The sequence below is a fragment of the Topomyia yanbarensis genome, chromosome 2 (genome assembly GCF_030247195.1).
Source record: "Topomyia yanbarensis strain Yona2022 chromosome 2, ASM3024719v1, whole genome shotgun sequence".
Taxonomy (NCBI): Eukaryota; Metazoa; Arthropoda; class Insecta; order Diptera; family Culicidae; genus Topomyia; species Topomyia yanbarensis.
The window spans coordinates 22635168-22707256 of NC_080671.1; the positions used below are offsets into that span (position 1 = coordinate 22635168).

Consider the following 72089-nt stretch of genomic DNA (forward strand, 5'->3'; position numbering starts at 1 on the left):
ACTGACGGCCGATCCCATCAGAACCTCCGCTTATCACTGAAATTGTCATTCCATTACTGTAAGATTCGTAAGTTTATCGCGGACAAGCTACTTACCAGCCCACTGTCCATATCGTTTAGTAAACTTTACATCGCAGATGTACTGTGTCGTGAGACCCCAGAGGATGCCGATCGGTGATTTGAATGTTTCGTAAATCCACTTTGTTAACGCATAGAATCCAATGACGGTCAGTATTGATGTTAAGCTTTCCACCAGACATGCGAGCTCCATCGCAATTAGATTACTACTGAGTGTTGGGTTGCGTTTTGCTAGCGCCAAACGATCTATGTGAGTATAATTTCATCGTACTAGAATAAATTAATAGGATTCAAGTTGCTTTCATAGAATGTTGAGAACACTTACATTGTATTCGTTGGAAGCTTTTGGAAAAGGCAGGTTCTATCATTTTCGTTCAATGTAATAAATCGGAGAAAATTGGAGCACTCGATGCGAGTTTTCGTATCAGTATTTCACAATTTTCAGATCACTCTTATTATTTTAGAAAAGAGATTGATACGAATTTGTTCTATTGATTGTAGACCGATAGTTGGACGAAATAATAATGTATCCTCCCTAACAGGGCCAAAACAGACTCATTACCCCAACTAATAGGTGCTCACTTTCAATTACTTGAGTGTCGTAAAAATAAAGCATCGTCTAAAGTGAACCATTCAAATATTAGCTATTCTAAAACAAACAAATTATCCCCATTTATCTGAATGAGTGCAATGATGAAATAATTAACTGAGCCGTGATTCTTCGGCTATTCCCACGAGTACGCAGCATCAACAATAAAGTGATTTGCATTTAATGCGTGTGTAGCTTCCAGCTCAGGGTAGTGCCGCGTTTGATACTACCTATGTGTTAGTAAAAGAAAGTGAGAGATACACTACACCCAAACATTTTAGTCTAAGTGCAGCGAAAATGAAACGAAAATGAATACCATTCGCTCGTAGTCTCATATCCGACTGAATTTTTTTTCGTACCTTCGACACTTTTCTTCCGGGACATCGGAAGTTAATAATCGGTGTGTTCACAAGTAGTGTTTTTAATTTTGGACAAGCGTCATGGTGTCTTGGTCAAGTGTCAGATGCTGAGCAGACGAAGTCGAAAAGTTCAAACAATCCTATCACCTTTTAGCAGCTCTGTCCGTGATACTGTCTTATATCCATTCCTTTACAAGCGAATAAATCGCCCCAAGCCCTAGTCACGATACATTCGCCCATAAGGGATAGACCTGACAGTCAAATCAAACTTTGTTTTTAGAATTTCCCTATTGCAACCAGCTGGACGCGCGGAGCTGACACACTGTGGACGACGAGGCCTACTTTTTGATTGCTTCCTTGACATGAGCCAATCACTGCAGATCTTGTTTTGTGTTTAGAGCCTTCCAAAAGAAAAAGAAAAAAACCGGATCAATCCAATAATCCCATCCATCATCTCACGCAGTGGTCAATCAAATATTTCGTAAACAACGGACAGCTGCTACTGGTATTCGTCAGACATTTTATCATCGCAACGGGTCCAATCCATCACACTAATAGCTGAGCTGGCCGCTATGAACCTATACGCCCATTCGGATCGACAGCCTGACTGGAGGATTATGGACCAAGTTCTCACGGTCGAATGGTCGATGGGCAGTTCGAAATGAAATATTTCACGACACTCTAGGAAAAATGTTGCGTCTAATGAAATACATTAGTCGGTCGGTTCGCGTCCGCCTGGAAGATTTGTTCTTGACTTCGAACAGCAGCAGCAGCAGCAGCAGGGCAGACAGTTGCGCTAACTAAAGGGGCTACCTTCGGTCTAATAAGCGTAAACGGGAACGGGTCAGACACCACAATAACACAGCCCCATATAAGAAAGAGGGCGCGCGAGGAGAGATAAACTCATTTGTATTCGAAATCGTTTAGCTGCGTCGAAAGTTGCTACTGTGTTTCGATAATTTATCAGCTTTAAATTTCAAATTATTTCTCTTGCGTCCGTCGTTCGAATGCAGTTTTTGCATCTTTTTCGCTTTGCAGTCGAGTCGATCGAATGGGCGGAATCGATTTTCTAGAATCATTCTTACCGCATGCGAATGGGTTTTTTGGTACCGAAGTAAGGATTTTATGTGTATGAGGCCCAAATATAGTACAGTAGTAGGTTTTTCTAGTGGAATTTTCTAAAATATTATAACGAGTTTATCAATAACGGCAGTGTAGGGGAGGAGGTGAGTTACAAAATGCAGAGCTGATTTCGGATTCAGATTCATGATTCCTGTTTCGAAATAGTATAAAAAATTACGAACTTTGTTTTATCCCAAACACAACCCAAATATAGGCGTAATAGTCCCATTAAGAGTACACAGAATTATAGAAAATCCTAAAAAAACAGTCTATTCTATTGAAATACCATGTTTCGTTTTAAGAAATACAACGCATATATAAGCATCTATGGAATAGAGCAAAAATTTATCGTATCATATCCAGGCCCGTGCGGTTGGCCGGTTTGGCCGCTGCCAAGGACGCCAACCTTGGGGGGATCGCTGAAATTTTGATTTGATTTATAAAATAAATGATAAGTCATGAAATATTTTTGGATAATTATACAATTCCTATGTTTACACTAAGTTATTCACTATGCTGTATTTCTCCCTAAGGAGAAAAAGACGCACGAAGGCAATTTTATAAAATTTTCTCCTTAGTTGGTTTTCATTGGAATTTCTCGTCATAGGTAGAAATATATCGTAGTGCATTTTGCATTGGCTTGCTATTGCGAACTAAGATTCGCAAGACTAGTATTTATTTGCTTAACGGAACTCTTTTTCTTGCGGGATATCACGCTTGAGTAAAGATTTTCTCTGGAACATAAATTAAGTTAGTGTCGGATTCTGATGCGAGGAAGTAGAAACATCCATGATTAACTAAATTATTACTCGACAGTCGAACAGACAGAGAGCTTAAAATAGGCATATAAGCTCAAATAGGATAGTTATGTAGTAGTAAACAATAAAGCAGACTGCCTCCTCGAAACTGTAGCAAAAATTGTGCAGTAAGGCAGATCGCTTATCATCGAGAAGACAACCCCATTCCGTAACCTGAGAATTTATGTATCTTTGGTACCGGGAGTACCGAAATATCACAAAGTTCACGGGTTCCAATCTAGGTCCAACTAGTCCTGCGCTAAGTTGAACCTCTGGTTGAAATATCACTGGATTTTTAGCGTTTCTGGAAGCGCTGCTTCAGCTTTGTGACAGGGCTTCCACGAGCTGTTATATTTGGCAGCCTCTCATAATGAGAATTTTAGCCATTAAAAAAGCTTCAGACTCTTCGGGTGGTTTTTGTATGCGGGGCATGGTAATATTTCATGTGGACTCTCCCACACAATAACCACACTTTTCAGCACTCTCCATATACGAGCCATCCTCATGCCACACCGCGTCTTATTGATACAATGCGGCCTTGTTACCGTTCGTAACATTTAATTAAAATAATAAATACTGCTTTTGTAAACTAAAAATCCCTAATATGAAAAAAATATATATTAGATTAAAATTTATTGTAAATATTACTAAATTAAAACTATCGATAATTATCTCCGACGAATTATAAGAAATATAACGGCCAATTTGAACACGCTGCACAGCTTAGATACTAAGTAAGGTATAGTACACACTACAATAAAAACTGCTCGATAAAAAGTAACACCTGAGACAGTTCAGTGGATGATAAGGTAAATGATAGGGACAGGCGGAAAATGAGTAAGGGAGTTTTTTTTTCTAACCGAATCTTATAAGAAGCAGTCGACGTAAAGCCATTCGGGAAGATACAAGTGAACTTGAATTGTATCCAAGTAATTATTGAACAGTTGTATAGCACAGGTTGTTATAACTACCAATAGCCAGGAAGTTGTGATATATTTAATTGCAATAGCGAATCAGGTATGCTTAAATAATCCAGCAACTTTACCTTATCATGGCGACTAAAATGGTAAAGCCGTAAATCTAAAGTGTTCGTTCATCCGCTTATGTGTCCTATTAGGACCCGTAAATTGTTCCCTAGACAAACCGCTAATCCGTCAAACTCACCAAGTCCGGCTCGAACTGCGAACTGCGCACGAAGGTGGCCTTAACGAACGTCTCTACGTACACGCGCTTGAAGCGAACGGTTGTCGAACCTTCAGAACCGTACCCGACGCCCAGCACAGCAAGAAGGTGAACTGTACAACGAATGCTCACCCGCTAATCGTCGTCTCCCAGAACCGACTCATCACTCGAAGTGGTCATCAAATATCGTCCCACGAAGCGGTACCAAAACCGTGATAGTCAACGAACCGGAAGGCTATCAGAGAGCAGACACCGGCCGGCCCCCAGCACATTAAAATTTACTGACACACACAGGTAGTAAGAAATGTATTGAATAAAATTAGGATATTGTAATCAGATCTTTGCTTAGACACAACCCATATCCGTGAGTCTCTGATTAGCTAATTCCGTTGAATAAAGCCGACCTTGAGATAAAGAGTCTCCAGCTCGAGCTAGGGCAGTTAAGAGGTCGTTGTATGACCCGCCTTCACGTGACCTGCTGTGGCTTGACCAGTAGGTCGAGGGCTTAGAGAAAACCCACGCGGTTCTTCCGACTGCCACCCTAACAGCCTATTTGCCTGTATCTGTATGTGCAAAGCATGACGCCTGGTACATAAAACCGATCAGATGATCGAATCTTATCGAAGTAGACATAATCAGGAAATGCAGTCCCACCCCAGCCAACATTTTGATTCACTTTAATAAGTTGCAATTTGATTAACTGTACTCTTCAACGATATGAATTGATTGTATAAAATGCACAGATCTCTTCTATATGAACAAAAGTGGAGGCTATATACGTACAACAAATCGGTATAGTAGAACTATGTGATTTATGACGAATTTTGATCTCATAAGAAGCATTATACAATCATCTAGCTTATCATTTTGAGTTTATATATGATCACACATGAAGATTTATGCAGCTTAAGGTCCCCAATGTGGTAACAGTAAGTATTTTTTTAAAAATAATATTATGGAAATAAAAAATCAGGATGAAATTTCCATAATTCTGTTATAAGACAAAGTTACGCCCACACTGGTAGATATGTTTTTCATGGGTGAGGTTGGAGTTACTGGAACATCAATTATTAAAATTACCTGCTACGATTTACTTCCAGTTTCGAACCTGAGATCTTCGTATTCCCAGCATAGCTGCTATGTACTCATCTATTTATACACACAAGCAACGATTATATTTGATCATTTTTATCGCTTTGTGATTACGATCTAAAAATACCATAATCCAACCTAAATATGGCACTCCATTGATACCTTCTCTACCTGTCAAATCACAACCTACATTCTGTACTCAAGTCATTTTTTATTGCTCAAATATTGAACTAGTCTGGCAGAGAATTGGCGAAGTGCTATAAGGAGGTGACTATTTTTTTTGAACGATTTTGCAGTTTAATCCAATTGTAAATTAATTTCTATACAATGTTTTTTTAAATTGTCATTATTATTCCGCATGTACAATTTTGTTTTAAGTTGTAGTGGACTAATAAATAACTTCAAGTCAACATTGTATTTCGATCACAGATTTGCATTTTATGTGAACTTTTTACAACAAAACATAATTTTTGCTTGCATTATTTGTAATTTTAATTTAGTCTGTCATTATTTGTAATTTATTGCAAACTTTTATATACGATTGCTGGTTTACTGGGACCAAGGGTCACCCGATACGACACTGAGGGACAAACAATTGTATCTCGTCCAGTGCGATTGCCATTCAAAATCTTCGCTTACTGGAGCAATGAGTACTTAAAATAGCCAACCCTGTGCTTCAGTAGATCCACCCATGATACACTCGAATCGATATCCTCACCTTCGATCTGAACGTTGTTAGCGGGCATCTAGACGCGGTACTTCTTTGCAAAGTCATCTGGGCGAACTGATAAGATATCTGATACGACTGAATAATTCTGCGTCGGTTCTTTCGAAATCTTAGAATGTATCCATTTTGTTGGATACTTTCGGCAAATTTAAGACTAAGAGAAACGAAAGCAATGAAATTGAAAGACGGATAGGTATTCTAGAGCGAATCAGTTATAAACTTAGAACGCAAAACTAGGACTAGGCAGGCTCATATGGACATGATCGAAAGGAAATGTGAAGCGTCCTTTGCCTTCTGTTAACTAGGAGTTGGGCGTTGCACCCTAATCTACCGCATGATCTTTGATGGAACATAACTCATCATCATGTTTCACCGCCGACGCCTTTCCCAGACATCACCCACCCATCTTTTTACACATGCGATTGAAACAAAGATGCTTGATGATCTACTGGTGATAAAGGTTTTTACACATTCTTTGTGCCAGTTACTAGAAAAATCGGTAGTGGAATTGTGGGTAAAATGAACAGGGGGAGTAAAATGAACAGGTAGTCAACTCAAGTCAATTTTTGTTGAATTCAGAACAAACTTCAAAGAAACGTGACCTATCAAATATTAAAAGGATATTGAAACCATTTCTTTTGATGAAAAACTGTCGAATATGATACAAATATGATAAAAACCAAAAACGAGATTAACGTCTATGTTAAATTCGGCATGTAGAATATAAGGCATCATGGTAATGCATCATAGTAATTCAACCTATTACAGATATTTCACCGCAATAAATAGGCATCATGACAAAATGGCGCAATCGGCAAGACTGTTGAAAAAATGTCTTAGGGGGTAAAATGAACAGGTTATAGTGGGGACAATATGAACAATCATAACACCCCAAGCCGCAAAATTAGTCGGAACGCTAGCTTCAAGTGCTATATCAACGACACGACCTGAAACTTCAAGGAAAATTACCCTAAGAAAAATGGTACGAGAAATGTACTACCAGTTACCAGTACATTGAGCGACCCCTAGGATATGACGAAAAATGAATTTATTGCGCAACACGGTTTCGATTTTCTCAATGTTGACATGCGTATCCTAGCAATCGACAATCCGTAACAGGAAAGAAAACAAACCTTCAAACGGCTAAAAAAAATCCGAAATTAAAAATTATATCCAGCTCGGTGAAACGTTTTCCCGGAAATGGTCAACAATCTAGGTAATTTAAACTCCATCGTATTACTTTCCACTAAAGGACACCCTCAATTTCAGAGTAATGTGACGCCTGGAAATGATAACCGGCATACATTAAAAGACCAGATACAACCTGCCCATGACAGAGATGCAGTTCTCCAGTTTTTTGTACCGTTTCCACTATCCATGACATGTTACGCTGTTGTTTTATGCTGTTGCCATTTTTGGATCCGTTTCAGGGTAGATTTTTTCGATTCCGTTATTTTTGTATGGACTTTGCGGGGATTAGTGCAAACCTACTCTGTCTCGGATCCAAACCTTCATTCAGCAATAGCTTCCATACTACAAGCGAGTTAAAATATAACTAACCGATGAAAAAAGAACCATTAGGAGCTATCTATACTGACGCATTGCACTTTGCTGTAATTTTAATATATATCACCCTACACAACCAATGGGATAAACATAGGAGCATCTCTCCCTTGCTGCCAGCTAAGGTACAATTTTAAAAATCTTTCTTTGTAGTTCATTCGATATCAATTTTCTAAACCCTACCATTTTCTTAATGATACCATTTTTTCGCTGTTCACGAATACGTGAACTGTTTCATGCTTCGAACAATAAAGACATCCCAAAGAAACTTGCACTTCTTTTCAAGGAGTTAACCAAAACATGCGACAAATACCATCAATTGTATATATGTGGACACACAAACGTATGATCTATACATCGATCCTAGCAATTTGAGAATCCTTCAAAATTATGCTTTAATATTGTGTGTCTAAATTGCTAGTTAGTCTGGCTGAAGATCAGAAAACTCTCTGAAGTTTTATCCAATAACAAAAAAACAAAATCCTGGTTTCGAATATCACAAATAATCAAGAAAACGGTTTAAAACCAATCGTTCGAGTATGTTTCAAATCTGCCACTATTGTCATCGTATTATTTTTCATATATCAAGTATATAGATCATTTTTAAGGTTGCACAGAGAATGCGCAAAATTCGCAAACGAAAAAAGCAATTTTTTTTCCACACCGTATGTCAGATCTTCATAAAAATCAATCAGCAGTACTGTAACAACATTCTACACACGCTGATTCATTTTTATGAAGATCTGACATACGGTGTGGAAAAAACTGCTTTTTTCGTTTGCGAATTTAGCGCATTCTCTGTGCAACCTTAACAGGTAATCGTTTATCTGTGAGAACAGTGAATATAAAACAATTTACCTGTTTTGAATAAATAAAAAGATCGAAACTCACTATGGATCAATAAACAATATATTTATAATGTATTTCTCACTTTTCAAGGTTTTCGTTTCAGTAATTTTTATGATTTGGATTGATTTAGGCTCATTTGCCAACTATTGTGCACGGTGACTCTCCGCCGTGGCCGAGCGCCGACATGTCAGGACTGACCGCAGTCTATTGCTGCTTAAGGCTCAAGTTACCTCAAGGCTTGGTAGTATGCGTAAGAAAAATTGTGTTCAGCTTTGCCACCAGATTATCCATTTAAACCTTTTCAAAACTCTAAAAGAAGAATATCAGTCGATTTATTAGATCATCAGGATTCAATTCATGCAAAATACCTGCTGGAAAAACCATTGGCTTAGCTGGATGGTGCTTTTGAAAAAGTGGTTGTGATTTTTTTTCACACTACCACACCGAGCGGGGGTACGCAACACAACTGCGCAATGAAAAAACCACAGCCACTTTTTCAAAAGCACCATCCAGCTAAGCCGATGGTTTTTCCAACAGGTATTTTGCATGAATTGAATCGTGATGATCTAATAAATCGACTGATATTCTTCTTTTAGAGTTTTAAAAAGGTTTAAATGGATAATCCGGTGGCAAAGCTGAACACAAATTTTCCTACGCACACTACCAAGCGTTCAATTCTAACACATGCTTAAAAACGGTAACTTGAACCTTAATCCGATTCTGATACTGCTGCTAAACGTACGTATGTCTCTGCTGCCCTTGATCAGCCAACGTAATGCTGTACGTGATACTGCAAGTGGCATTATCCTGGCTGGGGATGACCTAGATTAAGAGGACATCTGTGTGGATGTTTTCCATATCTCCATCCGAGATACTAAAGCTAATCGTGATAGTCGGTCCGGAAGCGCCGTGTGGGGCAATAAGTTCTTCGCGCCATTCTCGCCCGCCGTTTTTCTGCATGGTAGAATTCGCAGAGACCATCTTAGTCTGCTCCTGTACCGAGACTTGCTTTTTAACGTTTTCGTGTCTCTAAAATGTAATTAACATGTAAAGTTTCATTAGCAGTTTACATTTGTTATCCGTGATATTAACATACCGAAAATAATAAGGTTGGTGATTTTTCGTATGAATCGAAGCATGTTCGCACGTTTCGAATAGTAGTGGTAATTTTGTTTTGCAAAGATGTATTTTTAAAGATGTATTGGTTGCGTTGCCGTCGTTCCTAAACCATTTTGCTCGATTCTCTTAATTTCTGTTAGCTGCTCAACAGGATTTTGATGTTCAATAGCATTTTATTGCTTCAAACAGCAAACAGCTTACGACGATATTCGGGTGATGTGGTCATGGCTGTGGAAGCTGGCGTTACAAATTTGGTATTAAATAAATTTTGATTAGCCTTACTTGTAGGGTTGAAATTGTATTAAATGCTGAGTGTTGAAATCGCAGTGTACGCACTTGATGTTTGCGCCGTATTTTGTATTCTGGATTTGCGATTACTGTAGTAGTTCAGTGGTTGATGTAAGCTTTCGGCCAAATTCACCGACTCACTCTCGATATCCATTCCGATACTAGTCGGGTACGATAGTGTACCAGAAAATCTGGATCCGCCAACCATTTTATTCCCTGTTTTCATCGTTTTTACACTGTTTACTTCGCACTTATTTAAAATTATGGGTTTGTTTTGATGTCACATAATTTTCACTTACGTATCGAAGGGTTGCTACGGTAACTATTTGAAACAAATAACAGACTCATCAATGTTGCTAGTTTCGTGCATTTTTTAATGAAAATCAGATTTGACAGTACCAGTTACCTGAGTCACTGAGGGGTAGTCAGATTTGTGATACAGTTTTGGAATGCAAGTGTCTAGTCGTGTCGTTGGCTATATCTTGACTGTTCCTCAACAGATCCTAAAAATTTTAGCAACCACGAATAACCCCAAGTTTGAAGATATCTTTAGACACCACTAGATGCCAGAATCGGTTGAAAATACTACACTATACACATGTCTCATTTTCAGACATGTTTTGATGTCAAGAACAATGGTTGAAAAAATATGTTTATGTCGAAGTATTTTCACCAATTATGTACAAATCATGTCTAACAAAAGGCATATAAGGTGATTGCAGTAGCTCAATTACTAATTACTTAGAAAATTATGACTTTGTTCATTTTACCATCAATTTTCTACCATTCATCGAGTGAACATAGATGGCCATATTTTCGCCCTTTATCGCTTTCCCGTTTAAAATCATACTCATGGATCTTTGTTGAACATTTGCTGTTTTTTTCGGATCAAAGATAGGTAATGACAGATTGCTCGAAAGCTCAGAATTGTCATATTCGTTACTGACAAAAGTCTTATGAAGGACTACCGCGTTTATATGTCCTCTAATAAAGTGGAGATCGCCGGTGTGGTCACCGATTCGAGTTTATCGTTCGGAACTAGCTGCTTCAGTGGGTGCACAGGACGGAGCAAAATAGTGTGCCCCTTCAAGCTCGTGACTTTTGGCAGAACTGCTTTGCGTTTGATTACATCTTCTTTGACACGGATCGTCTGCCTGTTCTGATGTAAGTATCGTGCGCCATGCATTGCACTAAATAAATGAAATGGACCATTGTAGCAATAAGGATCTGTGTGACAATTTTGCAGAAATCAGGCGGATGACTCTTGCATTGGGAATGCTGTAATGTGTGTGTATTGTGGGGAGAGTCAAGATGATCTATTACCTTGCTCCGCGTACAAACAGTGCCCGAGGAATCTGAGGCATTCCCTTGAAGGCGCTCTAAGTACTCTTTGGTAGAAATACTAAAAAGAGCTACTCCAGCTCAGGAAGGGTGTGACTCTTAAGATCCTCATGTAAGAACATATTTTACTGTTGCTAAAATCTTTAGGCAGCTGATTCGTGATATTTATTTTTTCAACTTAGTGCAAGACTGGTAGGGGTTGGGTTGGGCACCGATAACTTTGTTATATTGTGGAGTTTCTTCCGGCATCGAGAAGATTCCAATTCATGCGCTACGGCATGGGTTGCAATCGTTGCAATCTAGATGATAGTTGTTCTAGCATATTCCACGATCTTCGATACAACTTTAAGAAGGTGGCATGTTATGAAACTAAGAAAATGTGCAATTAATTAGCAATAATTTTTGCTATTTTTTGAATTTGAAATCCTTGCGTGTCGTACAATTTTGCGTCCCAAATTGATTTTCTTTTTCAGTTCAATTTCTGTACGATAATTGTGGACGTGCCTGGAAATGGCACACTTACCCCGATTTATTATTTGACTTATCCTCACTTGTATATAGCAGATCAAGATTCCAGCGCCCTCCTAAGGTTGGCGCCCTTGGCGGGGGCCAACTCGGCCAACCGCACGCTACGGGCCTGCTCCTCAATATACGGGTCTTATTTTTTAAATTTTGTAGAAACCCCGTTTTGAAGAAAAACTGATGGGAAACAACAAAAATTTCACTTTTGACTAAGTTTTCACGGTTCTGCCGCTTTTATAATCCAAAATTTGTACAAACTGACTCTCCAAACTTCTCCATTTAGATCTTCAGAAAAGAAAAAAATGCTAATACAAATTTAAACCAGTTCAGGAGCACTTTACCACTCATAAATTTAAAATTTTACCCAAAATCGACCAATTTTTCAAAAAAACCAAAAGTCGGTAGGGTGCGTTTAGTCTCTCTCATATAAAGGCTATGCAATCACTGAAAAAATGGACTTTTCAACCGAGGCCCGGTGGGCCTATTGTCATATACCATTCGATTCAGTTCGTCGAGATCGGCAAATGTCTGTGTGTGTATGTAGGTGTGTGTGTATGTGTGTGTGTGTGTGTCATTTAAACTCACACAATTTTCTCAGAGATGGCTGAACCGATTTTCACCAACTTAGTTTCATCTGAAAGGTATAACGCTCCCATAAGCTGCTATTGAATTTTTAGTTGATCCAACTTCTGGTTCCGGAGTTACGGGTTGAAGAATGCGGTCAAACAGCAAATTTTTATATAAACTGGTACAACCATGATGTCCAAATGACGTAAAACATATAAAATGGGTTCAACATTACTCTAGTTTCCGGGTCTGGATCACTAATGATAAATCAAAGCAGCTTTGACCACATTGGCCACCTATGACGGTTCATGACGCCCCTGGGGAACCCGCCAAGTTCCTAAGCTAATATCACACCCATTCCCCAACGAATTCTCTACCGATTTTTACAAACTTGATTTCAAATGAAAGATACAGTAATACCATTAACTGCTGCTGAATTTCATTCGGTTCTGACTTTTGCTTCCGGAGTTACAGGGGTGTTAGTAAGGATACACTGGAATTTCCCATATAAATCGGTACAATCGTAATACCTCAGAGGCTAAAAACTATTGAAATGGTCACCAAATTACTTCCAATCGCAGATCTAGATCACTGATTGCCAATCAAACATTCTATGAATATATTGTCCACTATCGACGATTTCGGAATTCCGGGCATATTCCACAATTAAAGTAACATCGGTTCTTCGGTGATGACTGAACCGATTTTCTCAAACCAAGTCTCAAATGGAAGGCAAAATATGCAGTTGAGTATTGCGTCGTCGCCCCTCCCCCCGCCTTGCCCGGGCACCTCCCTCCTTCATCACTCCCCTCCCCTTGGACCACCCTCACGCCCGCATTTCCTTCATCCACCCTGTATACCGATATAAGATGAAGGATTTCTGACGCATCCTCCACTCCCACTCTACCCGTTCCCTCCACTTTCAAACCCATTCCACCAACATTTCAAAATATAATCACATGAAGATAACATTGAACTCATGCTGATTAAGCTAATTAAATATTATTCTTTTGCCTTTCTCATATAGAAAGTTTATGCAATTGCTCCAAAAACCGACTGTCTAACCGAGGCCCGGAGGGCCGAGTCTCATATAACATTCGACTCAGTTCGCCGAGATCGCAAAATATCTGTGTGTATGTATGTGTGTATGTATGCATGTATGTATGTATGTGTGTATGTGCGGATTTGTTAACAAAATGTCCACATCGGTTTCTCAGAAAGGGTGAACGGATTTTTACAAACTAAGATTCAGATGAAAGGTATAATATTCCCATAGGTTGCTATTGAATTTCATTTTCAACCGACATCTTGTTCCGGATTACGAGTTGAAGAGTATGGTTACAAAACAAAATTTGTTGATTTGTCCACATCGGTTTCTCGGAATTTTCTGAACCGATTTGGCAAACTTGATTTTAAATGAAAGGTCCATCAGCTGCTGTTGATTTTTTTGTGGATCCGAGTTCTGGTTCCTGAATTACAGGGTGATACGTACGATCACACAGCAAATCCCGATTCTAACGAATTCTGCGATGAATGTAAAAAGGTGAATTTTTTTCCAAAATGTGAACACAACTGTTGAATTCGTAGATCTAGGTCACCAACAGTTATTCAAAGTCTCTTTGGCCACACTGGCCACCATCGACGGATCCGGAAGCATCCAAATTCAGAATAACGGTTATATTGGTTTCTCGAAAATGGCCAGACCGATTTGATCAACTTAGTCTCAAATGAAAGGTGTTGCGTCCCCGGAAACTGATATTAAATTCCATCTTCATCCGACTTCCGGCTCCGGAGTTACGGGTTGTGGAGTGCGATCACATAGAAAACTCCGATTCAAACCGATACCGCGATGAATGCAAAAAGGTGCTCTTATATACTACCCATGATCGCATAGTTGTCCCGTTTTCTATGGGATTTCCTATCTTTATGGGACTGATATGCGATCATGGGCAGTATATACTTACCAAGTGTAATAAGAATGAAAGACATTTCCATAATGTTACATTGTACGAACCAGCTATCAAATCATAGTTTGGAGAAATGAGAAAGGCACAATTGCACCTCTAGGTGGATTAAAACAGGTTTTATCCCTATTTTCGCAATAAAAAGACGTTCGATTTATTGACATTTCTTTCATCTGAAGTACCGAATAAATCTTCAAGGTATCTATTACAAAGTCGCAATTTTTGTCTCCGGAAATGTTTTTCCCTGCAGGGAATATTTGTAAGTTTATCAGCAATTGAAAAATGTTTAATTTATTTACTTTAAATTGAATACATTCAAAAATCCAATTGAAATATCATATTAAAAAAAAGTTGTCCTAAAAATTTTTGCGAAGAAATTTTAAATTGCTGCAACTTAAAATTTTCAGAGATGCAAGCTATCGTCATGCACAAGATATTAAAATTTATTTTTTTTTAAAACAATTTTATGTCGAAATAATCTATGTCGAAATTGCAGATTCTGTTCAAAATTCGGGCCCTACCCATCTCTAGAACTCCGGGTCCGGGGAGAAACACCAAGTTCCACTCTCTCGTCGGGCCCGTGGAGAAATATAGTATAGTGCTTAATTTAACATTGGTTTCCTAAGCCAAATCAAGTTTCAACTTTATTTGTTCTCATCTGCTTAAACAGAACTTCTTCTCTTGCGGGACATCACGCTTGATTGTGTCGTCGTCTTTGGAGCTAGGTTCAATCCGGCGCTTAGTCCTGTCACTGAGTTAATGTCGGGTTCTGATGTGATGGAGTCAAAATGCAAACTCAATAACTAAAATAATCATTAGGTTTAACTTAACTTTTGATTTAGTTCTTTAACTCATAGCTAGAAGTTTCTTGCTTCTAGAAACCAAATTGATCCGTCCTCGAACAAAACCGTAAGTTGGCTGAAACTGACACTAACGCAGAAGGCCGTTATACATTTTGAATCCGATCATAAGAATGATTTTTTGTTTATATACTCGTCCAGGTAGTGTTTCCTTTTTGGACCTATCGTCTATTAGAGCGGCCAAGTCGGTCCACCAAATATTGATGAGACGAAATCGAAACGTTAATCCACATTTTTCTAAATTTATAGGTATTGCACAAAATTGTTATGGTCTATTTTTATAGGGAGTAATATACAAAACAAAAACCATAATAAGATAAAATTATTATGCAGGAAAGAGGAACATTTTCTTATTTTCTAGTGTATACTAATCGAGGGTAAAACTTTGCAACACATGGATAAGATCTTACTATTGAGATCCTCACTGCTGAAATGATTTCCGTACGCATGCTGAGCACCGACATCCCATACACCGAAACGTTAAACTGTTTCCACTTCAACTTCCCGTCAGCTTCGTCGGCAAAAACCAAAGAGCGACGAGCAAATCTGCAATCATTCATGCACCGCTGGGGAAAAAAACAATCTCCGCAAGAACATGCCCAAAAATGCTACCGATATTTAGTGTGATAAATTGAATCTTTCGGAACCGTTGAAAGGGACGATCCGCCGCGCTACTCGATACTATCGCCAGTGACTTCCTTTTTCAGTGCCCATTCATAAAAGTGGTAACTTGACGATGTACCGTGTCCGTTGTTTGGTTCAATATATGTATGTTCCTACTATATACCTTCACCATTGCACAGCGCAGCCAGCGACTCGGATTTATTGGATCCCTCCAAGAGATACCTACCTTTTTCCGCTTCATTAATTGCAGTAAAATACGTTCCTTTTGTTCCACCGGTTTTCTTAGTTTTGCGAGCATCCGAGCAAACCGTTGCAAATCGATTAACCCTCGCTGTTTGGAAATTTCAATTCGAATCCACCTGCTCGGGAAATAGTCCAGATTTTTTTTTCGATTGAACAGGGTGCATTTTCGTTGTTTTAGCTTACCATGTAGAATCTATTTAATTATATCACTTAGCAATCCCACGGTAGGGGATAGTAAAAATAAAACTTTTGAAGTGCATAAATCAAAAGAGCCAACAATTAAAATAGATTTTCTCTGAAACATTCACACATTTCCCCGCAAAACCCCGGAGGTGATCTAAAATATCAATTACGGGTCAATAAATTGCAATTTTTCACCACCAACCAACCTCCCTTCCAGCCGCCTGCAAAAGGGGTCGAATGAATGAATTGGCTCCAGCTAGTTCTCCGGTTCGATCGGTCCGTTGAGATAAATCGCGGCCCTAGCATTTGTCCACACACTCGTAAGCTGTCAAAGAGCTGTTGGCCGCGTCGGGACTTTCCGCTGCAACACTGACATCGACACCGACGCGCCGCGACCTGTTAGTTCTGCAGCGCATAGTAAATAAAGCAAACAATGCCATTATAAATTTCGAGCCTCGGCGAAACCGGGAATATTAAATGAATTATTGATTGTGGTGTAAAATTTATTACCCGCATGTTTGAACTATGGAATAAAATGGGAGGACAGGATCGGGCAATTCTGATCGAGCATTTAACTATTTTTCTTGTAGGAATTGTCCGATATCAATGGTCAAAAGTTTCCAAATTTTGAGGTAGTAATCTTTCACATTAGATGTATCGGTCAATAGTAAAGCACGTGTCCGTACTCTTGAAATACAATGCCTACTCTAAATGCATTCCACTGCTTGAAATGAAAAAAAAAACGCGGCTCCCCTACGAAAAACACTTGATTAATACACAACCAAAGTGAGAGGATTCTGGCATTCGTTCCTTCGGGAGATTGCGCAAGGTAGACAGAGGCCAGTATGGTTTTTTTTGGTTTCAACTTCTACTTTACTGCCTTCGAAATCTGCGCTGAAAACGTGTTATTAGCATGCCCCGAGGAAAGCTGCCCGGCTGCCGTTCTTGAGCCAAAGTTGGAGCCAGAGACCAAACACGTAACAGCATCAGCAACAACAGCAACAACAACAACGTCAGCTTCAATTTCAACCGGCCGTTTTTTATGCTGCCAGCTTTGCTGTTGTTGTTTTGTTTTTTGTGGGCTAACTCCAATCCTTCCAGCTATCGGAATGCATTGAACCTTTTGGGGCCGGCTGCTGGCTGCCGTTTCTAAACCGGATCCAGCAGGTAAAGACAAAATCTGCCGTGATAAGAGGAAATTAAGTAAATTCCAGCGAGGGATAACAGTGCTGGTAGGTGCAGTGCCGGCGAGAAGAGAACCGCGGTGAGAGAGTAGCTATTAACAAAAGATTGTAAACATTAAGTTGTAATTATGGAGCTTTTAATTACCGTCACGCGTTGACTTTGATTTGCGTGTTGACTGAGGATTGAGTGGGAATTGTATGCACTTGCTTAGTTTGATATCATAGAAAAATGTAGCTATTCTTCAGTTTGATGGGAACATAAATACGTAATTGTCTCAATTGCTCCTAAAGTATGTTGAACAACTAATCGTCAGCGGTTCTAACATTCAGGTTAATATTCCCTCTTGAAATAGTCTTTCATTTTCACGTTGATCCAAGTTCTGAAAAAAATTGATTCTTTTTCCCTGTTCCATCAAACGGAACTCACCTGCTGCAGTCGAATTTATGTTTCGACTCATTTGACCGAACATGATCGGAGATGATCGCAATCAATTCGTAACGGACTGCACAAAATGCAAGAGGCAGGTGTATTTTTTTTAAATCAGCTGTAAACTAAACAAACGGTGCACCCCTACTAACGGACAACATGCGATGATAAATAAAAAAAACTGACTGCAGCTTTCCGGTTTTCGTGCTCGACCGTTTTGTTTTAATATAGTATTGCATAGTTGCAGTGAAACCGTAGATGATGTTCCGAAGGCTAATGATGGATTTGCTTTTCAAATCTAATAATTGATCAATCGTACCTAATTAACGGAAAATTAGTTTGAAGTTGTTAGCTTACTTCGAACATTAACTAGTAGATATAAATCCTAACTAATAACCAAGAACGAATTATTATTGTTTGTGGCACCGTGTGGTTATTCAATTGTCCTGCACATCAATAATCGGTTATTAGATATTCCGAACTAGATGGTCAAGTTCCGCAGTAGAGTGTAGTACCAGGGATTTGCTTTTCAAGTGCTATAGTCACTACAGCATGCCGTGTACGTGACGAAACACGGGCGAGTCTCGTTCTAATCAAAGGAAGGAAGGCGGCTAACGAATCAAAATCTTGGCGGGTTTGTACTGTTTCTTTGTGTACCATTCGAAAAGCAGGAAATCCAACATCCGATCACCATTCGTATCGGCCGATTGTAGTGCTGTCCTGTGTCTGGATGTTGTTCGAGAAAATGTGTTCATTTCGCCTCGTGAACCCGCGCAACTGCAACTTTTACAAGTGGGTCAAATTTACTCTTAGAGTTTGGCTTTTAAATGCATTAGTGTATGGTTCGATACTATATGTACCCAGAGATGTATAATTAGATATTGATGTGGAGTACGAGTGTGTTTGCTTTCATTCCACCGCATACATACAAAACCGTGTGGTATCCGGCGGGCTACATTTTTTTGCGCTATTTCGGCCAAGAATTGAACCAGTGAGAACCTGCTCCCATGGCGTTATAAGCGACTAACAACATGCTAGGAGTTCCTTGGTCAGGCCCGTAGCCAGGATTTTCTTTCGGGAGGGGCTTAAAATTTATTGCATAAAGTTTATAGTTCTGATGACGTCTTGATATGATCACTAAAAACTAAATGAAATTTTGAAAAGTTCTCAATGAAAACAATTCCAAATCTAAGACAATTCTAAAAATCAATTGAAGCTGTTGACCTAACGCACCAAAGCCCTACGGAAGGCGTAAGGGTCTTTCGAAAATGAGAAAATCAGATAGAAACTATAGAAGAGCTGCTTTTGAGGCGATTTCAATTTATTGAATCCTTTTCGCTCTCTTTTTCTCCGTGATCTCTGATCATCTCTCTTATTTTATTACATAACGACAAAAATAAAACGAAAGACTGTCATATACTGAAAACATGAAATCGAAACAATAATCCCTTATTGACTTATATACTCAACTAATTACAACATTTTAGTCGCTCTCCGCGATAGCCCACTGCACTATGGTCCCAAAGCTGTATTTAGGAAGACAAAACTGTTTGCGCCAAAACCGTTGGTTTTAGATATATAGTATCTTCGGCAAACTTTGTTAGTATTTTCTTGCCGATATTTTTATATTAGTTGAATTAGGATGGTCCTTGTCGTTAGGGTGTTCAAAGTATCAACTTCTTAGATATGTAAAATTCAGCTAAATAATATTCCACAAAGTTATAAATCAATCAAATTGAAGCAACTTTTCTAAAGAAACTATGTGGCTATCTCTAATCGTTCATATGCTATGTTTTTTGCAATATTTAAGGTGGGATGGCTCTTTAAAAATTGGTTTTCTATCAATATCTTTTTATGTGTTAATTTCTCGCTAATATTTTGTTCTAGAAGTTTTTGGAACTTTAGTAAATACACATTTTTGCTGAAGCAATGAAGTTTCTATCTCTTTTGTTTGCATAGTTACAGGCGATTTTCAAGACAAAAATGGTTTTTTTCAAAGCTATATATCTTCTAACATTGCAAATGGATTTTCAATCTTTTAATTTAATTTGAAAGATCGGAACTTTTGTAGTTTTTGGTGAAAAAACTGCGGGAGCATTATTTCTGTAAAATAAATAATTAATTTTTGAAAATGGTGTATTTTTCAACAAAAATCGTTCATAACTTTTCAAATAGACGAGATAATAACTTTGTTACTTCAGCAAAAATCTTCGCCATGCAAAGTTCTAAAAGTGCTGCAATCAAAGTATTTACGATAAATCAATGTATGAAGTGACAAATGAAAAATAGTGATTTTAAGAGGTCACGTTTTCATCGCTCAATCTTTTATGGTAAAATCAACTGAGAAATAGTCAATGTGTGTTATAATGAAAATCTATTGAATATATGACACTGTTTGAAAACACAACATTTTACCGTACAACTACATGTTAGCATGAATTCACAATAGTGTTAATAGCGTACTATAGTATACTCTAAATAAAAGTTATCTATTACGAGGCCAATAGAGCAAGTACCGTCATCATGCATTATATAGATGCTAGGGAATTATGCTTTATGAGTTATTTTACCAGTTCGCGGTTAGCGATTTTCAGACCTCTTACTTTTATTGGTTTTGAAGTAACAAAAATTGAGAATCTTTCCTTGACTTAACCACAGCCGTCATTATAGTAGATAATTAATTTATACTTTCAAACATTGCATAAATGTTGGAAAAGCATACAATAATTTCCGCTGCTATGAATAACAAACTCGTTTAAAGATTTTATTTTAAGATAACAAGATGTGAACTAAAACATTTTCTTTCTAGCACTCGTTTTGAGCACTAGTCCAAACCAAAAAGGATTTACTTAAGTGAGCATAGATAACTTTTATTGGCCGATTTAGAATTAACGATAGTTTGCAGCTAACACTACTGTAAATCCACTGTACTATTTAGATGTACGGTAGATTGTTCTTTCAAAAACGACAAACCCAATAGAATTGCCATGACATTCGGTATTATCACACTCAATGACTATTTCTCAGTTGATTTTTCCATAAGAGATTGAACGTTGAAAACGTGATCCCTTAAAATCACTATTTCTCATTTGACACTTCATACATTGATTTATCGTAAATACTTTGTTTGCAGCACTTTTAGAACTTTGTATGGCGAATACTTTTGCTGAAGAAACAAAGTTATTATCTCGTCTATTTCAAAAGTTATAAACGATTTTTGTTGAAAAATACACCATTTTCAAAAATTAATTATTTATTTTACAGAAATAATGCTCCCGCAAGTTTTTTCACCAAAAACTACAAAAGTTCCGATCTTTCAAATTAAATTAAAAGGTTGAAAATTTATTTGCAATGTTGGAATATATATAGCTTTGAAAAAAACCATTTTTGTTTTGAAAATCGCCTGTAACTATGCAAAAAAAGAGATAGAAACTTCATTGCTTCGGCAAAAATGTGTATTTACTAAAGTTCTAAAAACCTCTAGAACAATGTATTAGCGAAAAATTAACACATAAAAAGATATTAATAGAAAACCAATTTTTAAAGAACCACACTACCTTAAATATTGCAAAAATCATAGCACATGAACCATTAGAGATAACCACATAGTTTCTTCAGAAAAGTTGCTTCAATTTGATTGATTTATAACTTTGTAGAACACTATGTAGCTAAATTTTATATATCTAAGAAGTTGATACTTTGAACACCCTAACCACAAGGACCACCCTAATTCAACTAATATAAAAAAATTGCCAAGAAATTACTAACAAAGTTTGCCGAAGATACTATATATCTAAAACCAACGGTTTAGGCGCAAACAGTTTTGTCTTCCTAAATACAGCTTTGGGACCATAGTGCACTGATGTCTGTTTACTGTATCGTCACGTCGTTCTGAAATTTACATAGACATTAATTGTAAACCATCGAAAGCGACTAAAATGCTGGTACTGGTTGCAACATTAAGTTTATTGTGATTGATTGACTAATGTGTGGTTTGGCCGATGGAAAGTAAGCGTAAAATCACGATTTTCTTGTTGATTGTTCGATTTACCGGACTAACAGTGTTTTAATACGTAACGCATTTCCCTCATAAAATGCAATTGAGTGTCAATAGAAATACTATTACAGTAAATTAACGCGAAAACCAAAACTGTCTTCTCGGCTATATTGTCATCGGCTAATTGAAATATTTTTGTCTAGCTCACGTGAGTGAGATGCCTGATGTTTATATTAACTCTTTCATGCCCAACTTTTTTCCTGTGCATACAGGGGCCCAAATATTTTTCCTTAAAAACGGAGGGGTAAAAAAACATGAAAAACCTTTTTCCATAAATATAGGTGCTTCCATCGCTGTGCTAGAAGCGGCGCAAGTTTTACCTTCCAATGATTAATACAATTTTCCTAGAATTTTTACAATAGAACAATTACGTGTAAAATGTAGTCAAAGACGGTCTAAATTGATAGGTTTTATTAGTTTTCAATAATGTTGCAAAATAACGAAGATATATGAAAATTTCATTTTTCGTCGTCAACGTATACTGTCCCTGGTAGCACTGCTCCATCGGAATCCAATCAATCTAATTGTAATAACCTCAATTTTAGAGCTAATACTTGTAACTTTTAGTGCTCAAATGAAAGGTAATAGTCACATTTATTAGCCTTACTTGTTTTTGGGAGCAATTCTTGCATACACAAAAGTTATAGCAGCTTAAAAGCGTTGTTGTCCATAAACAACATGGGTTAGGCGTACACTTTATTCTGGCCAATATCTAGCATAAAATATGAGTTTTGTTAGGCGCAATTACTAGCGATAAATGCTCATTTTGAGACATTTTTGTGCTCGGTTTTCTATATTATTTCAACATTTTTATTATCTAAAACGTTTATTTGATTCGGTTCAATGTATTAGCTAAATGAATCCTTGGGTCTTAACCCATTCATGCCCATGTTGTTTGTGGACAACAACGCTTTTGCGCTGCTATAACTTTTGGTGTAGGCAAGAATTGCTCCCAAAAACAAGTAAGGCTAATAAATGTGACTATTACCTTTCATTTGAGCACTTCAAGTTACAAGTATTAGCTCTAAAATTGAGGTTATTACAATTAGATTGATTGGATTCCGGTGGAGCAGTGCTGCCAGGGACAGTTTACGTTGACGACGAAAAATGAAATTTTCATACATCTTCGTTATTTTGCAACATTATTGAAAACTGATAAAACCTATCAATTTTGACCGTCTTTGACTACATTTTACACGTAATTGGACTATTGTAAAAATTCTAGGAAAATTTTATTAATCATTGGAAGGTAAAACTTGCGCAGCTTCTATTACTGCGATGGAAGCACCTATCTTTATGGAAAAAAGTTTTTCGTGTTTCTTGACCCCTCCGTTTTCAAGGAAAAAATATTTGGGCCCCTGTATGCACAAGAAAAAAGTTAAATATTTTTCAATAATGTGAACAATTAAAACGATGGTGTCCTACAGATCTTGTACGAGGGACTAGCGATTGCGCGTGGAGACCCGTTTACTAGGCTGGGAAACCAACCGCGCCTTGGTGGTCGTACCACGCCTTGGTGGTCGTACATTTCTATCTCGTACACTTCCGTAGTATCATCGTGGTTACTGACATGTCCATGTTCGCGAATATCTGATTTCAACTTTGTTTCGCCCCCTTACGGGTCACGAGTGTAGATTGCCTCTATGATGGTGCTGATTGTAACTTTGAGATACTAGACGCAGCTTTTACCGTCAATATTATCAGAACAGCAGCCACAAATTTGGCAATAGTTTGTTTTTCAGGAAATAGTATTGGAGACTTAATTATATTATCGCATTATATTTCGTACGTGTAGGGTCAGCTAGGACGACCAAGATTCTCAGCACAAAAATGCCATTTAATATATGAGGAATCACTTTCTAGATGTGTCCTTTATAATGATTCCCATTTTTCCAAATGTGACAGGAATCTTTTCACCCAGCCAGCCTTATTGATGCTGTTCATGTACCCCCAAAAGAGTTGTACAAAATGCAGAGAAACACCATATGCGTTCCAAACTGGAGGCTTTATAGGCATATAGCTGCTGAAATTGACTATTCCTGTCAATAACATACGCCTTGAATACGATTACTTCTGGTATTAAAGCGATTCTAGAGAAAACACTTATAGGCGCATAATCGACCAAAATCTCACATTTTATACGATGTCAATAACTCGTTTACGATTCCGGAACATTATATACGGTTAACTATATTTTATCGATAAAATAAGGACATGTTTAGAAACACATTTCGATATTTTGTACATCTCAAAGTCGGATTCGAACTTGCGACGTCTAAGTTGTAGCACAGAGACGACCACACAGACTTATTTCAATAATGAGAAACTAGGCAATATTTTGTAATCATCGTACTTCGTTTGTAAGTGAAGAAACGTTACCGATAAATCTTCGCCATATATTAAAACATCTGAAAGAAGTCGTAAAAAACTTCTGAAAATCCGTATTTATATATGTGACGATATGTTGAATCGTATCTAACTTTTTGAAGTCGTTGTGATGTATGTCCAAGTCGTACATAAGTTTGTGTTGTATAATGAACACATACACCCAAAGAAAATATCTCTTGCAATAGCTGCAAGCGACAATCACTTGCAAATAATGTTACCATCGTTTGCAATTTTGCAGTGAAAGCCGCTTGAAATTGTTGCAAGCATATAAAATCACTTCATCTCTCGCTATACGTACGTACGTTTCTTCAACACACTGTCAAAGGATTTCCACCACATTCACGTGCCTATCCTGGGTGTTATAGCAACGCACGGCGAGTTTTTATTTTCCGTCTCTTTGTTTTCATTCCTCACCAACATCATGAAACGCAGTTTTTTGGCTTATTCATGACATATGAGATAGCATCAAATTGTGAATGTGCTGATTGTACGTGTTTTAACGCTCTATCCACATGCGCAAGATAAAACAGTGCCTATAGTCAGTGCTACGATGCGCAAGGACGTGAGTTCAAATCTTGATGCGCCATTTACTTTTTCTTAATCGTGAAATCAGCCAAGTGTTTATAAACGACTTTTATGCATTCATAATTATCTGATAGCATGGTTGGATGGATTGGGTATTGGTTAGGGATCTGCTGGCGTAGGGCTCATTTTACAATGCCAGCTGTCTTTTTTATCTAACTCAAATTGCTCACCAATACACATACGTCGCTAATATATAGGCAAAAATCGTTTTTTCTGTTTCTTGCACATTACCAGAGTTCGCGCCTCTGTTCAGCTCTAATAACTGCCAAGTAAAATTATTCACACTATTCCATCACAATCGAGCAGAATCTCCAACCGGTAAGAACATTCCAGAATAAACTGTCAGATATTTGACTCGCATACAACAGTAGCAACAATAGCAACAGCAGCAGGCGCGGTAATGCATCATCGTCAGTGAGCGAATGTTCCACGCGTTTCTAGAACGCGTGGCGTGTAATATAAATGCGTGCGTTCTGCGCATCGCAGGAACCAATTTTATTTCAACAAGTGTGAAGTACAAGTCAAGAGTGAAAATAAAAGAGTAAAGTGTGAAGTGTAAAACAGTGCTTTCCATTCTAATTAATCACATCCAGTAGTAAGTGGTTTTCCAACATACAGTCCGCTAAAGTTGTTTGCGGTTTGTTTTGAGTGGTCCATCCAAGAGTTTTATTTGTCTGCGGACAAGTGTAAACATAGCCAGCCACCAACAGCAAGCTGCAAATTTCCCACACCAAGTGCCATCCCTAGGCCCGAACGCTTGCAATTTTCGCTTCGTATTAATGTAAGCAATTCTTATCGGGTACGTTTTGGGTGTAACAACAACTTTGAAAAGCTATAAATCCGACAGTCTTTGGTGAAACTGATATAAAATTATCTTTCTTCTAATTTTTCTTCTAATAAAATATCTAATATCTATCTGAAATAGACTAACTAACGATTTTGATTTTTTGTAGACAAATTTTCGAGTCTTTTTCTACATTAATATACGATTTGTGGTTTGCTGGGAAGTAAGTGGTATCAGATCTTGTAGCCGAACATTGATTTTCTCATCGTCCATATGTATGAGGATCACCACGTGTTACAAGTTTTTATGAAAAATGACTGGTTTCGCCTCGCTTAATGTGTTGAATGATATCAGCACTGAATGTCTGACAGCAAATATTTCACATTATGAATATTCGGTCTTATGCGAAAAGACTGGAAGTCAATTACCTCCGTATTTGGCTGGAGCACCATTTCTTGCTTCTGTGACTCAATCATCCGACGGATCACCTCAGCAAGAATTAAAGTAATAGTTTCTTCTGTTCTTCCGACGAGTCACACAACGCTGTCTTCGGTGGATCGAAATAGCAATCTTCCTCATCATTCTCCTATTAATTTGTTCAAACCAAACAAGATACATTTTTTTGGGGGTCACCGAAAAACATGCTGTTTCTTATATTTAATTTTGAAAAATTTCGCGAGGGGCTTTAGCCCCGTAGTCCCCCTCTAGCTACTTGCCTGTCCTAGGCCAAGGTATTGATCCGTACCGAAAATTTAATCTGGACGCACCTTAAGGTTTTGCATCATAGTCTTTATCTATTCATTAGTCTTCATTGAATCACTGACTTATAGTTACCTTTTCTGATTCGCTATTCCCAATTTTGTACGTTTTGGGTCACTTCTAACGGTTGTACAATAGCCTTATAGGATGAAGTCTAATTCTACACTAAGTGACAGTATATATTAATATACCGGCTCTTCCACGCCAAGGTATAACTTTCAAACCTTTGGTTTAAAAACTGAATGTAAAAATAACAAACTTTCAAGTAAGATTTTTTTTTAATTGGTCCAAGATTAAACTGTCGAATTACACAAAAAGTTTCTTGTGTGGCAAGCGATCTGTAGATGTATCAAAACAAGACTGCTTTTTAATTAAGTCTGAAACTGTCTACCGACAAATCTACATTGACGAATACCTCCGAAGGTGACTCCTTGAGGTCTCATGAAGGTCTGAGACTACACAGCAAAAAAAAAAATCATGTAACTACGTCTTGCCAGATTCGCATAAAAGGAGCGTCCCAATTCACATAAATTGTAAATGTAAGATGTTCGGCTTTTCCTAGGTCGTTCAGGCTGACTTTTACATCAAAAGAGTCACAATATTCAATTTTACATATCATAGCATGTAAAATCCTATTATCGGACAGAAAAATACGTCGCTGCGTTGTTTACGTCAAATGTAATTTTCATTTTTTAAGAGTGTAGCTTTGTACCTCTTTTGCCTTCTAAAAACAGTGGTAAATATTTTAACGATTCAGAACTTCACTCTGTCAGAAATTGTAGGTCTATTGGAAACTAAAACTTCGTAAAATCGCACTCTTGGGCCTTTCTTCAAAATCATCCAGTGCAGTACTTACAGTCGGTCTTTGCCAGTATTCTTCTCCCACCCATTCTTCTTCTGGGCCGCCGATGTATCAAGAGCCCTTGTCGTTGTATTTATTATATTTATTACGCCTAATAAACACATCGTTTGCAATTAGGCATTTAACCAAACTATGGAAACGTGTCTGATAGAGAGAGTGGAGATGCCAACTTGTCATTAACATTTCGCAGTGAATTTTTTTCACATTCATCTTTTATATTTTTTGTACGCTTTCTTTGTACTGCAAACTTTGGAAATGATTGTTGAAGTGTTTTCTGTTTTCGGTCACCGTTGGTGAATGCTATCGTTTTTAGATTGATGTTTTTCGGTGATTATATATTGAATTATTGAAGTGTTAATAAGAAACAATACTTTCGATGGCCGGCTGTTCGGAGTTCAAATTGCTCGTTTCAAATTCTCGGAAATTTATTGGCCCATCTCAATAAACACGTGAGATTTTCTACAATAATGCCGAATGTAAAATGCAGAATGCATGATTTGATTTGAGTGCGCTTCTAGTGCGAGCCCGTCGCCCTTGGAACAGCTTTTGCATATACCAATTCTTTTGTCGTTAATCCTTAAACACATTTAGTTTGTGATTGTTATTTTTTACTTCGCATTTCGTCGCTGTTGTGCTATCTTATGACAAGCGCCATTTTGCACATTTCGAGAAAAACGATTTTTAAAGTTTGAGTTTGAATATCATGAAACTTATAAATGGTAGAAACAATTCAGAGAAGACAATTGATGCTTCTGCTTATTCTGTATTAATCTCTCAAATATTACAAAGATCGGTTGACTATGTCGCGAGTTTTCACTTAAAATGTAAACAAAAGTCGCACTCATACGTGTCATAGGTGTGTATTGATGGAAAAATTTGTATGACGTGTCATAATCGTGCATGAAAAATTTTCCATAGAAAAAAATCACCAATTATGAACTTTTATTATGAATAAATTATCTTTGGTTTAATTTGGTCTATAAACAATCGGTTAGATGCATTTTGAAGGAAATAAGTCAGGGAATCCAGAAAATATAGTTATTGTTGGTTACAGTGTTGCCAAATAGGAATTATTTCTAGTTTAAAGCTAAAACTGCGTTTTTCTCCCAATACATGTATTTTTCTTTTGAAAATTATTATGCCATTGTGTCCCTTCGACATTTTTACACAAAAAAGCAACTAAAACTTCGTTATAACTTGCGCCAATCCCAAGATATAATGATTTGAAGCCAAAAACTCGCAATTTCTAATCACTTTTCTCGCTATATTTCAGTAACTAAGTAAAATTTCAAAATTTTGGAAACGCCATCTTGTAGAGATTCGTTAGACGAGTAATGTGGCATATCTAACTCAGTTTACCCCGAAATGGCGTTTGACATAAGATAGCACAATAGCGACGATTTGGCAAAGGCGGAATCGACGTCGTTTGTTTATTTCTGACAGCATATCATCAAACTGATAGGCGCTGTGACATTTACGGTGCAAAGATTACCACGAATTCCAGAAGTGATGAGAGCTCGTTTTTTATCGAAGAGGGAGAAAAACATGGACTGTATCATTAGTACAGTTGCATTACTTTTATAACAAAACAGCACCAAACCCCTAAAAAGTCTCCAAAAATCAATTATCCAAAGTAAAAGAATCTGATCGACAATTTTTTTTCACTTTAAACACGAGTTTACGCTTTTTTAGAAATTGGTCTTGAATAAAGTTTGATCCGTCATTTTAGACCCACAGACACAAAAGGAGTGGTTTCAACGATTTGTATAGGAGCTGTCAAGTTGTTCCCCCTCCGGGACACCCTTTAGGGTAGATACGTATGATGTGTTTGATATTGTTTGGTTGACCAGCGCACTGGCATCGATGAATGTCAGATTATTGTCGGCTTTTATTCTTATCACTTCGGTTTCCTTTAGGAATAGGATTCGTCGATCTGTAGCAGCAACACGTATCGACCTAACACTCATTCCTTTCCCAGAAGATCTGGGATCGCTACAGGCTGCACGATGTGGCTCATCGCGTTATTCTCAAGTATGTGTTCCAATGAACATTTTGCAATCTCAATTGGTTCTAGTAAATAACGGAGTTTAATAATTTGAAATTATTTGCATATATATTTGTTCCACTGCAGTGCACTGTTCCCCTTATACAAAAATATATTTCTTGTAAATCGATGATTTTGTGAAATGTTCGAGGATCATTTGACCTGGTTTTACTCTGTTGATCAAGTGAAATTTGAAATGCAGTTATAGAGTTCTAAAGTCAAGATCTCAGTTCACACGAGACCCTTGCCAGTACCCCAGTGTACCAATGAATCAAAATGGCACTGACCTGAACGCGAGCTGGTGCTCAACTGCAACCCATTGTAGCGTGATCGGAAAAATATCCTTCTCATCCCCTCCCCCATCCTAATGCGATCGAATTGAATCAGATTTGAATAAATAATAAACATCCGGTGCCTTCAAAGTGCGCTGCCCTGCCGTGACGAAGCATGATCATGAATGAGATTCGTGTTTGCGTGAGGGACAAGAATTTTTGATCTCGCGCGCCATCAAGCTCCCGGCATGCTGGCAATTGAAAATCTCCACACCGCGTTTCTTCAGCGGTGAAAAAAGACGACCCAGAATCGTCGCAACAGCGTTCCGTGGATTCGTTTGCGACACGTAAGCCAGGAAGAGCCGGAGCCACACGGCAGCAGCTATGCTGCAATCGACCGACCGGCATGACATGTGAAATTGACAACCTTTTAATATTTTCAAATGTATTTTATTGCTCTTAATTCCTTTATATTCCTCTTTGAGGATTAGCATGGTTGTAGCCGCGGTTGAGCCACTTAAATAAAGCAAACACTTAAACACCTTTACAATCTTACTTTTACGGTTTCACTCAATTACAAATTCCTCCACTAATTAATCCAGAAACAAGTTCATCCCTGATCCACACATCGCGTAGAATCGATGCTACCAATTATATTTCCACACCACCCGCCAATAGTTTCGTGATGAAGCCTGCAGTCCATTTCCTTCTCACTCACGCCCGTCAACGAACGGACTCTGTTCGAACTGTCCATATTTTCCGATTCTTTGTGTCGAAATGCCATGTTTTCCGTCAGTCATTCACATTTTCTACCGGTTTTTCTGAGCTGCGATCGCACCATCGATCGACAGCGGCATCGGTAGCTCTTTCGGCACCGTGATTCGCGTGATGGGCAATTGTTCCTCAACCGGCACTCACCTGACAAGCTCCCAGCTTCCATCCAGTAGGACGTGGTTTTGATTCGCTGCATTTTACTGAGGCAGCCGCCGGCCGCATCGACAGGATTTTGTCTCATTGCCCGCGGACGACTCTGGACAGGTAAAACACTACAGCCTGCTCGATTTGATCGGGAAATGTGATGTCTGACACTCATCACGGCGGCGTCGACCGTTGCTAGCGTGACGGCGCTGGAATGAAAATGTCTTGATTTCCACTGACAGTGATTCAGTGACACGGACACCTAAACCAGGTGTCAGGGTTACGTACATGCGGCTGCGCAGATGCATTTGCATGAGAAAGGCTACAGGGAAATTTGCTAACTAGCTTTTTAAAACGAATCAGTTTTGAGCTATCAGACGTTTCGAGCGATTTTGGTGTCCATTATGTTGATTGACGCTTCCAATCGCCTAATTTTGATAGTTTGCTGCGCTATAAAAATAATGATTTTGAATTCCGACCGTCCATTTAATCGTCACTCATCTAATTTGCCTCCTAAAAGGCTCCATCAGCCTCCCGGTCCAGCGGTAGCCGTCTAAGCAACTCATTTTCAGTGGCTATTGATTTACATAAAATTGATTTCGATTAAATTACCTCACCGCTCTGAGAAGAGTTTTTATTTTCCTCTGTCCATGCCCGGCCAACGGTCTTTATGACTGAAAAACACATCAAAACCAGACCTCGGTCGCTGTCCTGTCCCAGGTCCACTTTCGAGGTCCAATCAGAGCCCTCGATCCGACGTAAAACGGTTACTGGCTGGCGTGTCTAGCAAAGAGACAGTGGAGTAACCCTTCCACGCTACCACCTTCCCGTTTACGTTTAGCCCCGAATGGTCTCGCAGAAAGATGCCGATGATGATGAACCATCACAAAACCCGAAACACACAGGCAACCTCGTCGATATCGGACAGCTCGACCTGCTACTGTTTTGAAACAGGGTGACTCCACACGGGTGGTACAGTTTAATTCTCGACAAACATGTGATTACGGCCTAAAAGCCAACTGTCAAAATCCACTTTGAACGGAAATTCCGGACAAACCGTTACACGCCAATCACAGATGTTGGTAGTAAGCGAAAGAGAAAAGTTTTCTCTTTCATAAACTGTTGTGAACTGTGTTCGACTAGTAACGGTTTGTCTGGAATTTCCATTCAAAGTGGATTTTGACAGTTGGCTTTAAGGCCGTAATCATATGTTTGTCGAGAATTCAACCATCAAAGTCAGAGTTCTTGATGAACGCATTGAAAAATATTTGATCGTCAGACAGTTATTCTTCCTCACCCTGTATTTTCGATGGCGAAATGGACACGTCTATAGGGACCCTGGACAGGGCAGTAGAAGCGGCAGAAGTGCAAAGTATATGCATAAATGCGATGGGGGGAAATCAACGACCAAGACGATGGACAGATTATGAATTTAAATGTGACAAGAGCCACTTGTGTTACGCCTCATTTGGATGCTGCACAGAGGGAAAGAACGGTTTTTTTCGTTGGACAAAATCCAGCTGGAATTAATTTCAACATGCTATGATATTCTTTTCTACTCATTAGGGTGGGGTAAAACGATTGTTTTTTTTTCAGAATAAGGTTATGTGGGGTCCCAAATAACTGTGCATAATTTGGGGTCTATTAGTTATGATCAGAGTTAAAAATATTCAAATTCATTGAATGTAAAAATTGATCATATTCAGCCGCATTCATTTTCAATATTCAGTGGCGCAGCTGAAAACGTCAAACGAACAAACCGCCCATGCAGATTTTCATTCGTCTCCGATTATTACACGAAGCGACCGCACAGCAACGAATCAAACGCATCAAAGTAGGCCCTGGCACAATGTAAGCGATGATGATAGTTTTTTTTCATTCAAATCGTTTATTTGATAAGGCACGTTGCGTTAACTTAAAGGTGCCAATTTTGTTTTGTTTTACATTTTAAATTACTTAAAACTAGGGGATTACATATTGATTTTTTTAAAATGAAACTAATGCGATTTTATAGCTATATTATATATCTACACAAGCGGATAATATGATTTTCGTAAGATTAGGGGGGTCATTTAGTTTTTATGGCAATATGGTTTGACATTTTCATCAGTGAGATTATTGGAGTAAATAATGTTTAACTAAGGGGAACAATTTTTTCGACTATCTTAAAAGTAGGAATAACTAGAGGGCATGATTGAATTTTGTAAAGATTCGTAATTAGAGTTATTTTTGTGGGTAGTAGAGTTGGGCATTTTCAACGAGATTATATAATATAATAGTTAAAACTAGAGGAGACAGGAAGAGCTAAATGCTTCGTGAAGATATTTGAGGGGGGGGGGTGGGTGGGTAGGGGTGTTACTTCTGGGTATAAGAGTCAGGGGAAGGAGGGTAGACAAAGATGGGAGGGAGAGAAAAAAATTTCAGTTTCAGGCATCGGGAGATCAACGGATGGATTACAAACTCGAGTGGCCTTCATCAGGAGGAATCATGTACTGGGACGCCGGGTGGTCCTCCTCAAGATGGCAGGGGTTTTTCCAGACGATTTCGTAGTACGGCTCAGATGTGGATCGGCTACATTTCGAGTTAAGCGTGTTATGTTCGTGCTGTAGGTCCCGTGTTTGTTGGCTCATTCGATACAGATGCTTTGATACAGGTGGAAGAGGGTTCTGAGAATGATAAGGAAAATAACAAGGGGCAGTTAGACTTGTATATTGATGGTTTTCACAAAGGTGTATATAAGGGACATATAGAGGACATCGCGGCTTGCCAGCACATCTCGAACCGGGACGTTGGTTGGTCTTCCTCGGGCCCGCAGGGTATCCATTAGCCGAGACCTAGCGGAACTGTACTCGGTGCACGCCCAGACAATGTGCTCGATGTCGTGATAGCCGTCGCCACAAGCGCAGATACCACTATCCACGAGCCCAATACGCCGGAGATGTGCATCCAGCGTGTAATGGTTTGCCATGAGTCGGGACATCACACGAATGAAGTCACGACCCACATCCATCCCCTTGAACCAAGGTTTCGTCGATACCTTAGGGATTATCGAATGTAGCCACCTTCCCAGCTCTCCACTACTCCACGAAGTTTGCCAACTTTCGAGGGTTCTCTGATGAGTAATACTGAAAAATTCGCTGAAGCAAATTGGTCTTTCGTAAACGTCTCTTTCTAAGGCACCCACCTTAGCTAAGGAGTCTGCCTTCTCATTGCCCGGAATGGAGCAATGAGAAGGGACCCATACCAAAGTAATCTGGAAAGAGTTGTCAGATAAAGCACTCAGTAGCTCCCGTATTTTCCCCAAAAAATACGAGGAGTGCTTTCCATGTTTCATCGAGCGAATAGCGTCAATGGAACTGAGGCTATCCGAAACGATGAAGTAATGGCCTGCGGGTAATGTTTCAATGACTCCAAGGGTATACTGAATGGCAGCTAGTTCTGCGGCGTAAACTGAAGCAGGGTCACTGAGTTTGTAGGAGGCGGTGAACTTTTGATTGAAAATACCGAAGCCAGTGGACCCTTCGAGGTTTGATCCGTCAGTATAAAACATCTTAGAACAGTCGACTTCTCGGAATTTATTATAAAAAATAATTGGGGCCACTTGTGGGCGTATGTGGTCCGGAATTCCACTAATCTCGTCTTTCATGGATGTGTCGAAGAAAACAGTAGATTCAGAAGTATTTAGGGTAAGGTGGGGCAAATCCGACCGTTGGGTAAACCCGACCCCCCTCTGTTATCGAAAATCGGAAGCACTACGCGAACTAATATCAATGTTGTCGTGTAGGGCATCGAAAATAATCATAATGGTCGTATGACAGCATTTCATTAGTCTACATTGAGATGCTCAAACGACAAAAAGTGGATTTTTACAACTTTTGATTTGACTTTTGTGCATCATTGACTGCAGGATATTTCTGATTGTTAAAGTGATTGCATAATAAGTGTAAGTGGATTTAAATTCTTTGAATAAAGTCCTACAAAGTGCATAGAAGAATTTAGTTCAACCTTATTCATATTATTTTTTAATTGCATCGTAATGGAAAATGACGCGGTGGGGCAAATCCGACCGCTAAATATTGGGGTTAATCCGACCGCTTTTTTGCTAAGAAAATTTTTGTTTTTCAAATAGAAATATATTTTTATTGTTATTATTTATTATTTTTATGCAAAATGGTTCATAATTACAAACGAAAGACATAAAAACGTGATGATTATAGTATTCGCCGAGCAATTGCTCCGATGCAAATGGGAATATCATTACGTGCTACTGCTCGTGATTGAAGCAGTCCAAGATTGACATTGAACTCCATTTTCTTCATGTTAAATTGAATAACACAACATTCATTGATTTATCATTGAAAAACCATAAAATTTGGATAATATCTGCACTAAATCAACCAAAAACATAGGGGGTCGGGTTTAACCCACCATTTTTGAAAACAGCAAAAATGAACATTTTTGTAAAACGCTTGTATCACAAGATATTCCCAAGATCCAAATAAAATGCTATTAATAGAAAGTTGTCCAGGAGTCTAACGTTGAATTTGGTATATAAAACGACTTGATCCGATGTAAAATGAGCATTTTACAGCCAAAACCATTTACTAGGTCGGATTTGCCCCACCTTACCCTATGAAATGTACACGGTTGGGATTGTAAGAAGAAGGATTAATATTTTGCGCCATGTAGTCAAAGTACAGTGACATAAAACGGGTCTGAGAATTGAGCTCAACAAGCCTTTCGAAATTTTCAATCACCAACGGGTTCAAGATATCGCATCGAATGAGCAATCGATATGAGAGTTCCCAAAATCGATTTTTCAGCGGGAGAACGCCCGACAGGACTTCGAGACTCATCGTATGGGTCGACTGCTTGCACCCTAAGGCGATACGCAAACAACGATACTGAATTCTTTCGAGTTTGATGAAATGTATGTTCGCGGCGGATCGAAAGCAGAAGCATCCGTATTCCAGTACCGACAGTATCGTTGTTTGATACAACCTAATTAGGTCTCCTGGGTGGGCACCCCACCACGTTCCGGTTATTGTACGAAGAAAGTTGATCCTTTGCTTCCGACAACAAGTTTAGCAAAAAGTTGTTTAAAGTCGCCGAAAGACTATGCTGGTGCAGCTTCTCTGTAAGAATGTTGATCGAAACTGAATCAAAAGCCCCCTTAATATCTAGGAACACTGATGCCATCTGCTCTTTGCTAGCATAGGCCATTTGAATTTCGGTTGAGAGCAACGCAAGACAATCGTTCGTCCCTTTGCCTTTGCGAAAGCCAAATTGTGTATCTAACAGTAAGCCATTTGCTTCGACCCAATTGTCGAGGCGGGATAGGATCATTTTCTCGAACAACTTCCGGATACAGGATAGCATTGCTATCGGACGGTACGAATTGTGGTCGGAGGCTGGTTTTCCTGGTTTTTGGATGGCGATGACCTTCACTTGTCTCCAATCGAGTGGGACAATGTTAGCCTCGAGAAACTTATTAAATAAGTTCAACAAGCGTCTCTTGGCAGAGTCAGGCAGATTCTTCAACAAGTTGAATTTGATTCTGTCTGGCCCCGGAGCTTTATTGTTACACGACAAGAGAGCAAGTGAGAACTCCACCATCGAAAAAATTGTTTCGTTCGCGCTATCGTGAGGAGACGCGGCGCGGTAAATCTTCTGTGCTGGGGCGGAATCCGGACAAACCTTCTTGGCGAAATCGAATATCCAACGGTTTGAATATTCTGCACTCTCGTTAGTACTGTTTCGGTTTCGCAAACGCCGGGCCGTGCCCCAAAGAATGCTCATCGATGTTTCTCTCGTTAGTCTGTCAACGAACCGGCGCCAGTAACTACGTTTCTTGGCTTTCATCAAACTCTTCATTCGCGTTTCTAACGTCGCATATTGTCGATAGCTAGCGGGTAACCCGTCGTCCCGGAAGGTCTTATACGCGGCGGCCTTCTCCGCGTACACGTCTGAGCACTCTTTGTCTCACCACGGATTAGGAGAGCGTTTTTGCATGTTCGCGCCGGGTACTGGCTTAGTCTGAGCTTGATTCGCGCTGTCGAGAATCAAGCCAGCCAAAAAGCTGTACTCTTCCTCCGGAGGAAGTTCTTGGGTAGATACAATCGGCAGATGGTCGCTGCCGTGGGGATCAGGAATTACCTTCTACGTGCAATTTAACCGCAGCGATGTTGAGCAAAGGGACAAGTCTAAGGCGCTCGGGTGCGCTGGAGGAGCAGGCATCCGTGTCATTTCACCCGTGTTTAAAATTGTCAAATTGCAGTTATCGCAAAGATCCTGAATTAAGGAAGACCGGTTATCATCATAGAGGCAACCCCATGCTGTACCGTGAGAGTTAAAGTCTCCTAAAACTAGTCGCGGTGCTGGTAGGGATTCTAAGATGTCTTGTAGCCGTCGGTGCCCAACCGCGGTGTTGGGGGGAATATATATGGAAGCTATGCAAAGGCTTTTGCCTTTGGTTGTTACTTGACAAGCGACAACTTCAATACCTGTTATCGAGGGAAGGTTAATTCTGTAGAAGGAATAGCACTTTTTGATCCCCAAAAGCACTCCTCCAAGTTAACCAAGTTTCACATAATGCAAATGCATCGCAACTTAAATTATTTATTAAAATTTTGAAGGAATCGATTTTCGGGATGATACTTCTGCAATTCCACTGTAGAACAGTGACCTCGTTCGACGAGTTAGCCATCGAAGGATACAATGGCTGAGAGGAGGGGCCATTTAGCAGTCAACTGCTTCAAAAATGTTCTCACTGTAGGGAGAAAAGCTAACATAAGACTTTTAATAGGATCAGTAATATTGAAAGTTTTTATTATCCAGTCCACTATGTCCGAGAGTTTTATAATTCCAGTGCTGTGATTACTCTCGAACTGAAACAAAGGAACACTTGGGATTTTTGATGTTCCTGGAAGTGCTGGGAACTCCTTCTCTGAGCTTAATCCTCCGAGACCAGGAGCTAATTGCTTCGGTTTGGTTGCAACACTTCCAATAGACGTCACTTTCGGAGCCCCGTCAAGGTACACCTTCTGGCCTTCACAAGGAACTTTACGAGAGGCAATGTTCCTCCTCTTCCTATAAATTCTAGGCACCCTAGTAGATGTTCCCTCTTGTGGGTTACCAGCCTCGCCCTCGTCAGGAGGCAAGTGAGTATAGATGTTTGCTGAGGATGGTGGCGTAGCATTTTTTAACATTTCTGCGAAAGAATGTTTGGATCGCCCTGCAAGGGAACGTTTCAGTTTATCCCCGCGTAGTTTGTACGCGGGACATGCCGAGATATCATGCAGACTCTCCGCACAGTAAGGACACTTTTCGGCTTGCTTACTGCACGAATCATCTAGATGATTCTCCCCGCATTTTCCACAGCGGGCCTTATTGCTACAATGGGTGGCTGTGTGACCCAGTTGTTTACAATTTGTGCAATTCATGACCCGCGGCACAAACAGACGCACAGGCAGACGAACCTTGTGCAAGAGGACGAAATTTGGCAAAGCGGTACCAGCGAAGGTCACCCGATAAGAGTTTGATTGGGGGTACGTTTTTGAACCATCCCCCGCAACTACTACTGAGTGCAAAAGTTTGCGCTCAAGTATTTTCACTGGCTGAAGTAAGCGGTCTCTGAAACGGCCAACCCCGTACTTCAGCAGATCCTCGCACGTCAAACTCTCATCGGTAACGACGCCTTCGGATTGTACTTTTACAGCTGGAATATACACGTCATAATCCCGCGTAAAGTGCTCACAGCAAGTAATATCGTTTGCCTGCTTTGAGTTGGCTAGCAACACCCTTATCTTGTCCGAGCGGACCTTTGAAATTTCGGTCACAACCGAGAACCGTTCCGTCAGGTCTCTAGAAATCCGAAGAAGATTCAGTGATTTAGTGTTGGGACGAAAGAAGACCACAAATGGACCAGTTGAGAGTTCTGGATAGCATTTGGGCCGGGGGGGGGGGGGGGGGGGGTTAGCCTTAGAAGTTGAACCCGATTCAACTTCCATTTGACCATCCGGAGAGGGAACCATAGAAAACGTCAACGCACGGGGTCAGCGCCCGCGCAAATGGAAGAAAGCAATAAATGTGTGTTTAGATTAACCGTACAAATTTAGCGATGTTACTAAAGGGAGCTGATAACGGTGTAGGTTTTACTTTGTATCCCCACTCGTATACGTTAGCCGTGTAGCATTGGCATTTTGCTTCCTATGCATTTCGTCACCTATACATAGATAGTAACAGCTGTAATAGAGAAAAATAAATTCAGTTGATTCCGACCGTCGAACTGTGAACACTACCTGCAAAATAAAAGAAAAGTGGTTAATAAAATTAGTACTTACCGTGTAGTTTTTCGTGGTTCCTGCCCTTCTTCAAAGTGCTGCTTGCTGTTCCATCTGCTGCGGTGTTCAGCTGCTGCTTGCTGCGTTGCTGTCCAAATCGGTGAGCTAAAAAACCACAACGTAGGACACTTAGCGCGATCATAATTGGTGCCGTGACCAGGATCGCCATTAGCAAACGATCGATTCCGCCATCGCCGATTCGTTTGAACAGCAACTTTGTCTCGCCGGACATTCTTGAAGTCGCCATTGTAGACGCCGTCTATTTTCCCGCTTGGATATCTGAGAGTCGCCATCGCTATCTTCAAGCACCTGTTGGAATATATTTATACAAGGCCTGATACCTTCAGGCAGAAGGTTAGTCTCTGTCCAACGGAAATTTTGTGCTTTCTGGTGCGCTCTAGATATTTGTTTCTTCTGTTTCATTGAGGCTTCATCAAATTCTTGGAATTCTTTCGACGGTCGACGACGAGGGCAGTTTTTCGGATCCGGTAGTTTGCGAAGCAGTGCACATACTGGCTCTACGATCCACTCGAGGGATACTTACGTGACCGCCCATCTCTATGGCCCCTGCGCCGTGTATTGAATAGACTCGAGGATCACCTACGGTACTCGGCCATCCAGCGCCATTTTCTTCGATACGACTTGCAGCCATTGTAGCGTGTATCTGCGAACAATATAGCTTCCTGATTCGGATCAAGTTTTTGGAATTCTTGATCGAGTTCCAGCCTGTTCCTGTTTGGATATAAAATTCAAGGCATTGATTGCTTTGGAGAAGGTGAGTACCTTTCCAATCTGCAATAGTTTATCCTCCGGGTCTACCGTGGTCCTTTTTTCTGCAGATCGACGCATTTTCGAACCACAACCGTTCTTTCGATCGCTTATTGCTGGTCAAGATGGCTGACAACCAGCGAATCAATCAGCTGACTGCAAGGAGAGCTACGATGATTGGCGCTCTGGGTCGGGCTGAGGCATTTCTGGTGGACTACAACGCTCAGCGGGACGAACCTCAGGTACTATTGAGGCTTGAGCATTTAAACAGCATTTGGGCTGCTCTGGAGGAAATTCAAACCGAACTGGAAACTGAAGCGACAGATCAAGAAGGTAGGGCACAACATGATGCAGTCCGTGCTGATTTCGAACCCCGGCTTTTTACAATAAAGGCTTCATTAATTACTAAACTGCCTGCACTTCCTGGTAACGCTAGTAACCCCCGACCCCCGCATGCTACTTCCGCTCTCTCTGGCATTAAACGGCCTACTATTTCGCTTCCTGAGTTCGATGGCGACTATATGCAATGGCTGACCTTTCATGATACGTTCTTGGCTTTAATCCACAACAACGCTGATGTTCCACCTATTCAGAAGTTCCATTACTTGAGAGCAGCCGTCAAGGGGGAGGCTGCTCAATTGATCGAATCCATCGCAATTTGCTCCGCTAATTTTATTCTTGCTTGGGAAGCTCTCGTGGGACGGTATTCCAACGAATATCTACTGAAGAAGCGACACCTTCAGGCACTCTTCGACATCCCACGCATGAAGAAGGAGACTGCAGCAACGCTTCACGGATTGGTAGATTAGTTCGAGAGACACACGAAGATTCTTCACCAGTTGGGAGAACCGACGGATGCCTGGAGCACCATCCTTGAGCATTTATTGTGCACGCGACTACACGATGACTCTCTGAAGGCCTGGGAGGACCACGCATCCACAACGCAGAACCCGAATTTTGCTTGCTTGATCGATTTTCTCCAGCGTAGAACCCGCGTGTTGGAATCGATCTCCGTTAATCACCATCAATCTACAAGTGCGACTAATGACGGTGCGTCCACCAGTCAGTTCCGGAGGCATTCCCTGTTTCGTTTGTCGTCCTGCGCATCCACCGCTAGCCCGTCGTTCAAGTGCCACACGTGCAGCCAATCGCATTCTCTGGCAAGGTGCGGCAAGTTTAATAGTATGTCTGTGAATGATCGGCCGCAATTTGTAAATCTGAAGCGATTGTGCCACAATTGCCTGAGAGGAGATCACATGGTACGTCAATGCCCCTGTGATATGAACTGCAGAAAATGTAACCAGCGCCACCATACTCTTCTGCATACGGGCCAAACCGCCGGCCCAAAGAAGTTCAGCAACGACGCGACTTCTCGTTCAATTAATTCCATCGAGCCTGCTGTCAAGGCTACTTCGTCGTCTACTAACGTAATCTCTGAGCAAACCATTGTTGCTGCTGCTGAAGATGTTTCGATTGTTAGTGCTTCCCTTCAGCAACCTCGTGAAAACGTTTTCTTATTGACTGTCATCGTCAACGTCGTCGATGCTTATGGGCAGCATCACCCTGCACGCGCTTTACTGGACAGCGCATCGCAGCCAAATCTGATCACCAACCGCATGGCTCGTATTCTCCGCTTAAAGAAGCATCCCGTCAACGTTACTGTCCAAGGGGCCGGACAAGTGTCAAAAGTCATTAGCGAATCTGTCTACGCCCAAGTCAGCTCAAGGAAGGAACCTTTCTCTTGTGGTGTTAGCTTCCTCGTAATTGATAAAGTGACGGCCAATCTTCCATCGCATAATGTCTCCATAGCCGAATGGAGAATTCCAAAGGATCTCTTTATCGCGGATCCAACATTCCACAAGAGCCATCCGATCGATATGGTGCTCGGAGCTAAGCATTTTAACTCCTTCTTCCCGAATACCGCACGCATACAATTGCATGGCAATCTCCCACTCCTAGTTGACAGCGTTTTTGGGTGGATCGTTGCGGGTTCGGCTGATTCAATTCTTCCAACACAGAGAGTATCTTCCAGTCCCAGCAGTATCGTAACTGTATCGATGGTTTCCTTGGAAGAAAGTCTGGAGCGTTTTTGGAAAATGGAAGAACTGACAACCAAGGACAACTACTCCATCGAAGAGAGGCGTTGTGAAACCCTCTACCAAGCGACGGTCGCCAGAAACCCCGATGGACGATACATGGTTCGCCTTCCTCGAAAACCTGACTTTGACGATATGCTGGGCGAGTCTAAGGCAAGCGCATTGCGACGATTCGAATATTTGGAGCGACGCTTGGAACGAAACTCCGACCTAAAACTAGAGTACCACCGTTTCATGCAAGAATACCTCGACCTTGGCCATATGCAGCTGACCAAAACAACTGGCGCCGAAAGCTCCAAATCTTTTTACTTACCGCACCATCCTGTCATCAAAGAAGCGAGTTCCACGACGAAAGTTCGTGTTGTGTTCGATGGTTCGGCAAAAACATCTACCGGTTTCTCCCTCAACGATGCCCTCTGTGTTGGTCCAGTAGTTCAAGACGAGCTACTTACCACAATGCTACGGTTTCGCACGTACCCAATTGCTTTAGTCGGTGACATAGCGAAAATGTATCGACAAGTCCTCATGCACCCAGATGATGTTCCACTGCAGCGAATTTTCTGGCGATTTTCCCCCGACCAACCAGTGCAAACCTTCGACTTACTTACCGTTACTTACGGGTTAGCTCCGTCATCATTTTTGGCAACTCGTACACTGCTACAGCTAGCTGACGATGAAGGTCAGTCCTATCCCCTCGGCCGCAGGGCTCTCCGGAAAGGCTTTTACGTCGACGATTTCATCAGCGGGGAGCAATCGATCGAAAAAGCCATCCGCCTACGCGAAGAAATCAGCGAATTACTTGAGAAGGGAGGATTTGTTCTTCGCAAGTGGACTTCCAATCGACTCGAAGTCCTACACGGATTAAACGCCGACCAAATCGGCACTCAATCCCCTCTGGAGTTCACCCCCCACGAAACGGTGAAAGCTCTGGGAATAATTTGGGAACCAGAAGGAGATTTTCTTCGATTCGATTCGCAAGTGCAACACGACGGCAAACCGCCCACCAAACGATCAATTTGATCGTCTATTGCCAAGCTATTTGACCCCATCGGCCTGATTGCGCCCGTTGTTGCGCGGGCCAAAATCATTATGCAGCAGTTGTGGCTACTACCAATTGAGTGGGATGATCCAGTTCCCAAAAATATTCGTGTCAACTGGGAAAAGTATCACAACGAATTGCCGAAAATTACCGCGCACAGAGTAAGTCGCTACGCATTTCTACCCTGTTCCACCATGCAATTGCATACCTTCGCCGACGCGTCCGAACTAGCCTACGGCGCGTGCACCTACGCCCGTTGCCAAGACGAACAAGGAAACGTAAAAATCGAACTTCTTGCCGCCAAGTCCCGTGTTGCTCCGCTAAAACGACTGATTATCGCACGTCTGGAACTCTGCGCTGCAGTTTTGGCCGCTCATCTCCACGATCGAGTCAAACGAGCTCTCGATATTGACGTTTCTGCTTCCATTTTCTGGTCGGATTCTGCTATCGTTCTCCAATGGCTCCAATCATCTCCAAACACATGGCAAACCTTTGTGGGAAATAGAGTTTCGGAAGTGCAGCACTTCACTCGTGGCTATCAGTGGAAGCACGTTGCTGGTATCGAGAATCCCGCCGATTTGGTGTCCCGGGGTATGTCGGTCGACGAGTTCCTGGCTAGCACGTTATGGAAGGAAGGACCGCATTGGCTTCTTCTGCCGGATCGAGAATGGACCAGCTCTAACCCGCCAAGTGTGGCCGAGGAAATTCTAGAAGTTCGACACATCGTAGCTACCGTACAGTCAGTTTCATCAGTCAATGCATTGTTTCTCCGTTGGTCGTCATACACCCGCCTACTACACGTTACAGGCTACTGCCTTCGCTTTCTGTTGAACGCCCACGCCAAGGCCAGAACTCAGCCTCCCCCCAACGCAGAACCTGTTGCGAAATCACTGTCTGTGGAAATACTTACCAAAGCCAAACTTACCCTGATTCGCCTTGCTCAACAAGATGCATTTAGTCCTGAAATAAAAGAGTTGGAAAGGGGGAAACCTATATCAAAACGCTCACATGTACGCCAAATGAGTCCGTTTCTAGACCAGGAGAAAGTGATGAGGGTCGGAGGCCGTCTTAAACTAGCACAGTTACCCTACCAAATGAAACATCCCGCCCTACTACCCAGCTTTCATCCCCTATCACGTTTAATTGCCATGAACTATCATGAAAAAATGCTTCACGCCGGTGGGCGACTGCTATTATCAGCCATGCGCGAAGAGTTTTGGCCACTGCACGGTCGTCGCCTAGCACGTAGCACTGTGCGTAAATGCTTCCGCTGCGCTCGCCTTAATCCAGTGCCTGCTCATCAACACATCGGGCAGCTACCCGTTCACCGAATTATCCCCAGCCGTCCATTCAGTATCGTTGGAGTCGATTACGCTGGCCCGCTGTACCTTAAGCCGATCCACAAACGCGCAGCATCTGCAAAGGCGTACATCTGTTTGTTCGTCTGTTTCGCCACCAAAGCCGTCCACATTGAGCTCGTCAGCGATCTGTCCACTCAGGCTTTCCTATGTGCGCTTCGTCGTTTTATCGCCAGACGTGGTCGCCCAGCACGCATCCACTCAGACAATGGCAAAAACTTTGAAGGAGCTAAAAATGAATTACCGGAATTATTTGCCATGCTTCAAAACTCGGAAGTAAACGAACAGATCGCATCTACCTGTGCTGACGAAGGAATCACTAGGCACTTAGTTCCGCCAAAAGCGCCCCATTTCGGCGGGCTATGGGAAGCTGCCGTTAAAGTAGCTAAAAAGCATCTCCACCGCCAGCTCGGTCCGTCTCGACTGTCATTTGAGGATGTCAGCACTGTGTTCACTCAGATCGAAGCACTGATGAACTCCCGGCCGCTGCTTCCTATGTTGGACGATCCCGATGAATTAGCTGCACTAACACCTGCGCATTTTCTGATCGGAACCAGTATGCTAGCCTTGCCCGACCCAGACCATCGGAACATCCCTGTCAACCGACTGGATCACTACCAGAAACTGCAACTGCACGTCCAAAAATTTTAGTGTCATTGGCGCACCGAATTCCTCCAGGAGCTTCAGAAAGACACCGTGATGTACCAACGAAACGATAGTTTGCTTCCCGGTCGAATGGTTATTGTCGTCGATGAAATGCAGCAGCCAATACGTTGGCCGCTCGCCCGAATCCTGACCACTTCACCCGGCCCGGATGGAATGACACGTGTTGTAACGCTGCGTACTGCTCGGGGAATTATCACCCGCCCAATCACCAAAATTTGCCTGCTGTCTGATCCTGCTACTACTGCAAACGACGAAGAAGATGATCCGCTGGCCACCAACCAACATCCGGCCCAACGATCCGAGGTTCCTGAAAATGAAAATTGAAAAAAAGAAATTGAATTTTGTATACTCACCTAGTTGATAAGTTGAAATTTTTTCTTGTGAATTTTGTTTATTTTGAAATGACATTTCAAGGGGGTGGCAATGTTTAGATTAACCGTACAAATTTAGCGATGTTACTAAAGGGAGCTGATAACGGTGTAGGTTTTACTTTGTAACCCACCTCCTATACGTTAGCCGTGTAGCATTGGCATTTTGCTTCCTATGCATTTCGTCACCTATACATAGATAGTAACAGCTGTAATAGGGAAAAATAAATTCAGTTGATTCCGACCGTCGAACTGTGAACACTACCTGCAAAATAAAAGAAAAGTGGTTAATAAAATTAGTACTTACCGTGTAGTTTTTCGTGGTTCCTGCCCTTCTTCAAAGTGCTGCTTGCTGTTCCATCTGCTGCGGTGTTCAGCTGCTGCTTGTTGCGTTGCTGTCCAAATCGGTGAGCTAAAAAAGCACAACGTAGGACACTTAGCGCGATCAATGTGTTACAAAAGACAAAAACCACTTAGCTTTAAACTGGTGTCCAACGACGAACCGATCCAGCTTATACAGCTTATAGCTATTGTTTAATCCTCACACGCGAACAAAAGACTGAGAACCGAACCGAATTGGCAAAATAACCTTGAATGCGAACACTATTCTTTATCGCCACACACAGCACTACGGACTAGATAAAAACAACCTCTGTCTCGATGGAGAGCTCGAAAACGAATGAAGTGTGTTAATCTATGTTTTCAATTTCGGCAGATGATTTTAAAAAAACTGCAAAAAACGCCATTTTGCACATTCAAACATTAATATCTTGGAAACTAAACATCAGAAACAAAAACAAATTAATAGAGTTCTGTCTGGATGATAGTTCTTTCATTAAAAATTGGTTTGAATAATATCGGTTCAACCATTGCTGAGAAACACGAATGAGAATTTGTCCGCTACACACACACGCGCGCACACACACACATTGTCCCAAACCGTCGAACTGAGTCGATTGGTATATAAGACTCGGCCCTCCGGGTCTCGTAAAAATTCTTGAAGGTTTGAGCGAATTCTATACATTTCTTTATAAGAAATGTAAAAAGTAAAAACCTGTACCAAAAATCTAACCGATAATGTAGGCTTGACGAAACTGAAAAGATTTGAGCTGACCCCCCCCCCCCCCTCCCGCAACCCTCCCCTAATGGAAAAGGCTGCGCACGCCTTGGTTTCCTACGTAAGTCAAGAACGATATATATTTGCTGTAAGTTTATACTGAAGATTGATTTGTACTGCTCTACCCATTGTTTAGAAAACTACATTTGATCCTCAACAAATATTACATAATCTTTTGCCCCTCTCTTGAATATAGAATCTTATTTCTAGTCTTAAGATAGCTGTAAAAAAATTTCTGTTTCATGAAAAAAAATATTTCAACATTGTAACATAAGAGAATTTGTCACCGCCAAGCCTATCAAATAAACGAAATGAATAAAAAAATATTACATAATGACTAAAAGACACCAAGCACATTGAGTTGTTACCACATATATGGGACCATCTCAGATCGCATCCATAAGGGTCTCCAAAATTAAAATTTTTGAATAAAACGCTGGTCATGTATGTTGATTTTCATTATGAGACTTAAATGCATTTACATGTAATTGTGCTCGTGAGGACATACGGTATCGGTGCATATGAAAAAGGGAGACAATTAGTTTAAAATAAAGTTTTCTATGGCATGATTTACTTATATCTATAAACTTATCCGTTCAGTTAGGGTGTGTAAATATTTATCATTTATCTATTAAGAGCAGCGGTTGCATACTTTAATTTCCCAACAAGTATCATCATCATCGTGGTATTTTAGATTTCCAGGTTACTCGATCGTGGGTCACCAATTTTCAGCCTCTTTGAACACCCGCCGCATGCGAAAATTTGTGGATTGCACACAGCCAAATAGTGGCATCAGTACCATACTCCATTTTCGACTGTATATTCAAGTGTTGAACGCAGAATTTTTCTATCAAACACATTATGGTCCTATACTGCAACAGAGCGTATCAGCAATTTGCATAGAGCATGTTTTATACGGATCTGCAGGCAACTGAACTTTTACTGATAACGCAAACCGTAGAAAGTCCTATTCTCGGCCGCAAGACACCTTCTATCCTCACGGCTATCATCGTTATCACGTGTCCGACAAGCATCTAAGCCGTTTCTTTTTTCAGGTACAATCGTATAGTACATATAATAGAAGACAATATCTTTTAGAAGAATATTATGTGCTCTGGACTGAATTTGACTTCCCAAAATTTATTCAACTGGAACATATACCAATAGTGGCCGGACATATTAGATTTATTATGCTCATTAGACGCCCCAAGTGCTTTAAAGACGGCCCTGTCACAGTTTAGTTATAAGTTTCATTTACATATTTGGCGGATTCTGGAGTAACCGAAATCATCTCCAGTTTGATTGACAACTTGACTCTACCTTCAATCTAAAATCGTGTCAAGAGAGTCATAACCCAAAACAAAAACCTATCCCACATCTCCACCGCTTGATGCTTTCAGTTTACGCCATCTGTATAGCATCGGGGCTACCACATTTTAACATTTCAATAAACCATCGTCGGCGGTATTAGTACTAGAAGGTATTTCTTGAACAGAGGCGCCAACCAGCAGCAAACAGCAGGCCCCGCCGACCACCAGAACCGAAGGATCATTTATAATCGCGACGCGGCCAATATAATAGCGGGAAGAAATTTTTCGAGAAATTAATTCCGTAATCCGCGATGATAAACAACTTTCCCGAAACAGATGATTCGATTGCTGTCTTGATATGGGTCGGCGGCGGTGGCCACTCAGCTCTTCACCGCGGTGGCAATAATGGCATGTGATAGGAGCGAGATGAACGAGCTGCGATTAGAAAAAAGAACATTCCCCGCACCTCGCAGCTTTGATGGTCAATCGAATCGGGACCCGGGCCGTGGACACAAACGGCCCCGATCGGCCGAAGGGAGAAGCAAGCGCGCGCCTGGAACACCAAAACGAGGGAAGCATCATTAGAGACAATGTACCTTTTTGTTGTTATGTTTAGATAACAATCTCCAGTAGACATAAATCTTTTCCAATCTATTTAAAATTAATGTTATAGTTTAGACTAGCGCCTTTCGGACGACGATGGGAACACCACATCACGGCTGGCGGCAAAATCGATAGATTCCGGGCAGAGGCTTATGGGGACCACCGCGCAAGATCGATCGCTTCTAATGGATGCCAAGTTGGGCTTCGAAACTACCGCGGGCGAGAATGGGGGCGTTCTAGCGGGCAGGGTGACTAGCAAATGGTTTATGGAAATGGGGTCTCCACCACCTAACAGGGCATCAAACCCCTTCGGGGGGAAAGAGGCGAACAAAAAATTCATCATCGTCATCATCACTGCCACCGGACCGACCAATGTGGTGTTGTTGTTGGTAGGTGTACTGCCGATCGGGGCAACATCGATTGGTGAGATAGATAAGCCGCCGAAGAATGGCGCAGGTAATTCGGTAGGATACGTCGTCGGTTGGATAGGACGGAATTCATCAAAACAGCTCTTGCTGTAGGTACTAATGCATGCACAATGTATGCGCATATTTTGGCTAACGAGAGAGGCCTTCCCGGCATGGGGGCTGGTAGATTTTGAATTGGTTTTGTGCAAGATTGTATTACATGCGACATTATGTAACCAAAGGAACAGAGAGATAGGAAAGCAGAAGAGCAATAAAAGAGTAACAAAGAAACAAGTAGACAGAGAAACGGACAAACAGAGATAATGTGAGAAACAGTTAAGTCTGGTATAAGCATGAAAGTTGTTTTGAGTACTTTCCTAAGAGAGAATTAATTTTCTTTGTCATTAAGGAACCAAGCAATTTTTCAAGTATTTACCACAGTTTATTATACTCGTGTAAATCCGTTAAAACCCTAGCACCACCATTCTAGTCAGTGACGTAGCCAAGGGGGGGTTTTGGGGGTTAAAACCACCTCCAAACTAAAATATTTGAATTGAAGAAGAAAAAAAATGTTTGATGCTGACTAGTTTATTAAATATTCAAATAATTTTAGATGTTTATTCTCTGTTCATTACATTGAGAACCTAATGTTTCAAACGTTACAGATTAAATGTCATCAATAGACCAGCCAACATTTTTGAAAAATCTAAGATTTTCGCCAAAACCCCCTCCAAACCAAATTTCTGACTACGCCACTGATTCTAGTCTATCCCAACTGGAAGTATACCTATTTTAATCATTTTAACCCTCCGGAAGTCGCGCGAATGTCCCACTGAACGAGCAGCCACTGGTGCGCTAAGACAATTTCGCTAGATTTTCAGATCAGCGTGCACTAGCGCGACTTCCGGAAGGTTAAACAGTGCAAGAGTTGCACCATTCTTCTTCTGCACTAATTTTCCTAAAAATAGTACTTTTTTTAGTTTATTGTACAATATTTGGAATTTTTTGACATTTTTATTTAAAAAAAAAGTGCTCTTGAGTAAAAGTAATCTTTTTGGCTGTGGAAAATGTTTAAAGATTTTCGGAAGGATATTCGTGGAATTTTTCATTTGTAAGGGAACGAGCTCGAGATGAAAGCATAACTTGACGCAAAAGAACGAGCGGAGGGTCGCGGTCGTTGAGATTGAAGTTGGGCATGATTCTGTTGGCAAAAAGTGGCAAGATCGGTTGTATTTTATTGCTGTACGTTGGCCATTGAAAATAACTACCAAGTACCAGAACAGTATTGATAACGTTTAATAAGGGACGCCGAGAGGGGGACTGGGACGGTGTGTTTCCCCCCGGGCCCGGAGTTTTGAAAAGGGTCCGGATTTTTAACAGAAACTAAAATTTTAGCCAAAACTTTTCAACAAAAAAATCAGTATCTTGTATATGATGTAACTAGAATAGCGAAAATTAAAAACTACTGTACATTTGATATCAAATATATATTTGTACTCAATCAGAAGATCAGACCAGAGCGGGCATAGCGTAGTTGGTACATCGACTGCCATGTACGCAGCTCACCTGGGTTCGATTCCTAACCCCCGGAGAATTTTTTAAAGAAAATTTTCTAACCTGAATGAAGAAGCGAATGGCCTTAAGGTTAAAATTTGTATAATCGAAAAAATTAAGATCAGAGAGGTTGTCTTCAAATTTCGTCAATATGAAATCGATTCATTGAATTTCCTGTCTTCGCAACTGCTGGATTATTATCGAAAGTAATTATTACAAAGAAAAAGAAAACTTTTCAATCTTCTATTTGGGGTTGCCACACCGGTTTTTGGAGGCGAATTCCGGGTCTTTATTCAGGTAATTCGGATTTCGCCCGGAGGAATCCAGTGGATTATTTTGCAATTTTTCTTCATCAGGAACTCTCAGCATCATTTTTTAAATCGTCTAGAATACAGTCATCATAAACATCATCCTCGGGTTGCAGACCCTAATCGATAAGTGTTGGCAAATATATTTAAAAAGTGTTCACCACCATTTAGGTTCAGATTTACTCTACCCCACAGGACCTTCACTGCAATGGATCAACGGATTATATGCTCCTCACAAAGATTCTCGAAAGACACTGAAGTGTGATTTTACGCCCCGTGTTTGTTTACTGAAGAGCAGAGCAAAGTTCGCTCCTTATCCTTCACAGCGAGAGTGGCTGGTGCTTTTTGATTTTGTGTGGATATTCAAGGATGTGAAGTACTATCCCCAATAAATCAACAAAACTGTTCACAAATGCGAAAAAATACACCTAAATGCTCTACCACAACATTACACTCTGCCGTGAATGTGAAGAATTTATGATATATTTTGTGCTACGAGCTACATAAGAAATAACACAGAGCCTATTTTGCTTTTATGAATGTTTTCGAAACCAGCATAGCGTAAAATCCAACCACAACCCTTATTTGAAATTTGAGCCATGTTTCGCTATTTTCCCCATTTTTTTTATTTTTACATGGATTTTTTAAAATTTTGTTAAAATTTCGTTGATCAATTTTTTCAACACTTTAAAAAGCACTGTTTTTAGGCTAATTATTGGAATGTTATATTAAACACTTTTCTTTTTTAATGTCTTTCGGATATTGATACAAACGCTGATGAAAGCTGTAAGTCAGAGCCGACATACGTATCTGTGATATAAAAGTGTATTTTTGCAGTTTTCATGAAATAGTGGAATTAAAACGAAAGACAACATAAAAAAGTGTTCAAATTTCTTTCAAGCTGTAGATTTTTTTGTGTTTCTGCAATTTCAACATTCTACCTTTTTTATCTACTTCCATTTTTACCCTATATTTATTTTATCCATCTTTTTACGCTCTTCATTTTTGCATTTTTATTACTAGTACTTACCTTAATTTATAGTCATTTCTATGTTATTTCATTTTATTTGCAATTTTTCGAGGGAGTTCCATTCTATTCTATTTTTTCTGTTGTTTCATATTTTAATATCCTGCTTTTTATTTGTTTCTTTTGTCATTACATTCAACTTTAAAAATTTGTCTAATTGTTGCATTCATTCTCTTTTTCTATTTTCTTTTTTCTCCATATGTTTTTGTATTCTTCCTTTTTTTTAAATTCATCCCATAATGTCTTATTGTCCCTTTATTTACCTTTCTCGTATTTTGATACATGTTTTCTAGTTTTTAGCTTTCCGTTGTTTTATTTTTTCTCATTGCAAATTTAATATAATTTTGTTTATTTTTTACACATGTTCCTTAGTCTTTCATTTTGTTCATATTTGATATTCTTCATTCCATTTAACCTATTTTGAAAGTACTTTTTCTGTTGGCCATTTTCCAATAGGTTTGCTTTTTATTTTTTTTTTATTTTTCTAGAAAACATTAGATTTATCCTTTTAGCCATTATGCGCATTTGTTCTTCGTTTTACATTTAGGCTGTTGTTTGAATTTCTGTCAAGTTTCATTTCTAATGCTTTTTCCATTCTTTAAATAATCGAATCTATTTTTTCAATAGCTTCTTTTTATTTTTTCGATTTTGTGTGTTTCTATGGGATACAGTTTTTGTTTTTTTTTTTACTATTTTCCATTTTGTCCGTTTTTGTTCAATCCATACCTTCCAAAATTCTTCATTTTTTCGTCTTTGCATCTTTCCAATTTTTCAAAATCTTCCGGTCCATTTTTTTAATTTCTTCAGGTTTATTTTATTTTTGTTTTTTTTATCTATTCCTCTAGTTTTATGCATTCTTAACATTCTATTGCAATAAATATTCCTTGTTTTTAATGTTAAATATATTTTATTATTTTCGAGCTTTTTAGTTTTAGTTAGTTTTTTGACATTTGACTTTAATTTGTTTATGTGGTTGATTTTGCGATTTGTAGTTTGTCTGTGCACTCTTTCAATATTAAGTTTTCCCTTTGTTGTTTTTTCTTGTACAAATGATCTCCGTTCAGATAATGTTTTCAATTTTTGTAATACTACATTTTTAATCTTTCCATTTCTTTATTTTTACTAATACTGGTGACAAAAATGGCTATTTTCAAAGTCACCAAAACTTTCGAAGAAGTATTCAAAATACTATAAAGTATTAACAGCCCTCCGTTTTTACCGTCATTGTCATTACAAACTGCTAGTGCAAAAAACTGGTACATAGCAGTATAATTTTAGTGTAATATACATAATATCAGTAAGTACAATGGATTTAAAACTTTAACTTTGTGGTGCACGGACAATATACAGCGGTGGGGGCCCGCACATTGGACCCCCGGGCCCGTACTTTCTCTCTATGGCCCTGAGTTTAAAAGATTATTTGAGGTTGAACAGTCATGAATAGCTTGTAACACAAATCCGAAAAGCGTAAAGTAACTTGTTACTTCATGCTGACGGAACCGACAAAAAATTAAATCACGGTAAACTTCCGCACTAAGCATTTGCAACGTTTGAAACTCATTGAATGAGCTAGTTATCAGCATGACGTAACAAGTTAATTTACGCTTGTCCGGACATGCCGTAGACTCAGGTGATTCGCATTTCTAATGTCAACAGATCCTGACTCCTGCGCTAGCAGACAAAGGGTTATGTCGCCGGTAAAATCTAAGCTTGCTCAAATGACCCTTTCCATGCTTTTCTAGACTTTCTTCCTTCAACTCCTTCCTCTCCCTTGAGTACTATTTTTTGTTGGGTAGATATTCCACTGCGACCAGTGTTTTGATCTATTGTGGCAGGCCCTTTTGACATTAAAAATGTCTTACTTCACTATCTGGGGCTAGGTGTCATTCTAAAATTTAAACTATCTCCCATGTAATGAAACTATGTAAGGTTTGCACGCTTATAACTCCGATATTACTAGATACACCTACCAATTCAGAAACACCTAACTTAAATATTGGTAATAATTTAATATCTCCCCAATAAAAGTAGACTTTTGGAAATTGGTAAAATTAAAAAGTTCACGAAAAACGGGAAAATTACCATTTGTGAGGCAGATTTCTCAGACACAGCCGTCAAGAGAGGGCAGCTTAGTTGCTCAATGAAACACGAAAAGTCATAAATAGAAGCAACGAATGTCCGTTTAAATCAGTTGTTGCTCTTATCCCGTACGAGCAACATCGTCTCCGGGCGATGCAATAAGCGTTATCGATTTTCGGTAACGTTGGCGTTTGCACACACTCGCACCTAAGTGACTGAACCATATACGGTTAGTTTATAAATAGAGGTGACGCGTACCCGTTTGAATCAGTTTTTGTTCTTATGTCGAACGGGTATGATCATGGCTGCAGCGTCTGGGCACTACATTAAGCGGTAGACGCTATGCATTTTCGGCAGCGGTGGCCGTGTGCGGATTTTTCGGGTATCAGCACGGTGTCACAGAATGATTTGCAAAGTGGGTGGGTGGGGTGGTTTGGATTTAATTCAATACGGTGTGTGCTGCTTAAGAGTGTTGCGTTTAAAAAAAATATACATATTTATTTTTATGCATGCGTGTGCTTTGTAACTTGTTAATCCATGTTTACGGCGCTTTGTAGCTGCGTAGGGTAAAGAGCCTATTGGTTTTCATGTTTCATATTTCGGTTATATGTTTTTTATCAGTAAGGCATCTGACAACGTGCTTCTGTAGTTATTGCACTGTTCAGCAGCGTAGTATTTTATATAGAAGAGTACACTCAGGTTTTTTTACGCGGATTTTGAAATTTACGCGGTTTTCATTTACACGGCCTGTATCCCCTGCGTGAAAAAACCTGAGTGTAATTGCATCGGAAACACATTCCCAGCAGAACTTTTTGTTTTCTAATTTCAAACACTTTTGTTTCGTACTGCACACAACGGAAAGTTTTAAAACAGAACTTACCGTCCCAGCAGCAATTTAAGCGGGTGTTCTTTTTCGATTCAAATTCAAGCCATGTCTTAAGCGTTACTGGACTTAAAATTGTTTTCCCAGTTTATCCAGTCAGAATATCTGTCCTACCCTATGTATTTAAAACACAGTTCTATTTGCGTTTTAAAGTATACAACAAATAGAACGGCTGGGTATACTAATTTATATTTTAAAATAAATCTTCGAACAAACCGCTGTACTGAAGATATAATTATGTCAGTCCTAAAAAACCTATATAACATAAAACGCTGCAGAATTGGTTACAATAATACAATGTTTACACTACAGAGTTATAATACATTTTAATAATTAGCAACAAGAAAAATGTCACCAAGATAACATAAAAACCCGTTTTAACTGGTAGTGCGAACGTTGCATAACAATGTAAATAATAATAATTTAATTTTTTCCACCACTAATCGATCAAGAAATACTTAACCTTAAAATTGTTTACTTAAGTTCATCAGTACATTATTGAAAATTTAAATGGAAAACGAAATTTCATATTTCACGGAGAATCTGTATATTTCCGTTGGCGGGCGTAGGCTTCCTCATCACAGTTCTCAATATGGAACTTTTCTTTTGAATATATTTTCTGGACAGACTAGCCTATTTTTACTAGATGGATAAGCCAAATAATGCCAATCACCTAGTGAGATACCTGATTAATTAAAAGACTGCCGTTAAAAGACCTCAACCGTTACAATAAATAATGTTTTAATGGGGAGGGTATATAGCAAATTGTAACATATGAAACGAGGCGAGTGAACAAGAACGTGACTCGATATGTGTGATTCATTTGCACGCTCTTGAAAAAAGCTATATTTTTAATGTCACCGTGGTCGTGTCCTGTACACAACCCTTTAATTTTTTTATTGTATGCACGTCAGGGTGTTGTATCACTATTAATCTGAGTGATTCCCACTTGCTGACTATAGGCATGGTCCCAGTAAGGTATTATAGAACGTATAAAGTTTATTGCCTTACTGGGTGCAGTCGTCCATACATCTAAGGGTTATACAACCCTTAGATGTATGGACGACTGCACCCAGTAAGGCAATAAACTTTATACTATAATAATAATACTATCCCCTTATCGAAGAATTTGCTCCTTTTGTGGAAAAGTGCTCACAGTTACACAATAAATGTTCTGGGTTGCAGAAGCGACAGGTATCATCTTCTATTTTGCCTAACTGCTTGATGCAATATTTACTCGGGACAGTTCCCTGACACTAAACCACTGAAAGTACTTAAATCCTTTTTGGATATACTAAGCAGCCGTTGAGTTATTATTTTATTCGGTGAGATAAATCTTTTAGATTGTCGGGGAGTAGTATTAGTTTTCCAAATGTCATCTATAATTGAATTTTCCCAGTTCTTCAATTCCATTTTTATGGTGCATTCTGAGACCCAACAATATGGTTCAGGCCCTAGGAATAATTTTGATGCAAGCTAGTCTGCTTTTTCATTGCCTTCAATTCCACAGTGCCCAGCTACCCAGAAAAGATCCACTGTACTTTTGCTAGCCACCTGCTGTAGCAATTGAATGCATGTCCAAACCAATTTAGAGGAACACGTAACTGACTTCAATGCTTTAAGGGTTGCTTGACTATCAGAGAAGATGCATATATTGAGTACTATGGCTCTTAATATTGAAAAATATGCTTCACCTTCCAATCCTTTGCTAATTAAATGCCGTAACAACAGTTTCCATTAAAACCAAGATTGCCGCATATATGAGCAACGATATAACAGAAATACGACTACATAATTTGACACCGCACTCCAGCTCCGAGTGCATTAAAAATCGTGTTGTATTATGGGGCAGTGGAATCCGTTACGAATGACTCCTGAAGAAACTTTTTCTCTGGCATTCTTAACGGTGTTCGGCTGGTTAGAATCTGTATTTGTATTTGCACCATCAGTAGCAGCAGCAGCAGCAGCAGAAACAGCCAGAGGACAACGGGTTGAGCAATACCCCACAGAAGCCGCAAGTGGTGACAGCGTAGTGTTTGGTGGAGGAGCTACGCAAGTTTGTAAACGTGATAAACAATATCCATAACAACATTAAGGTGATTGTTCCCAGAGTCCGATAGGTGCTAGTGAAGGAATGTGACACGAAAACGCTAAGGGCTGATGTAGCTAAGTCCCATCTATTTCCACCTCGAAATCATCACGACTGCCACGTTATATGCCTGCTACCATGTACTTTGTCTTGGCAGAGTTTGTAGTCAGTCCCATTCTCGCAGCTTCCCTTTTAAGGAGCAATAATGCCTCTTCCACTGCTCTGCGATCAACGCCAACGTTGTTGATGTTGTTTCCGAAGTCAAGAATCTCGTGATGATGATTCCGTTCCTTCGCACATCAGATCTTCGCATCGCTTGATTTTAACCCATCCAGCGTCATAGCGAATCAGTTTAAGCAGTGTTGTCGGGAAACCATGTTCAAACATGATCTGTCACAGTTTGTTTCGTGTTACTAAATCGTATTCAACTTAAAAACCCACAAACAGATGGCGAGTCCACATGTTGTATTTCCGGCATTCATCCAGAATTTGTCACAGGGGCTTTGATATTTGCTGACAAAGGATTCAAAAACAGAAACAGAACACGAGAGACTTGTAGGCGACATTGAGGATGCGTTATGCATAATAGGAAGTTATTATACTCGAGTGTGTGGCCTTCCTCGAAGCTAGGACATATGAGACCATCTTATCAATATGATGGCATTACCTCTTCCCCGCAGATCATGCCAAACAAGTAGTGGATTGTTTCGCACATCCGATCACTCCCGACTTTTAAACAATCGCCCGGGATTCCGCCTTTCCCAACGGTCTCACCGTTTTAAGTTCCCCCGAAGCGGGGGAAGGAGAAGTTGGAGAAAACGCCACACAGTGGGACCAATCCAAAAAAGGTGGGACAAAACCTATTTGAGGCCTTAGATGTCATTTTAGAGCCAGCCTTTCTTCGTAGGATATGTTTATAATAATATTTTGCAACTTTTTAGATAGAATATTTTTTGGTTGAACTAAAGTAGAGTACCCGAGCAAAAAAATTATGGTTGGACACTTAGGTGACCATTCATGTACGACGATTTATAACATAAAAGGTGTTTATATTATTTTAAATTAATAGCTATTCCCAAAATCTTATATTTTACACGCACTTATAAGCATCTAGAACATATTGAGTTGATCAATTACGGTTGCAACATGGAAAAGTTAAGAAAAATACAAACTTTGTAATTAAACTGCCAAAAAACACCGATTTCGGCTTAAAAAATAAATCTATAGTATGTGTAAGGTATTTTCAACAAAAATGTTCGAAATTGAATATTATACAACTTTGCTGAAGTCCTCAACCATTTAAAAAATTAGAAATGATTGAATTATATTGTGAATGTTTTTCCAAAGACACCTAGGTTCTATAATATCTAAGGCCTCAAATAGGTATTGTTTATCTTTTATGAATTTGTAGAACTAACCTTATTGGTTAAACTAAAGTAGAAATCCCAGACTAAAAAAAATCAAATTTTGTTTAAATGGTTCAGATCTTCAGCAAAGTTGTCAAATATTGTATTTGGAACAATTTTGTTGAAAATACCATATACACTAGTTTTATTTTTTGAGCCGAAATCGTTGTTCTTTGACAGCTTAACTTCAAAATTTATTTTGAAGATTTTGTTAATAGCTTATATTGTGCATAAATTAAAAATAATATAAACACCTTTTATGTTATAAACCGTCGTACATGAATGGTCATCCAAACAATGCGTCCAACTATATCCTGTTTCCATGTAATATTAAATTTATTCTAGGAATAATATAGTATTGGAATAGCCAATGTTTGGCTGCACAAAAGTGCACAAAAAACAAAAATTTTTGGTTAAAATAGAGCAAATTTACATGAAAAATAGTTTTAGAAGCCAAAATATTGATTTTACGTTATTAGGTCCTTTGTATGTTTGTAGTTGTATTTTAGTGATACCAGCAAGTTTGTAGAACATACTAAATCAATCAATTAGTTTTTAGCATGAAAAAGTCGATAAACCGATTTTTTGGTCATATTTACAAAAAACAACAATTTTGCCTCAAAATTTGTCGAAGACATCGACCCTCTAAAATTTTTTTTGCTCGGGTACTCTACTTTAGTCCAGCCAAAAAATATTCTATTTACAAAGCTGCAGGATAATATTGTGAACATATTCTACAAAAAAATGCTGGCTCTAAAATGACATCAAAGGCCGCACATAGGTTTTGTCCTACCTTTTTTGGATTGGTCCCACTGTGCGCTAGTTTCACTGACTACAAAGAGGGTAAGAACCTCTCCAGGAGACGAAAGACCATACGAATCCAAGAGCCAGACGTGCGAGGACGCTCTCACTGCCGAAGAGAAGGAGAAAGCTGAAGTATCGTTGTAGGTCGGAAGGAAAAACACTGAGAATAGAAAAACCGGAAGGAATATAGAAAAATGAAGAAAAAGAGGAGAGAAAACCTTCGGCTCGCCAGTAGGAGCCACGGGGAGAAGCCGTGCTCGTCAAAGCTAATGACATGACGACATATACAGCTCTCCTCAAAAAGGTCAGAGAACGGAAGTTTGCTATTGCATGCAGAAGGATGACCGGTGAGCGAAAGTGGAAGAAGAAAGTCTTGAACAAAGATTTCTTCATGAAAGCATTCCGGCAGGACAGCGGGACCGAGAACGAGGATGCGGCAGATCTAACAAGAGGGATTGTGATACCACAATGCTGCGACAATTGGAGCCACGCAGTAGACGGCGTCCAGCTTACTGGTGGAATGAGTTCGCTAAGTACGCTACGCGCTGCGTGTCTTAGAGCCAGAAAACGGGCTAAGAGAGCAGTGCGGGAGGTAGATAGAGAGGAGCGCAAGCCAGCGATTCGAGAAGCTAGGGCCGCTTTAAAATGGGAGATCAAGTTTAGCAAGTCAGATTGCCACAAGGAACTGTACCGAGAAGTACACGCCAATCCCTGGGGCGTACCGAGTCGTGATGGCGAAAATGAAGGACTCGACTACGTCAGCCAAAATGTGCACGTGTAAGCTGAAGATAGTAGTTGAGAGGTCTCTTCCCGAAGTACGAACTATTTGGCCACCGACACCGTATGGCGAAGAAAAAGGAGCAAACATGGACAATCGAAAAGTAACTGACGATGCTCGTATAAGTATCGAAGCTTCTGAAATGGTGGTGCTGAAAGCTGCGATCCTGGCATACCCGAACATGTTTGGGGTGGTGCGGCAGAAGTGTATAGTATTCACTAGATGAAGGCAGCTCCCCCAAAATGTGGAAGGTACAGAAGCTGTTGTTGCTCCCAGAGCCAGGGAAGTCACCAGGTGATCCGGCTTCGTATAGGACTGTATTTTTGCTAGATAAACTTGTAAAACTCCTGGAAAGTGTCATTCTTAATAGGTTGATGAAATGCAGGGAGTGTGTGCGCGGACTGTCCAATACGTTGTTCGGTTTTCGCAAAGAAGCATCGAAGGTGGATGCAATTCCAGTGTGCGGAGAAGGCATCCAAGCGTAAGCGAAAAGAAGATCGACACTGCGCTGTGGCCACGATAGATGTGAAGAATGCGTTTAACAGCGACAGCTGGAGAGCCATACTGCAGCACTGTACAGAATGAGGGTTCCCGATCATCTATACCGGATCCTGAAGAGCTACTTCCAGAGCAGAGACGACGAACGAATGAAGGGCAGAGGTCAAATGCGAGTCACAGCGGGCATTCATCTGGACTCGCATTCTCGGTTCAACTCTTTGGAACGGGATGTACGATGGGTTCTTGACGCTACGGCTGTCCAGGAAAGTGAAAATGGTGGGTTTCGCTGACGACGTATCCCTAACAGTGAAGTACTTGAAGAAGTGGAAGTGTCGGTAACGGAGAAAATAGACGCGATCGAGAACAGGATTAACGGGTCAAACTGCTATCTGCAACTCACCACAAAACGGAGATGTTGCTCAGCAACTTCAAAGCGGTTCAGCGGATGCAGATGGACGTTGCAGGGTACGTGATTGCATCGCAACGTTTGCTGAAGCAATTAGGAGTGATAATTGACGACCGGTTGAGCTTCAGCAAACCAGACTACGCCTGCGAAAAGTTGGCGAAGGCAATGAACGTATACATTTGTAAGCTAGTGTTTAGTGATCAATACTGCTATACGAGGTTCAGGCCAGGGATTCGGTGCTGAAGGTCAAGTGGAACCGTAAAAAACCGTACAGGACGTTCCGGTTGATGGCCGTACGAGTTGCGAGCGCGTACAGAACAATATCGTCGGAGGTAGTATGCGTTATCGTCGGGGTGATCCCCATCTACATCACCTTGGTGGAGGATATCGAGTGCTACAATAGGAGAAACACAAGAAACGTTGGGAAGAAAGGTGAGAATCGATTCGATGGCGAGGTGGCAGGAATAGAATAATACGGAGAAACCTAGAACGTCCACGTGACACAGCTCTTGTTGCGCTTCAGAAAGTATCTTCATCAGTTCGGGTACACAACGTCACCATTGTGCTCGGAGTGTGTGCACGTCGAGGAGACACCGGAGCATGTGCTCTTCGAATGTCCGAGGCTCGATGCGACACGCAGGGAGATGCTTGAAACGGGAGGACCGGACATCAACCCGGATAATGTCGTCTACAGAATGACAAGCGACGTAAATATGTGGAACGTGGTCAACGGTGTGGTGAAGCAGATATTAACCGACTAGCAAGGTAAATGACGTGATGAATAGCGAGCAATGGTTTCAGGAGAGCAATTACCGTCGGGAGACTTTCCGGCGTAGTAGGCTAGATCCACCCAGACTGCGACAGAATGCCGAGTGTGGGTCGTCCGGGCACCAGCGAACCGGAAGCCCCGCTCCATCCGGAATTGCCGGACCGATTACAGCACTCTACCGGTTGACCTGATAGATATAAAGCGAAAACCAAAGAAGAATCAGTATCTTTGGCCGGAGAACTCCCCGTCGGCGTAAGCTAGACTACACTGCGTAGAACGCGATGAGATACAACAAGTCGCAGGTCGTCGGAGCTCCAGCGAATCGGACGCCCTACTCCACCGGAATAGTCGATCTAATCTTGACAGCTGGCAGTTTCGGGAGAATTACTCTCGCCAGAGAATTGTCCGTCGGAGTAAGCTAGATTCATCGCTGGGGACTAGACCGAGTACTTCGCAAACCGCGGAGTTGCGGTGCTAAATGGCACTGGGCTGCTTATGGCTCAAGGTAGCCGAAGTGCTCAGTAAAATAGACAATCTGGAGTTTGTCACCCAGATTGTCCTCGTAGGGGAAGAGCACTAATTCTCAATCCACAGCTAGCTTTCGAAAAGTGGTGCTCTAACCCTATTGAAGGAACTAATTACGATAAAGGTAGATTAGGGTGCTATGCACAAAAGAAACCGTCCCCGAAGTAATGTCGTAAGGTAGTACCAGGTTCATTGGCAAGTTGTTTCAGCGGGTCCCTGAGTGGACCTTTGTACATTTTTCCGTTCTTGGGTAAAACACACATACAAATTATCTTCAGTACATTATATAGAGTTCTACAGATATACCGCAGACTTATGACATAAACAAAAAATAATCATAAATTAAAAACGTGGTAATTCGATGATAACTATATTTAGCTCACAAACTAAAACGCGATAGTATAATGTGTATAATTGACGAAAACCTAATCGGTTAGATTTTTTTTCTTTATCCATGATTTTGCTGCCTCGAAAGCCACCTTTATTGTTAGGTCAGCAGGGAGCAAATTGATAGCCGTCAGCTGCGAGAATATATCAATTTATAGTTCATCCTTTAATGGATACGTTTATTGTAACCTACCGTCAAACCGTGCAACCAGTATCCAGTGGTTTGAGCTGTCTTTCCAACAATCATCGTGAGAAATTTTCCGTAAGTCTCTACGTCGCTGCTGATTATTCGTAAGAACCTATCCACTCTTAATTCTTCCGTCATGCTTGTAGCCACAAAGTACGGCGTGACAGTTTGACATTCGATTCCGAAATCGGCCAACTCTTCACGTAAAGCATTACTGAAGCTAGCCATGAACGCTTTCGTTGCACTGTACATCAGTCCTAAGGGCAGTGGTCGTAGCCCAGCGACGGAGGCTATGTTGATCAGCAAGCCACGGCGCCTTTGCTTCATCCGCTGCAGTATGATGTGACTCAATATGACTGCTGCGTTGATGTTTACGTTGACCATTCGCTGGTACAGGCTCAGCGCACAGGTTTCATAATAGACTGGTAATGTATTGGCAACGCCTACGTTGTTAACTGTTGAAACAGTAAAAGTTGAATTAATCGTGATGGGGATTTGTCTAAACGCCAATTTACCAAGTACTCCAACGTCTAGATCATCCAGTTCGTTTTTCAAGTAATCGCTCAGTTCAAAACCTTTTGAGAAGTCGGCCGAAATCTGTTTCACTTGCACGTGAAACGTTGATTCGATTTCCTCTGCAGTCTGCTTCAGTATTTCGTCCGGTAGTGCAATGATGACTATGTTGAGTCCTTTCCGTGCGAAAAATCGAGCATATTGACGACCGATCCCATCGGAACCACCACTTATCACTGAAATTGTGATTCGAATGCAGTGATATTCGCAACTTTGTGCCGAATAGGATACTTACCAGCCCACTGTCCATATCGTTCAGTGAAGTTTACGTCGCAGATGCACTGCTTCGAGAGACCCCAGAGGATTCCGATTGGTGATTTGAATGTTTCGTAGATCCACACTGTTAACGCGTAGATCCCTATGACCGTTAATGTTAATGTTAGGCTTTGCACAAAACATGCGAGTTCCATCGCAATTTGATTACTACTGAACGTTGGAGCCTGTTCTTCTCACGCCAAACAATCTATTTAAGTATATTCTCATCGAACATGAAGAACTTATTTAAAAGATTGAATGTTACTTTCCTACAACGGTCAATAAAATTATAGTGCATAGGGTGTTGAATCCATTTTCACCTTATTCCTACTATTATTCAACTATCCACTTGAACACGTTCATGGCAGCGTCTACTGGTTTCGCTAAACGTATTGGCTCTAATAAATCGGTGGCAATCAGACCACTTTCGATCGATTGTATTCAAGTCGATAAAATGTCGAAATAGTTTGGTATCCTCCCTAGAAGGGTCAAAATAGGTTCGCCACACTACTTAATGGGTGTACTGCTGCTGACTTCCCATCAGTTTTGGGTGTCGTTACAATGCATCGTCTAAACTGAACCATTCAAATATTATCTCTTCTAAATGGTACCCATTATCGCTATTTTTCTGTGTGAATGAATTAATTGAACGCACCGTAGTTCATCGTTCTTTTCACTTACAATTAGCTATTAAACTGTACAGCGAGCTAATCGTCACAATTGATGATTGCATACATTGTTTGTACTCAGTGTATAGCGTTTCTAGGTTTGCGTGTCTCATTTGTGCTAAACAAGGAAGGACGCTTAAATTTGCCGAATGGAGTAATGAGCCTATTTTGGTCCTGTTGGGAATGGTGTCGCACTCTTCTGTTAATTTCTCGGCGTGCAATCGACGAGTCCTCTTCTGCAATCGCTTCTTTGCTGGTAGTACCGGTTGTTGGCTTGGAGACACTGGACGCACTTGTTGTTGAGTGAATATTTGTTCCTGTCAATTCTGCAGATATTGGTTTTGTAGCCGTTTGTGTTTTGCTGGTTTCGCTACTACTGTAATTATTACAGTAGTAGGCGCTGCTTTTACACAAGGTTTTCCGTGGTACAATGTTTTTTTGCAGAATTTGTATATTGGAATCTGGCCTGGGCGTGATCAGAGTTGTCTGATTAAACATCCCATTTTGGTTGATCTGCATAAAATATATATGTTGGAACAGGGCCGGCAGAATACTTTTTTCCTGAGTGGGTAGTAAGATTCGGAGTAATTTCTACTCGTATTGACGAAAGTTTAGACATGGCGTGTGTGCGTGAAAATGAAAACTCCCTGCAAATAGCTTGTATTCATTTAGAAACACCTTTTGTTAACAGGCTGTGTGACCGACGGCTTAGCGAAAATGTGTTTATTGATTACTGATACTACATAGAACATTTGTACAGCTAAGTATCAATCACTCCATTCTTTTCAGTTTTGTTGCATTCCCTGCGATAGAACCTTCTTTGGTGGATATTGAAGTCTACATGATAATATTGACTAACGGCGAGGTATCTCCGACGACCGACAGAGAACGATTTGTATATTTCTCCGATAAGTCAATAAGTCTCCTTTTCAATACAAACCATATCCACCTAATACAACCGGCCCTTGGAAGGTCTGCATTCGAACCATATCGCGTGATCTAACTAAACAACACTCGGGCGTGTACGAATAAGTATTTGTATACGTACCCGTCCGGGAAGTAGAGATTGATGGTGTAGTCTCCGGGAGTGGCCTTATTTGCCAAATATGGGATTGGCTCCTTCCAAAACCCTTCGCTTCAGCGAGTGAAAATTATGGTATGCAAGCAAGCGAGTGAAAATTATGGTATGCAATCGAGGAGTATAAGAAAACAACTTATTTTCCATAGGCCTCATTTCGAGCCTTTCGCCGGATCTGTTCTTCCAATTTTTGTTCTTTTGAACGGAGCTCGTCTAGCTGTTCGCCTTTTTGTGCATGAACTATCGACGTTGCAAATAATAGGGTTATATAGTTACCCATTGTAGAAACACGGAGCGGAAAATGAGAAGAGAATCGTGAAAAGTGTGGAGAGACTCCGCATGAACTGTCAAGATATCCCATTCTTTTGCGGTCCACTCCGAGAAGAAATTCTAAAGAGGGCTACGCCACCGGCCACGACTAATTTCTACGCTCACTAAAGAGTGAGAATCTGACAATCCCATTCAGGGAACATCTTGTAATGTAATGTCTATAAATTTTCGAAAAAGTAGAATTATTTCCTTTCCTGATCTTCCTCGTAAATGAAAGTGTCACTTGGTGGGTGCCGAAGTGAGCGCACTCCCATTTTTTCATGATTACACAATGTATTTACATAATAGAAAACCTGGTTAACTTTCAACGTAGATCTTCCACAATTTTAACATTATTCGTCAAAGCCGCGAACACACTATGTAGGATCGTTTTAGGGATCAAAATGTGCTATTATTTCAATCGGATTAGCCTTTATCTTCCTTACCTTAGCCTTCGCTACCAGGTATTGAAGTTGTCGCTTGTCAAATCCGAATCAAAGGCAAAGACTTATTGATATTGTTTCCATAGGGGAGAGTGGGTACACTTGATCACACTTTTAATTTTTTTCTGATAACTTTTCAATGAAATAAAAATTTAAATTGAAAAACTCGCCATTTTGTAGTCAATTTGAATTGTAAGAGCTATGAATAATATGTAAATCCGTAAATGTCAGTAATATAAACAATTTTAAACATCATGTCAAAACGAGGTTTTTGTAAAAACGTGTGGTAACTTGATCCCCTGCCTACTAGGGCTGAATAAACAAAGCACACTATGACTAATAGACATGAATGTTTAGTTAATCACCTGTCCAGAAAAATTAATTAATTATACTATCTTTTTAGATGCACGACAAACTTTAATCACAGTAGACAGTCAAGACAAGCATTTGCGGTAAATCGGTGCTGTTTAACTGGCTTCTTCAACCTTCAGTAACTTATACCATAATTTGTTCACGGAAAAAAACATTTTAGATCAATTAATAGTGCCAGGTACTTTATGAAAATGATGTTTTTCTATTTCTGCACATTTCGAAAGTGTTTGAGAGAGCTAATGATAGGGATCAAGTGTACCCAGTGTTGCAGAGATCAAAGATGTATGAGGTGAACAAAATTTATTTTTTTTTGTATGTGTTGTGAAACTTTTCATTCGAAAAACGTTTTTTTTTCTAGACAAAAGTCCTTAGAAAGTAATCGTACTTGAAATATTCATATATAATCGCCGATATCATATCAGACAACCGTTCAAAAAATTTGTAAAAAGATCTTCGAGATGGATATCAACACATATTTTTTAAAATATTGCACAACTTTTCCAAACCAAATGATATACGTTAGATTTGTTTTTTAAACATCATAAACGACCAAATATTTCATTTTCTTTTTGTATTGTGGTAAATTTTGATGCATAAATTATGAGATATGGCCAGGGAATCAAATATCCCCAAGGATCAAGTGTCCTCACTCTCCCCTACTCATCGCACCTCCGCTGGTTCTAGGTGACTTCAACTTCCACTGTTTGCAATGGGCTTGTCTTCACGATGATAACCGATCTATCTTAATAAATGATATTCACGACAATTTCAATATGACCATCTTGACTACGATGGAAATGACACGAACGCCAACTCCACCAGCTCGGCCTAGCGCGTTAGATTTATCATTGTACTCGACCTCGCTACATTTGGTGTACCTGCGTCCACTACATCCGAAACAATCAAATCAAAACAAGAAATTCCTCCGGTGGAAGCGTACAATGTTTTGATTGGCTTGATTCAGGCGAAGGTCGTGAATTCCTCTGGGTGATATATCGGTTCATGTCCGGAGTATTGGGTTCGGGTTTTGCGCTTGTGGTTATCGCAACATTAAACATGTTGTCTGGTCGTGCGCGTAGTGTTCTAGCGTCAGTTATCCGATCCTGTATGTCTCTCATACACAGATTTTTAAACCCCTGATAAATATCCGAATTTAGTTATCTATTCTCTTTTGGTTGACATGCTAACTGTTACCTGTAAATCTGATCCCAAGAGTTTCCGGCTGATCCAAGGAAGCCAGTCGGCGATCCGGTTCATGACAGTGATTTTCTGATTGTCAAAAAAACTGCAAGTTTAATATGAAATTGTTGTACATCGAGAATTTCAGACGCATGCATTTTGTTCGCAAGACACTACATGGTTAATTTCAGGTTGTGGTTTGTTCCAAACTTTCGAGTGGGTAATTTCCCCCTCGGTAATTTTCGAGTGGGTAGTAATACCCATACTACCCACGTAGTATGGGTATTACCGCTACTAGCAATTAAATATACCCGTGTATCGCTTTGTCCACACAGTAGAAGCAAAATATCGTGCGCCAAACTAGTCTTCGAAAGTAAACAAAAATAAGTGACGATTTCAGGTAGAAAGTGGTCCTATTGTGATCGAACTTTCTTTCTGTTTACTTTTCGAGCTGTCTCTTAAAATCCTCTGTACGACTAGTAAAAGAATTTGCAAATGTACAACTGTACAATTGTTTCAAACTATTAATCAAGAAGAAACGGAATATATCGTTTAATGTAGTAACATGAAGTCAGTACCTCTTTATATATAAAGGCGATGACACAATCGAGGTACGAATACACGAATTAGCTCCGTGTCCCTCTAATAACGTTGTTTACCATTGTGTACACTTTTAACAGACCGCTAACAGGTGATGACGTTTTCCAGGAAAGGTGTTTTTATGTAAAAAGCTCTGAAAAATTGATTGCTAGTATTTACAACGACCGCACGGTACGCGATCATGCACGTTTTGTACCATTTCCCCCTTTTGGTTTGAATTTATGTTCAAGAATGAATATATAACTTGAAAGAAAGACTGACCAAAATCAGAATTTCTTATGTAAAAACTCCAGAGAATCGATTGAAGATAATTAAAATAATGTTACGAAGCGTATTTCACCCCAATCCTTCGCACAACTAAAATTTGAAGTTAAGCCTGGCTGTATATTTCTGTTAATGGCTATATGCGGCTGATCAAAATTTTGGTAATTTTGATGTATGGAAGTTCAGGTTATCGTTTGAATATAATTAGACAAACCGCCAGAAATGTGTGTATCCGTTTTACCACCATTCCTCCCATGATGAAAAGTAGTAATTCTTATGTACAAAATTTCGTGGAATCAATTAGAGATAGTTGGAAAGACCGCACGAAACGAGTTTACCCATTTTACCCAAATTCTTCCCATTACTCCAGTATGAAGTGAAATCTGGCAGTGCTTGTCGGAAAGAGGCTGAATGCGGCTGATGAAAAGTAATAATTCTTATGTAAAAGAAATTCGCTTTCAGTCTGTTTCTGAAATGTAGTCTGGTTTTACTGAAAACTCGAGAAATAAGAAGAAGTGGGGTAAAACGAATTAATACGTTTCGTAAGGCCATTCTATCTGTAACCGATTTCTTGGGTTTTCCTAAATAAGAAATTTTACTTTTGATATCCCACACTCAGCCTTTTTTTCGTAAATGTGGAGTAAGGATTAATATCAAACATCAAATATCAAAATTCTTCATCGACTTCTTCACTGAAAAAAATCGATTTTAAAAATTTGAAGTCGATTTACAAAAAAAAACATCTTTGATTTGGACGAAATTTTGTTCCAAGATAGATAATTATGTTCCCTACCTACCGTAAAAAAATTGAGCACCTTTAAGGAAAAAAAAGTTATTTAAAAAAACTTTTTCTTGTCCAAACTGAATTTATTTTTTCACTGTATTTTTATCGAAAACTAAACCAATGAACAAACAAACAAACTTCAATGAGGGCAAAGATGAGCCATTTAACATCATCGATATATGCGAGATTTAACTAAATACCACTTGGCTGTGTACGAAAAATTATCTTGTCTATGTACCCGCCCAGGAAGTAGAGACTGATGGTGTAGTCTCTAACAGAGACCTTAATAGCGAAGTATGGGGTTCGCTCCGTCAAGAACCCTTTGTTTGAGCCAGTGAAAATTCTGGTTCGCAAGCAATTACGTTCAGGAAATAATCAAGGAGTATTTGAACATAACTTTTTTCCAGCCTCATGTCAAACCTTTCGCCGAATCTGCTCTTTCAAACTTTTACCTTTTGGGCGGGGCTAGTCTACCTGTTCGCCTTTTTGTGCCGCGAGGTGTGAACTTATTGTAGAAACAAGGCACCCTGCGGAAAATGCATATAAATTATGTGGGGACAAAATGAAACATTCTTTTAAGGAACACTCCGATAATGCAAAAGAGCGCTACGCCACCGACAACAACTTATTTTCCTACTTTCCTTGGAAACTACGTTTCCTTGTACACTAAAGTGCGAGAGTTTGGCCATCTCATTGTGGGAACATCTTCTAATGTGCCTAAAATTTTTCGAAAGAGGAGAATCAGTTTTCTCTCCTAAGCTTCCTCGTAATGGCCTGAGAGTGTCCCTTGAAGGGTGCTGTTAAAAAAAACCGAAGTAAGTGGTTCCTGGACTCGGTAATCTTTGAAACTAGCAGGAATTTCCACATGAGACATCAAAATCCCCAAGTATTTCAGTCCCTACATTTTCCCCCAGGTTTTACACAATGCATTTGCATTACGATTAAAGGACAGACGAAACGAGTAAACGACGCGAACAAACGTGAACAGTTTCCTACCTCGTGGTGGGCAGAAATTGCTTAGAATTATACGCGAAAGGGACTTTTGAACGTCGGATCGCCCGAATTTTCCCCAATATACGCGACGCTACAAATGCAAATGAAAAACTTGATGAAAGCTGAAAAACTCGATTATTGGCACCGGTCCGTCGACGGATTAACGAACGAATCATCAGAGAAACAATGTTTCGTGTGGAGGCCACGGCCTACGTTGTGTATTCGATTTATCCTGTGATTGGAATACACGGAACGTTGGTCATATGATGACAGCTATGCATCGCTTTTATGCTTTTAGGCATTGGAGGTTCTGAGATGGTTATCGCTTTCAATTTTCGATAAAAATGCACTGAAAAAAAAATTCAGTTTCAACAAGTAAAAGTCTTTTTCAAATAGCTTTTTTTTTCCTTAAAAGTACCCAACTTGAATTTTTGACGGTAGGTAGGTAACATAATTGCCTGTTTTGTATCAAAATTTCATCCAAACCAACGATGCGTTTTTTTTTGTAAATCGACTTTAAATTTCTAAAATCGATTTTTTCAGTGTAGGAGTCGATGAAGATTTTTTTCAATATTTTTTTCAATATTATTCAAAAAAATGACTAATTTTGTGAAAATCACTCCCACAACATTTTTTGTAGGATTTGTCATTTTTAGACCATAGCCATTTGAAAAAAATTGGTAAAAAAGTTTGACCCTTTTCAAAAGACAGTCTAGATCATTTTTGGGAAAACAAAGTATGCAAAGTGGCTTTTTGTGACAAAGTTCTCATGTACAGAAAGTTTAATTAAAATCGGAGAGGGTGCTGCCAACATTTGTTCGAGTTGGCGCGAAATTCGTCTATTGACTAAAGTCGCGTTTTTGATATTTTTGAATTGATTTCAAGAAAAACGAGTTTAAAATTTGAATCGCAGCATCCTTTACGTTATAATTGAAAATTGAAATTTTTTGCCATAATGCTTGCTTCTTGTTTCACATCTAGACCAACACGTGAAAAGGGCATAAGTGCAAATGGGAGCCTCTCTGTGTTTACTTTCTCTTTTGATTATTATTGCTGCATCATAAAACTTTCCAACATTTTTTCAGTACATAACGATTTCGTCTAGCGTATTAAGCGTAGTTAAGCAGCAAAGGTGAAAGCGGCCGAGTAATTGACGGAAGAGAAAGCAAGCAAAGAGAGAATATCATTTGCGTTCACGCCCTTTTCACATGTTGGTCTAGATAGACTGAACTCGAATGCAGTTGAAGAAATTCTTTATCCAGTGCTATCATTATCGCATTTTTGATATTTTGCGATTTAGTCCGGTCTGACTTACCACCGACCAATCAAGGTTCAAGTTACACGAAAACCTTTAAAAAATTGGAAGTGTCACTCAGTACATTAAAGTACGTTCTTTCTCTCAGAGAGCCCGGCGTCATTTTTCTCAAATCTGTAGTAGGATTCACGTTCGATTGGAATTCAGTGTCTTTGGTCTATTCGGCAAAATTGTGAAATTTGTCGCGATACAAAATGTCACTTAATAAGGGACGAGAAATAAAAAAAATGGATGCAAAAATTAGCATTTAATTTATGGAATAGCTTTCCTTTACTACTTCCAAGACAAATAAGCGCTATCTCTCGTTTCCTTCAAAGGATTAAAAAGAAAATCGCTAAAAGATGGTACGCAGAACATTGTAGAATATATCAAATCGATGGATAGTAGAGTGATAAGAAAATGACACTCGTCGGCCCAACCCTGAGTCGATTCCACGTCGAAAAGCCGTCGTCAGAATCAGTCAGAGTTAAAAATAATCGAAGCTCTTTTTTGACGGCTGAAAATGAACCTGTTGCGACTCGCGGCGGATAGAAAAAATATTCATTCAACTGTCCATCTTATTCATTCAGTTGAATATCGTACAATATATTCATTACACTAATTATCTAGGAAAATGTTTTCAAATGCCGATAAAGCATATGAAACAACAATCATCATCGCTTATATTGTGCCAGGGCCTACTTTGATGCGTTTGATTCGTTGCTGCACGGTCGCTTCGTGTAAAAATTGGAGCCAAATGAAAATCTGCATGGATGAATGGGCGGTTTGTTCATTTGACGTTTCTAGCTGCGTCACTAAATATTGAAAATGAATGCGGCTGAATATGGTCAATTTTCATTCAAAGAATTTGAATATTTTTAACTCTGGTCAGAATCCCAATATCGAAAATCCGATGTAGGAAAACCAACGCCGAAATACTAACGTCAAAATACTGACGTTGAAAATCCGACGTCTGAATGACAACGTCGGAAATCTGTCGTCGAGAATCCGACGTCGAAAACCCGACCTCAAAAATCTGGCGCCGGTATTCTTACATTGAAAATCCGTCATTGGAATTCCGGTGTCAAAAGTTCGACGACGCTAATCAACAAGCAGACGTCGGTAAGCCGAACGTGGGAATTCCACCGTCGAAAC

At 40.0% G+C, this 72089-nt stretch overlaps 4 protein-coding genes and 1 long non-coding RNA gene across 5 annotated transcripts in view; 2 read left to right on the top strand and 3 right to left on the bottom strand.

The window, feature by feature from the left end:
- Positions 1-271, bottom strand: part of LOC131681645 (hydroxysteroid dehydrogenase-like protein 1) — a 1297-nt gene extending 1026 nt beyond the window's left edge. Inside the window, exons 1-2 of the mRNA XM_058962564.1 lie at positions 96-271; positions 1-36 (exon numbers count right to left, since the gene is read on the bottom strand). The exon at positions 1-36 is cut by the window's left edge and continues 198 nt beyond it. Coding sequence (XP_058818547.1) covers positions 1-36; positions 96-270 — 211 coding nt within the window. The 5' untranslated portion in view covers position 271. The remainder of the gene's footprint in view (positions 37-95) is intronic.
- An 8163-nt stretch (positions 272-8434) lies between these two features.
- On the bottom strand, positions 8435-9952 carry LOC131682289 (uncharacterized). Its single transcript, XR_009304055.1, has 4 exons — positions 9759-9952; positions 9454-9704; positions 9066-9386; positions 8435-8570 (listed from the first exon to the last, which is right to left on the bottom strand). It is a non-coding gene; the product is annotated as an uncharacterized LOC131682289 (long non-coding RNA).
- Positions 9953-40642: 30690 nt separating this feature from the next.
- LOC131679351 (uncharacterized) lies at positions 40643-42574 on the top strand. The gene has a single exon (XM_058960065.1). It carries the CDS (start codon positions 40643-40645, stop codon positions 42572-42574), a length of 1932 nt encoding a protein of 643 aa, XP_058816048.1.
- A 69-nt stretch (positions 42575-42643) lies between these two features.
- On the top strand, positions 42644-44602 carry LOC131679352 (uncharacterized). Its single transcript, XM_058960066.1, has one exon. It carries the CDS (start codon positions 42644-42646, stop codon positions 44600-44602), a length of 1959 nt encoding a protein of 652 aa, XP_058816049.1.
- Positions 44603-61921: 17319 nt separating this feature from the next.
- On the bottom strand, positions 61922-63115 carry LOC131683092 (17-beta-hydroxysteroid dehydrogenase type 3-like). Its single transcript, XM_058964910.1, has 4 exons — positions 62931-63115; positions 62638-62871; positions 62129-62577; positions 61922-62069 (listed from the first exon to the last, which is right to left on the bottom strand). Exons 1-4 carry the CDS (start codon positions 63103-63105, stop codon positions 61974-61976), a joined length of 954 nt encoding a protein of 317 aa, XP_058820893.1. The 5' UTR covers positions 63106-63115; the 3' UTR covers positions 61922-61973.
- Positions 63116-72089: the final 8974 nt, after the last annotated feature.

Coding starts and splice junctions, on each gene's coding strand:
- LOC131679351 (XM_058960065.1), top strand. CDS start 40,643: ATGTCTGTGAATGATCGGCCGCAATTTGTAAATCTGAAGCGATTGTGC.
- LOC131679352 (XM_058960066.1), top strand. CDS start 42,644: ATGCAGCAGTTGTGGCTACTACCAATTGAGTGGGATGATCCAGTTCCC.
- LOC131683092 (XM_058964910.1), bottom strand. CDS start 63,105: ATGGAACTCGCATGTTTTGTGCAAAGCCTAACATTAACATTAACGGTC. Junction 62,578..62,637: donor TCTAGACGTTGGAGTACTTG/GTAAATTGGCGT, acceptor CTGTTTCAACAG/TTAACAACGTAGGCGTTGCC. Junction 62,070..62,128: donor ACTGGTTGCACGGTTTGACG/GTAGGTTACAAT, acceptor ATATTCTCGCAG/CTGACGGCTATCAATTTGCT.